The 72,089-nt window shown below is 41.9% G+C and overlaps 1 protein-coding gene across 4 annotated transcripts; it reads right to left on the reverse strand.

Moving 5' to 3' along the window:
* Nucleotides 1–1,546: 1,546 nt before the first annotated feature.
* On the reverse strand, nucleotides 1,547–47,366 carry GGCT (gamma-glutamylcyclotransferase). 4 transcript variants are annotated; one of them, XM_033930063.1, is made up of 5 exons: nucleotides 47,068–47,202; nucleotides 42,934–43,037; nucleotides 34,988–35,133; nucleotides 11,342–11,477; nucleotides 1,547–2,034 (listed from the first exon to the last, which is right to left on the reverse strand). In XM_033930063.1, the coding sequence occupies exons 2-5, from the start codon at nucleotides 42,952–42,954 to the stop codon at nucleotides 1,885–1,887; spliced, it is 453 nt and encodes a 150-aa protein (XP_033785954.1). In that variant the 5' UTR covers nucleotides 42,955–43,037; nucleotides 47,068–47,202; the 3' UTR covers nucleotides 1,547–1,884. The 4 variants fall into 4 exon arrangements, 3 of the variants coding, with proteins under 3 accessions (XP_033785954.1, XP_033785952.1, XP_033785953.1); XR_004538025.1 differs by lacking the exon at nucleotides 42,934–43,037 and adding an exon at nucleotides 9,105–9,211 and having other exon boundaries at nucleotides 1,904–2,034; nucleotides 47,068–47,366; XM_033930061.1 differs by lacking the exon at nucleotides 42,934–43,037 and having other exon boundaries at nucleotides 47,068–47,366.
* Between the last annotated feature and the right edge of the window lie 24,723 nt (nucleotides 47,367–72,089).

The raw sequence follows: 72,089 nt of genomic DNA on the forward strand, positions 1-72,089 counted from the left end.
TGTTTAGAAATCAGAAAATTTGCCAGCACACAGGATTTTAACAGGGACTTTTGACCATCAGGGCCCAAGAATAGATTAAGAGATGCAATGTTTGAAAATGTGTTATTTTATCATACCGCTTAGTTACAACCAGACAGGTGGAAAGGTCGAGGCTTGTGGCAACAGGTATGGGAAAGGCAGAGCGAGTTCTGGGAGGGATATGAAGTCGGTTCAACGGATGGCCACCAGGAGGATCTCGGGTCTCAAAGGTCTCTCTTACGAGGAGAGACTAAACAAACTACAGCTCTACACTCTAGAAGAAAGTAGGGAGAGGGGAGACATGATTGAGACATTTAAATACATCACAGGACGTATCGAGGTGGAAGATGATATCTTCTTTCTCAGGGGACCCTCTGTCACCAGAGGGCATCCGCTCAAACTCAGGGGCGGGAAATTTCATGGCGACATCAGGAAGTACTTCTTCACAGAAAGAGTGGTTGACCGTTGGAATGAGCTACCAGCGCAGGTGATCGAGGCCAGCAGCGTGCTGGACTTTAAGAATAAATGGGATACCTATGTGGGATTCCTACGAGGGTCGAACGGGAACATCAGTCGCTATGTATAGACTTAAGAGGATGGGTCAGCAGACTTGATGGGATGATCGAGACCTGCATCGTGTTGGAGTTTAAAAATAAATGGGACTTTAAGAATAAATGGGATGCCTATAGGGGATCCCTAAGAGAGTCAATCTGAATAAATAGTCACTAGGTATAGACTTAAGAGGAAGGGACAGTAGGGTGGGCAGACTTGATGGGCTATAGCCCTTTTCTGCCGTCATCTTCTATGTTTCTAAGAAAAAAAAAGACAAGAATCTATGCCAAGTTGGAGGAGGGGGTGGAGAAGATCATACTCCTCCCCCTCCCCTCTAAACAAAACAAAAGCAGACACATTATATATATTACTCTAGAGCAGGGGTAGGTAATGATATTCCCAGCCTGTACAGGAGAAAAGAAAAGGGAAGCAATAGTGTTGGACCTGAAAAGGAAGGGTGGGGTTGGAAGAGGGTGGTAAAGAGCTGTGGGTGAGTCTAGAGCAGGGGTAGGTAATTCCGGTCTTAAGGGCCACAGGCAGATCAGGTTTTCAGGATATCCACAATAAATATGCATGCAAATCCATCTTGTATATATTCATTGTGGATATCCTGAAAACCTGATCTGCCTGTGGCCCTTGAGGACCAGAATTACCTACCCCTGCTCTTGCTCTTTACCACCCTCTTCCAACCCCACCCTTCCTTTTCAGGTCCAACACTATTGCTTCCCTTTTCTTTTCTCCTGTACAGGCTGGGAATATCATCATCATAACTATCACAGAAAATCTTTTAAGTTGGATGTAAAATGCTTCATGAGAAAGGAATTCTGTGCAAATCAGCATGGTTGCAAAAGCTCCGAAAGTCTTTGTTACAAAGTTGCGTATGGTATTGCTCCAAACTATATGACCGATAGATTTCTCATAGCATTCCATGAACATAGGAGAGAATCGCATCCATTGTTTAATTTTCCGTCTGCTCAAGAAATCCTTGGAACATACACTAGCATTTCCGGCTTTCTATGACGGGGACTTTAGGCCACTGTTGCGTAGTGCTTGCTCTTACAAGCACTTTAGAACCCAATTGAAAACTCATCTTTTTTCATAATATTTAGCAAACTAATTTAAATCATCCTTGGGTTATATTATTTTTAATCTTTTGTTCACCGCATTGAACTTACGGTTATGCGGTTTATAAGTACTATGTTATGTTATACACAAGAGACTAGTCCTTTACATAACGGGGTAGTTTCTCCAATCAATCTTTCTTCTTTTCTTATCAAAAACGGTAAAAAGACAGCAACACCAAATTCATTTGTTCTAATTTGTCATCTTCTTTGTTTGAGTCATAGCAGCTTTAATTTCTTCCATGACTGGCAAAGGTCCCGTGTAATTGTTGGTTTCTATAGCTTCTAACTTCTTTTGGTACTCAGCTGGTAAGTTATTTTGTTTTGCTCCCATACAAATGACCTGCAACAGAAGCAAAGATGACAAGTTTAGTTCATTATTTGGCTATGTTTTACCTGGTGACTGTAAAGTAAGAGGTTTTCAGCGCTTGTCAATTGGCGCAATGCATGGAGGTGGCCCTTGTTTTCAAAAGAAGTTGATATGGAAGGCTTTTTGCTTGTTTGTTTATCCCCTACCCTTATCCAGGGCGACTTAGACACTTACATCCTATATAATAAAATGCTAGCCGCGCATGCGCACTCCTATCTGCGTGTTCCATGATCAGTAGGTTCTGTGGCCGCAGGAGTGCGCATGCGCGAGCCCCCCAGCCTTCTTCCCAGAACCTACCTTGGCCGCCAGCAGCGGTGGCTGCTCTCACGATCCCCCAGCGCTTTCAGCTCCTGCTGCACGGGGCCCACGCCGAGCAATCCGACATTACCAGCGGCCTCACGCACGGCACGCATAGACAGCGCGGGGACCCAGTGAGAGGAGGCCAGCATCAGCAGACCAGATCTTCCCCACCCGAAGCCCTACGCCCGTTGCTATGCCCCTAAACTCCCACGCAGCCGACCTTTGAATCGCTTTTAAAATCAGAAAACACTCCTTTGCCGGCTCCCCACTCGGTAAGGTTTTTTCGCCGGTCTGACCCTCCCATTCGTTCCCAACGTCCGACGGCTCACTTAGTCCTTTGCCGCCCCCCCTTCCCTTCCCGCGGTCCCGACTACGAACCTGGCAATTCCATCAGCGTGTGCAGCAGTCTTCACATGCTGCTTCGGGCCCTTCTACTGCCCTGATTTGCTCTGCCATGTCTCTGATGATGTCATCAGGGATGTGCCAGAGTAAATCAGGGCAGTAGAAGGACCCGAAGCAGCGTGTGAAGACTGCTTCACACCCTGCTGCAATCGCCAGGTTCGTAGTCGGGACCGCGGGAAGGGAAGGGGGGGCGGTAAGCCGGACACACCGTGGGAAGGGAAAGGGGGATAGAGGAAATGCTACTGCTGCTGCACAGGGAAGTGGTGTGGGGGGAGGGAAATGGAGGGGGAGGGAATGCTGCTTTGGCTGCTGCACAGGGAAGTGGTGGGAGAGAAATGCTGCTGCATAGGAGGCAGGGAGAAAGACAGATAGATAGATAGAAAGACAGACAGACAACGGGAGGAAGGGAGACAGAAAGAAAAGAAGAAGGACACAGGGGCAGGGAGATACACAGAAACACAGACAGACAAAGGGGGACAGAGACAGACAGAAAGAAAGACAGCGGGAGGGAGAGAGAGACAGAAATAAAGACAGACAGACAGACATATATTCTAGCACCCATTAATGTAACGGGCTAAAATACTAGTACATAATATAAAATTACAAACCGTGTTTCCCCGAAAATAAGACAGTGTCTTATATTAATTTTAGGCCCAAAAAACACATTAGGTCTTATTTTTGGAGTAGGTACATGATCATCTCTCCCTTCCTCTCCTTTACCCCAATTCTTCCTCTTTCCTTTCTCTCCCCCACATGTGCAGCATCTTTCCCCTCCTCCCTCCCATCCCTTGTGCAGTAGGACTCTTGCCCAGCTTCCCTTCCTCCCGCAACAGAACTCTTGCCCAGCTTCCCTTCCCTCTCTTGTACAGCAGAACCCTTGAGCGAGTACCCCTGCGCCGCGCAGCCGAACCCCTATCCTTCCCTCCCTCCCTCCCATCTGAACCCCACCAACCGCAAGCGAGCCCTACATACCTCCCTAAGCAGCGTCGGTCATCAGTAATGCAGCAGAGTGAATTCATGGGCAGACAAGGCCGAAGCAGCCTGTTTGGAGTGCTGCCAGCCTGACGCTGCTTAGGGTGGTATGTAGGGCTCGGTCGCAGTTGGCAGGGTTTGGATGGGAGGGAGGGAAGGATAGGTGTTCGGCTGCGTGGCAGGGGCGGGTGCTCGGGGGGGGGGGGGGCGGGGCGTGCTCACTCATGAGTGGGTTCTTCTGCACAAGGGATGGGAGGGAGGGAAGGGAAACTGCCGGCGAATCCCGGAACTAGGGCTTATTTTTGGGGTAGGGCTTATATTAAGACCTACCATGAAAATCTTGCTAGGGCTTATTTTCAGGGAAACACGGTATAACGTACATATTGCATCAACGATAAACATCACTATAACCATAAAACAATCCAGACCATAGAACGAGTTATGGAGTTCTGCAATCCCAAAGATGGAAGCATTTTCTGATCGACATTCCTTTTCACCCCTGTTATGTCTAAGTTACCCAGTTTCTTCAATTGCTGTTTTACATATTGTTTGTGACAAGTTATATTCTAAAGTTAATAAAATTTATTAACTAGAATGTCTCAGTTCTCCTTGAGTGCCCCTCTTTTTTTTTGGTCTTTAGCAATATCAGTTTTAGTAAAGGGAGACATATAATACCAATCATTTTTAATAGTTCATTTTTGTAATCATAATCTAGGGCTAGGATTTCCAATATGTAATGTACTAAAATAATTCATTTTATCTGTAGGTCTGTGGGCACAAGTGTTACACACAATTATTTTACAACGAGAAGGGAAGTCGGAGAAATGAACCAAGGCTCTGAGCTTCCAAATGTGAAGCTGGACCCTCCAACTCCCAAGACTGCATGACTCTGGCAGTTCAGGGGATCCTTGGTAGCCCAAAGAGTGCCTCCAAGGCACTCTTAGCACCATCTGTTTGCCCACAGGGACTGCCATAGGAATGGAGCTGTGTTTCCTTATCCCTGGGCTCAAGTACACCATCTCTCTGCAGTAGACTGAGCCCAGACTAGTTCCCACAGAAAATAATAATAACAACTTTATTCTTTTATACCGCCATAACAAAAAGTTCTAGACGGTTTACACTAAAAAGAGCTGGGCAATCAGCGAAATACAATAATACAGTAAAAAATACAAATATTTGTAAAATAGAATTTCAATAATAAAACTCACTAAGTAATAAACTTATCGAACAAAGTGGACTTAATTAATTTCCGAAAACTGTGACAGGATAACATAGCTTGCTGAATACATTTACCTAACCAAGATTGTTGCCTACCAGCTTGAAATGCTAGGGTCCTATCTAAGAAGATCTTATATCTACACCCATTCATTTTTGGATAAGCAAATAAGTAGAAGTTTCTAGTTTCTCTTGATGGTCTTCTACACTTACCACTAGCGGTTTGAGCCATGAGGCCTGCTCACATTTTCAAATGTATTTTAACAAGTCCAGACAACCCCCCCTCCCAATACACACACACACAAAAAGATAGCATGAAAAGGTGAAATGAACCAGAAACCTGTGATAATACAGTATTCAAGTAAAGAGGAAATTTATAAAGTAAGCTTAGAGAAGATCATGCAGCTCACTTCCCTTAAAGGCTAATGAGATGAGATGACAGTGAGAAAGTGAAATGTAGAACGGAAGATAAAGGATGAAAAACAAACCTATTGATCATTCTTTGTAACCACATATTCACAGTTATTGAGATGATATAAATAAAAGGACTAGCAAGCAAAACTGGTTCAAAATATTCTCCATCTCTCTCCAAGTACATTACAGACATTACACCCACGGAAGTGGCATCTTTTTTTTCAATAAATAATTTAATGACCAACTGCTGAAAGCTACTGTAAAAACAGCATTATTCAAAGTAATTTCTGATCAGCAAGGAAGGCAAACAGAATGTTGGGCATCATTAAGAAAGGTATCACGACCAGGACGAAGGAAGTCATCCTGCCACTGTATCATGCAATGGTGTGCCCGTACCTGGAGTTCTGTGTCCAGTACTGGTCGCCGTACCTCAAGAAGGACATGGCGGTACTTGAGAGAGTCCAGAGAAGAGCAACTAAGCTAATAAAGGGTATGGAAGACCTCTCATATACTGACAGACTGAAGAGGTTGGGGCTTTTCTCCCTGGAAAAGCGGAGACTTTAGAGGAGACATGATAGAAACCTTCAAGATCATGAAGGGCATAGAAAGAGTAGACAGGGACAGATTTTTCAAATTACGGGGAACCACAAGTACGAGGGGGCACTCAGAGAAATTGAAAGGTGAAAGGTTTAGAACAAACGCCAGGAAATTATTTTTCACTCAGAGGGTGGTGGATACATGGAACGCGCTACTGGAGGATGTGATAAGCAGGAGCACGCTACAGGGCTTCAAAGAGGGTCTGGACAGGTACCTGGAGGACAAAGGGATTGAGGGGTACAGATAGGAGTAAAGGTAGGTAATAGGGATAGGATTAGAGGCAGTCACAAAATTAGTCAGGGACACTGTTCAGGCAATTAGGCCTGATGGGCCGCCGCGGGAGCGGACCGCTGGGCAGGATGGACCTCTGGTCTGCCTCAGCGGAGGCAACTTCTTATGTTCTTAAACGCCTGCTGGAACATCCTGGCCCTCATATCAAAATAATCTAAACACAGAAACAGAAAAATATAGAAACATGATGGCATATGGTCAAATGACTCATCCAATCTGCCCAACCATAGTATTCACCATCTCCTCTCCCTAAGAGAATCCATGTGCCTGCCCCACTCTTTCTTGAATTCAGACACAGTCCATCTCCACCACTTCTACCAGAAGACTATTCCATGTATCAAACACCCTTTCTGTAAAAAAGTATTTCCTTAGATTACTCCTGAGCCTATCACCTCTTAACTTCATCTTATGCCCTCTCATTCCAGAGCTTCCTTTCAAATGAAAGACTCACCTCATGCGCATTTATGCCACACACGTATTTAAACATCTCTATCATATCTCCCCTTTCCCGCTTTTCTTCCAAAGTATACATACTGAAATCTATAAGGTATGGAGAGTAGATCAAGTAGCTGGTATACAATCTCTTCAGGTGGAACTGTCTGAGACTCTGCCCATGAAGTTGCCACACTTCTGGTTGAATGAGCTTTGAGAGAAATAGATGACTGTTTGTCACAGCCAATGTACAGTACGTCGATGAAATTGCTATGCAAACTCTTCTGGTGATAGAAGCCTTGGAGGCTGGTCTGTTTCATCTTGACTGACTGGTTAGAACAAAAAGGTGGTCAAAAAGTTGAGAATCATTGGTCCTTCCAAGGTTGTGGAGTAAAACCCCTCGCATATCCAGCCTCCGCAATATCTTATCTTACTTAACCACACCCTTAGGATAAATAGCAGGCAAACAAACCTCTTTTTTGACATGAAAGGCTGACACAATTTTTGATAGAAAGGAAGGTACCCCAGTCTTTGTGATCCTGAGAAAGGGCTCTCAGCAAGAAAGAGCCTGCACCTCTGAGATCTGTCTCGCTGAAACTATTGCCATCAGAAATACTGTCTTCAATTTGATATTAAGATTCCAGGATGGAAAAGGCTGGCGCAACAGAGATGATGACCTCAGCGCTCCTTTAAAAAAAGGGTTACATCCAGATGAGATGCCAATGATACCTTTCCTCCTTGAATTTGTAAGCTCTGAATATGTATACCCTAGAGGAAAGGAGGGACAGGGGAGATATTAACGTAGAACAAAATCCATTCCAGAGAAAGTAAAATGGTAAAAACCTGAGGGCATAATTTGAGGTTGAGGGGTGATAGATGCAAGAGTAATGTTAGGAAATTCTTCTTTACGGAGAGGGTGGTTGATGCGTGGAATGCACTCCTGAGGTGGAGAAGGCAATGGTGACAGAGTTCAAACAAGCGTAGGATGAACACAGAGGATATCTAATCTAATCAGAAAATAATGGGTATATATTCAAGGAACTAAGGCCAGTACTGGGCACTAGATTAATGGCTCATAGCTCCAGATGATTTATGGACCACTCTCTCTACAGGAGGGTGCATTGGCTCTGTACCATATGACTTCTGCAATGAGCCCCCCCAGGTGTACCCAATGAGCTAGTCTGCTTTGGATTTCTTTGAGGCTTGGGGCCCATTCCCCTGGGAGCCAGCTCACCTTCTGATTTAGTAGAGGCTTTTAAACACAGGCTGTGGGGCCCCCTGTGCGATTCCCTTTGGGTTTCAGAGAGCTGGCTGTATTTTAATCTCTCCCTGTTCCACTGTGAAGATCTATGGGGTGGATCCCTCAGTTGGTATCTGACTGGCAGCTCAAAGATCTCCAGGTGGATTAATTCCATTAAGGATTTGAGGCAGAATGTTCTCTCATGCAGTCAGACTGAAGCAAAGCAGACACAGGCAGCCCCAGCAACACACAGTGAGTATAGCCCATTATTCCCTATGGGGAAAATCAGGGGGAGGGGAGATGTCAAAACATTTTTTTAAAGAGATTTTGGGGTCAGAGTTAGTGCTCCCCACTTCCAAAACTTCTTTTCCTGAGTTTTTAAGATTTGACGGGAGCCGTTTTTTGGCGCAGTCACTGGCGGTGACCATCTTGGATTTTAAACAATCTTTTTTTCTAAAGCCTCCATGTGCCTCAAAATCATTTGGGTGGACTCCTCAGATGGAGGAGTATCTGTGTACCGCATGCCATAGGGCTCGCAAGGGAGGGGTGGGAGCTTTGAGCTCAGCCTCCTCCAAGTCCTCTAGGGCTGGGGATCTGAGTAGTGGGGAGAAAATCCTTTTTGGAGACCTCAAACAATGAAGACATGAAAATGCGGGAATTGCCCTGCAAGCTGCAGTCTGCCCTTGCGGAGGTTGTGTCCTCTCCCAGGCACAGTAGCTGGGGTCATCTGTGCACCGAAGCCTCACAAAACCGAATAAAATACTCAAAAATAATAAAACCCAAAAAGAGCAAATCAGAACGCACCTCAGTTTGCTTGCAGAAGGAAAAACTGAAGAGGGCACTATACTCCACTGGTGAAGGAGAAGGAGATGAAAGATGTGATTGGCATCCTTTTGTAAGCGGTTCGCAAACACAGATTGATCACCTAACATACAGACTCCTGTGTTTATGTAACATAATTTACTTATCACATAAGTCAGATTTTCCAGCCTATAGTTCCCAACCATTTCCTTACTTTGCTTTTGTAGAGTGGGACCACATTTACCCTTCTTCACTCCTTTGGGATTACTCCAAACTCTAGAGAAACACTGAAAAGGTCAGCCCGCAGAGCCACCAAAACATCCCTAAGTTCCTTTAGTATCCTTGGATTTATGTCATCTGGCCCCATTGCTTTGTATACCTTTAGTTTAGCTAGCTCCTCATGAACTCAGTCCTCTTGAAATTGTTCAGGTACTACCACACCTCCATTCCTATTTGTCTTCTGCAGACCTGATCCCAGTCCTTCAACTGGAAACATAGAGCCAAAATATTTGTTAACAATCTTATCTTATCAGCTTCTACATATTCCTCCCCTTCACCCTTGAATCTCACAAGACCACTTTTGGATTTCCTCTTATCACTGACATTTAAAAAAAATGTCTTGTCCCCCCCCATTTTGCCAATTAGGATATTTTAATTCCATTTACATATTTGCTTCCCTGACTACTTTACTGGCTTCTCTTAGCTTTTCCAGATATTGTTCCCTATCTTCCTCTTTCTACGATCTCTTGTGGTTTATGAAGGCTTTCTTCTTTTTTCTTACCTGACATATTTGGATTGAAGTCTCCATATGAGGTTCACAAGAACCTGTTCCATGCAGCTGAAATGGGTAGTTCCTGCACTATGATTTTTTTTCTTTAATACACGGATGTATGATTTGCTGTTTTCAAGATCAATCATGAACAGTGGCATACCAGGGGCAGAGTGGCAAGGGTAGTCTGCCCTGGGTGCAGGCAACATGGGAGTGTACTGTGATGTGGGTGATTGGGATCTACAAGTCCCACTAGCTGAAACTTCCCAGAATCTCTCCTTCCCCTCCCCCGCAGGCACTCCTGTCTCTCCCAACCCCATCCCTGTATAACCTTCCTGTTTATGCATAGGCAGGACCATATCATAGGAAAGGCTCAAGGACTGGAGCAAGCTGTGTGCACGAGTTGCTGTTCACTGTCAACAAAGAATTTAAGTGGGGGGTTGGAGTTGAGAGACCAGATTGACACCCAGAGTGGGTGGGGATGAGAGCACCCCCCAGGCAAATACGCTATATCCATCACTGGTCATAACTAGATAAGATATGCACATGTTTAAGAAACTAGAAGCTGCACCAATCTGCTATGATTCCTCGATTCCTCAAGTCCTCAGACACCAATCCGCTTGGGTTTTCAAGGTATCCCTAATGAAGTTTCAAGTTTATTAAAATTTTGATATACCACTTATAAAAGCAATCTAAGCGGTGTTCATAAGTACAGGCAGTTTTCAAGCTCTCTGAAGATCTGCTTGATTAACTGATTTTATTCATTGTCGGAACACTTTACGTCCATGAGCAGTGGACAAACTTTCATTTACTGGATCATGGCGAACAGTGGCAAAGAGCACAGTGACTCTGAAAGACCTGCTCCAGACCACGGCTGCAAATAGCACTGCTCCCTTTCAAATCTATGAATGGTGAAATGTGGAACTGCACAGGGCAACATGCACAAAGGAGTGCTAACATCTTGGGTCCCCCAACTCATCATTCTACATCAGGTGGTGTAGATGGATAAAAGGAAATATGAAGGAGGGGGATAATGGTGATGGGCGAGACAAGTGAATGCTGGGGTAGGATAGAAAGACAGAGGGATGCTGTGGTTAGAGCTTTTACCATAAAGGGGAGGTACAATGTATAGGTTTTGGGTCAGGGAGATGAGGAGGGGGAAGTAATCAGTATTGAATATGTTAGAATTTGTGATGCTAGCTAAAAATAAATTATTTAAATGCAATGGAAAATGTACACGAGACAACTGAAAATGGTTAAAATAGCCAGAGCATGCCATCTCACAGATTTGACTTCAAAATCAGCTGTAGCATTTTATTTAAAACTCCAAAATCATTCATATCTTTAATACAATTAAAATGTGCCTTTGTCAAAGTGTGAATGGTACAACTTTCCACGCAAAACAAGTACTCTTATAGGTTCTGCGTATAAAATTTTACAGTTTCTATGAGCCAATCACTCAAGAGATAAAAGACTTTTTTTGTTGTTATTTCAATACACCATTGAAAAGAAAAAACATTATAGATCAGATATTAACATTTCCCTCATTAATCATAGGTGCTGTTTTCAAAGATGGCCTCCAAGTGGCAAGATTAGGACAAATAAGTCACAGACTAAATTATATCCAAACTTCCAAAGCATTTGAAAACTAATTCAGTTACAGGTTGTAAGGTCCTTTAAAAATGGGTAGACTTTCAATATTTCTTCATTTTTCTGCTTACCAAGTGTGTTTCATATCACCCCTGTGAACTCTTGTAACCACACTATTTACACCACTGTTAGAATGCAAATATGAAATACTGGTTTTGCTGATAACATGAGAGGTTGAATCAAATAGAGATGCTTACCCATTTATACTGTGGTGATGGCGGGGCAAAGACAGGGTCCTTCATTTGGTAACAGCGACAGATCAGTTTGTTTCCTTCCTCAGTGTGAACAATGATCTCTATAGGCACATAAAAACCATACGCAACACTTTCTTGTCTGGAAAAGAGTAATATAAAGCCTTTTCAGTATCCCAGTTTAGGCTACTTAGCAGAAGAGTTGGTTTAATTCACAACAATATGAATATATATCAAAACCTGTTCTGAAGAAAAATGGAAGGAATACAAGTAAATCACTTGGTGACCCTAAAGAATACATTTTTCGTTCTGGTGGGCAAGTCTATGCTCTAGTTATAGATTTGAAAGGATGAACGCTGAGAATTTGGGGCATGATAATATATTTAAATTGATATGGGGCCCATTGACATCATTATAATTGATTATTGCATGCGAGTCAGTTTTTGTTATTTTTGTACATATCCAGGGAGGGGGGGTGGTTTATTTCTGTTATAAATTGATTTTTAAATATTTACACTTGGGGTGGGTGGGAAGATATCAGTATTTTGAATGGGGTAAGGTTTTTGCGGTAATATATGTTTTTGTGTTTTATTGAATAATCATTGGGTGGGTGGGGGGAAATGGTTGATTATGAACATGTGTATGTTGAATGTGCTTCTATTGTATAATTATACGTTATATTTGTTATATTGCACTATTGAAGTTTTGAAAATTAATAAAGTTTATTAAAAAAAAAAAAAAAAGAATAAAGCTGCTCATTTTCAATAGGTATTCTAAGGACAGCAGAACAAGAACACATGACTTGTTTCCCCCAGCATGCTCCTTCTCCCTCCCTCCAATAATCTCTCCTGTAGACTCTCTCTCCATCTCCTGAGTTCACAAGCATCCCTCCTTCTGCACCAGCGTCTCTTAACCCATGGAGTGTTGCTGTAACCTCAAGTCTTTCTGCCGGCTTACTAGTAATCCCCAACATTATTGGTTGCCACAACCACTGTCTTTCACTGCCATATTCCACTCTTCTGCATGTACTCAATTATGAGCGGAACTCTGCAAGTGCATAACTACGTAAATTCCCTGGGGTGTAACTCTAAACTTCAGCAATAAAATGTACTCACTTTAAATGTCATTCACAAATGAACAAAAGTTCACTAAATAAAAGTAAAGGCTACTCAATGGCAACGGATTTGGACTTGGAGGATGAGATGTACAGTGTTGGCATCTATGAGACAATCATGGTTTTTTTTGTTGCATAGAAGTTTTTTTGGACCCCTGTTAGATTACAAAAATTAGATTCTGGCACTGTCATCTCGATATAGGGACACTGGATCATCTATTCTTTTGTCCCTTGATACTTAAATTTTGGCAATCCATTTGGAGTCAAATCAATAGAATACTGGAAGTTCCAGTGGCATCGACATATGATACAGTGCTGTTTGGCACATTATTGAGGGCCAAGAGTCCAATAACTTCATGTAATAATAGATTACTTTTCATCATGACGGGAGTTGCCATGCAGCTTATTTGGAAAAATTGGGACAGGTTAAATAAACTATAGTTTTTGGTGGGAATCCTTGTGCCAAACTTATAAATGTGAATGGATGAGTGTAATACAATTGGGACATTATAAGAAATTCAAGGAGGTTTGGGACCCATTGACAATGTTTTGTAAAGATTGATTGTTAATTTTAGCCCTTTGATTATACACTTCCAGGATGGGTGGGTGGGAGGGGGGAAGGGATATGCCTTTAATTTATTATTTGATTGCAATTTTGTTTCTTTTGATCATTTATGTTACTCTTGATTGTCTTTAGGTTGTATGAAAGGGTGGGTAGGAAGGGATATGCATTTATTATATCGTTATATCATTTGAAGGAATTAAGTGCTATTTATTTGTACATGTTGGTTTTTAAAATGAATAAAGAGATTAAAAAAAAAAAAAAAAAAAGTAAAGGCCTTTAAATTAGATCAAGCACCCCACACAACTTTAAATAATTCAGCTACATTAAGATGCAGATCACAATCCAGTAGCAAGATGGAAGCTATCCATTCTTTTATACTGACCAACAAAATGTACAACTCTGTAACTCTGCGTAATCCTTTCAGCAATATAGAAGTGATAAATAGTAGTAGTAAGGGGCCTCACTAAGCCCAGCAAAAAGCCTGGGGCTGCCCATTGGTGCTGGACTGAAGAGAAAAAAATGTTCTTGTTTTGTACAGTAGCTGAAGAGTGGCAGGCTTTTGGTTGTTGGTTGGTTTGTATTTTGGGGTTGGGTTTTTTGTTGTTTTTTTTTTTGGGGGGGGGGCGGGTTGATCCTGCTGCTTTGCCTGTCTTGTGCCAGCCAGTAACTAATACACACATTCTTATGTAACTGCATTTATACTTTTCACTGTAAGGCTCAAACTTAGAACCCAGTGTCCTTCTTATCACCCACCATACCAGTGAACAGAGGCAGTTTTCAACGTGTCTTCCCACAGATATTCGCAGAGGACATGCTTATCTGCAAACGGAGAAAGTGTGACACAATGGTGCATTCACCCTGTGCATGTCCTTTTCAATTTGGTCTTTTTCAAGTCGACATTACAGATACTCGTACTGTTTCAAAATAGTGAATCCTTCAGGCCATGGCACAGGAAAGGGATGGGGATTCCCAAGTATAATTATGCCTGCGTATTGTACCCCTTGGGGATGGTTTTTAGGAGAGAAAATATTTTTATGCCTTTGTTTATGAGAAAGCATACCTAGCCCCATGGCACATTAATTTTTTGATACATGCATCTTTACAGAAAATATGTACTTTTTTTTTCTTTGCAAGGTAGTGTCTTGGTGTGTTCTTTTTAGTGTCAGATTTACTTCCCATTAGGGGTAATTAGTTTTTCTGAGGTATTTGCACACTGGCAATTGCAGGGAGTGTTATTACATATTTTACACTCCAATGGACTGCTTTGGCAGAGGATGCACGCGTATCCAGGTGATATCTTTGCCGCTAGTTATTTCATTATATTAAAATCTTTACACTCTAGTAGTTTGCATTAAGGGCTTAGAGTCCACTTACAAGCACTCTCTATTGCAGTGGTTCCCAACCCTGTCCTGGAGGAACACCAGGCCAATTGGGTTTTCAGGCTAGTCCTAATGAATATGCATGAAGCAAATTTGCATGCCTATCACTTCCATCATATGCAAATCTCTCTCATGCATATTCATTAGGGCTAGCCTGAAAACCCGATTGGTCTGGTGTTCCTCCAGGACAAGGTTGGGAATCACTGCTCTATTGTAATGCATGGGAACATTCTTTCAGCATTTTAACTCTATGTAGGTTTCCAAAGATTTTGAACCCTATGAGTTTACTGAGATAAAGATCTTTGGCATAACGCTAGAAGTTCTTGATTTCTCTCATTTAATAAGCAGGATTCTGGAGTTTTTGGCGAGTGCTGAACCCCCATGAATGTCAGTCAATTTTGGGTACTTTTTTGAGTTTATTTTATTGAACAGCATGCTTGTCTGCCAGGACGAGTGGCTTCATCAGTTTGTTTAAAATCTAAATTGAGATACTAACTTATTTTGTAATGCGTTTTTTTGGGCTTGACCCAAAGAAACAATTTCAGAGTTCAGCCCTTAGATATTTGGAAAGGATCACTGATCCCGCAGTAAATCATTATGAATCTCTACAGATAGAAGGGATGAGCAGAGCACTCGACTAGATTGAGAAAGAAGGATTAACATGCAAAAAAATACTAAACAACCCCCCCCCCAACCCACCACCATCTTTAGTGGGTGGATTAGTGAAAAGCTGCTTTCATTTTGGAGTTGGTGTAACCATTTTCATGCCCCTCATTTTGTTTGGAGCAACAGGCAGCAGTCCTCCTTGGGAAAAAAGCCTCCTTTTTATCTAATTGGGAACTTGTGTAAGCACATACTGTAATTTGGTTCTCAGTACTTTGTAACATAGAAGATTTGGATTGAGGATGGGCAGTTTTTATCAGAGAAGTTTGTATCCTACCCTCCCATCTCCCCTCCTACCTTTTTTTCTTCTGCTGCTTATTGCATGGGAGACAGCGAGGAGGAAGATTAAGAACCACTACGCCTTTCTTTTGTTGAAGGTAACGAATTAGCTTGATAGGATTTTTTTGTTTCTGTTTGGCCATCCAGACTAGAGTAAAGACTTGGGGAAGAAAGTGGGAGGGGGGATTTAAGAGGTTTAACAGAACTAACATTACATTACATTACGGATTTCTATTCCACCTGTGCCTTGCGGTTCTAGGCGGATTACAATATAGAAAATATCTGGGACATTCCAGTAGAATTACATTTCAGGATAGGAGTAAGTTACAGGAACAGTGAAGAGTTATGATATTACAATACCGCAAATTCACGGTCCCGGTCATTCGCGGTATTTTCTGATCGCGAATGACCGGACAGGAGGGGGCAGCCGGAGCGCCGGCGAGTGAAGGAAATCACTCGGTGTATGCTCTGACCGCCTCTTCCTGTACTAAAGTCGGGCCTTACCAATCAGGAGCTGCGTGTCAAAGCAGCTGCTGATTGGTGAGGCCCGACTTTAGCACAGGACGAGGCGGTTGGAGCATACAGCGAGTGATTTCCTTCACTTGCCGGCGCTATGGCTGCCCTTTCCTGTCTCCCCTGCCTAAAAACCGTATTTGTGGTTTTTCAAAATACACAGGGGCTCCTAGAACGTAATCCCAGCGAATTTCAGGGGGAGTACTATATTTCCTTCTTATACTGGCTATTAGCAGACATGCATTGCATAGAGTGCTTTGTTCTATTATTTTTTGGGGTATTTTGTGCTCATTTGTCATATGTTAAATCTCAATAGAACAAAATAAAACTTTAAAACAGTGAAACCAAGCTGCATCTGAAAGGGCAGGAAAAAAAATTCAAATTATTTGAGGACTAGTGATTACCCAGCAGGCAAAAAATCAAACAGGATTCTAGGAATTATTGGGAAGGGATGGTAAATAAGCCCAATATTATTATAATGCCTCTGTATCGCTCTATGGTGCGACCTCACCTTGAATACTCCATTAATTCTGGTTGGTGTAAAAGATATAGCGGAATTAGAAAAGGTTCAAAGAAGAACGACCAAAATAATAAAAGGGATGAACTCCTCTCATATGAGGAAAGGCTACAGAGGTTAGGGATTTCAGCATGGAAAAGAGATGGCTGGGGGGGGGGGGGGGGGGGGGGGGGGGGGGGGGGGGGGGGGGGGGTTATTATCGAGGTCTACAAAGTCCTGAGTGGTAAAGAACAGGAAAAATTGAATCAATTTTTTACTCTTTCAAATAGTACAAAGACAAGGGGACATTCAATGAAATTACATGGTAATGCTTTCAAAACAAATAGGTGGAAATATTTTTTCATTCAACTAATAGTTAAGTTCTGGAACTCGTTGCCAGAAGATGTGTTAACAGCAATTATCATATCTGTTTTAAAAAAAAAAAAAGGTTTGGATAAGTTCCTGGAAGAAAAGTCTAGAGTCTGCTATTGAGATATGTAGACATTGGGAAGCAACTGCTTGCCCTGGAATCGGTAGCATGGAACATTGCTCATATTTGGGTTTCTGCCAGGTACTTGTGACCTAGATTGGCCACCGTTGGAAACAGGATACTGGGCTAGAAGGACTATTGGTCTGGCCCAGTATGGCTATTATTATATTTTTGTACGCTCATATGCATGCAGGATTATCTGTCACTGCAGATCCCAGGCTCATGGCACCTGCAAATAAATGGTCATCTGCATCTAGGATTTGCTAACCCTAATCCTCAAACCTAGAACTCTGCTGGGGTCTAGAGGACTCTGTTCATAGACAACCCCGCGAAAGACAAAGACGCGCGCCGACAACTGAGCGCAAGACAGAGGCGCGCGCCAAAGAAATTACAGTTTTTAGGGGCTCCGACGGGGGGTTTTGTTGGGGAGCCCCCCAAGTTTACTTAATAGAGATTGCACCGGCGTTGTGGGGGGTTGTAACCCTCCACATTTTACTGTAAACTTAACTTTTTCCCTAAAAACAGGGAAAAAGTGAAGTTTTCAGTAAAATGTGGGGGGTTACAACCCATAAACATGTACTACTGGAAGTATAGCATAAATACACTGGATACAAAATTACTTCCTGATAGTTTTGCAACAAATTTAGCCGTGCCTCAGAGCCCGTATCATCCAGCACAATAGTATTGATAATTTGTGGCAAGTCAACGGTCTAGGTCTCAATCATTGGCATCAGGCTATATAAGTTATTAATTCTTTTTGATATTTTCTAACTTTTTTTAGATTTTTTGTCTTTTTATCTAAATGTTCATATAGACATTAAGAGATAGTGCAAAACTTCAAAAGCACTTATCAATTCATATAGACATTAAGAGATAGTGCAAAACTTCAAAAGCACTTATCTTTTTTGTGGAGCACTGTGAATCACAACGGGGCCACCGTTTCACCCACCGTGGCTTCGTCAGGGGATCAAATGACAGTGCCTAAAACATAATAAATTAGTTAGCTTTAAAATGTTATAACATCCTATCAAATGCAAAAATTTGTAACGCAAACTCAATTGAGCAACTTACGAAACACTTTTAACTTGGCTCCTCGCATTTGTACTGCTTACTGCAAATGGCGGCGACCCGTGGGAACGCCGAGAATTTAAACTTATTTTAATGACCTATCGGAACTCACGTGATTTACGTGAACACGCACAAAACGTGCTGAATATACACCTTTGAAGGGAACCAGGTGATACAACGTTAAACAACAAAAAAAATTTTTTGTCTTCAGCCAAAAAAGGCCGAATCAAAAGATGTAAATGGAAAATAATGTTGAGCAAATAACGAAATGATGTTCTAGATCATGACCAAAAAACAATAAATCAATAATAGCTTGACCACTCGATTTTGTCATTTAACCCATTGGGTTGCACAGTTTGTAGAGTAAAAATCCAGAATGTTTCACGTCTTTTCAAAATCGGGTTTCTATCACCTCCTCTGCTGTTTTTCTTGATAACCTCAATAACAAGACCTTTAAGTTGATTGAAAGTATGTTTAAATTCTAGGCAGTGTTGTACCATCGGTTCTTTTATTTGACTTCTTTTAATATTAGATTTATGTTCAGCCAGACGGGTTTTGAATGGTCTGGTGGTCATTCCGACATATAACTTTTTACAGGGGCAAATTATGATGTACACTGCATGATCAGTTGTGCATGTACTAAAATGATTAATTTTGTATGTAATAGAGCTATTGGGGTTAATAAAGGACTTAGTTTGAATAGATGTATTGCAAAAACTACAATGACCACATTTGAAGTGGCCAATGCAAGGTGAACAAGTGACTTTATCTTGTTCCTGGTTAGAGCTGAAAAATTCTTTTAGATTTTTTCCCCTTGCAAAAGCAAACCGTAATTGTGAGTTTTCAAATTCTGGTAATGCTTGAATAATAGGCCAATGTTTTCTGATGTTCTTTTTTAACTTTGTGCTAGAGATGGAATGTTTAAGGACACATGTTGAAACCACTTCAGTGGATGAGTCAGAATTGACTTTCATTTTGGATTCATCTAATAATAAATCTCTATTATTAAACTTAGCTCTTCTATATGCATTTTTTATGACGTGAAGTGGGTAACCTCTGGCCTGAAGTTTTTTACTGAGAAATTTGGCTTGGATTTTAAATTCATTTAACTGTGAACAGTTCCTTCTTAATCGAAGCATCTGAGAAAAAGGCAGACTATTTTTTAAAAGTCTTGGATGACAGCTGCCATATTCCAAAAAAGTATTTCTTGCAGTCGGTTTCTCATAGGTACGTGTTTGGAATTGTTGTTGATAAACTGAAATTTCAATGTCCAGATAATGTATGCGCACAGTAGAAAAGGCATAAGTAAATTGAATGTGTGCGCTACATGTATTTAACCAAATCACAAACATTTGTAATTGCTGTTCAGATCCTCTCCACAACATAAATACATCATCGATGTAACGCCACCACGAGATGATCAGGTGTTCAAAAGGTGAAGATTCTATCCATATGTTTTCAAATGTGATCATAAAAAGGTTGGCGACAGAGGGGGCAAATGTGGCACCCATCGCCACACCTTGTATTTGTTTATAAAGTGTGCCATTAAACGTGAAATAATTCTCGCACATGGCTAAATTTGCAAGAGACAGAATGAATTCAGTAGGTATCAGTTGAGGCTTCGGTTGATTTTCAAGTGTATTTCTAATCACCTCTAAAGCGTCCAATTGTGGAATGGATGTATATAAAGCTTTTACATCAAGTGTGACCATAATAAAAGGTTCTCCTTTAACATCTACTGCATGCAGTTTATTTAAAAAATGCTTGGAATCTCTAACAAATGATTTACATTTAAAAACTTCATGTTTGATGAGTTGATCAACAAATTTGGATAATGGTTCAAGTACTGAACCCTTGGTAGATGTAATTGGTCTAAATGGAGGGTCATCTGAATTTTTGTGTATCTTTGGTAGAAAATATATACTGGCAATAATTGGATGGTTGACATTCAAAAACCTGTAGTCTCTGTTGGTAATGAAACCTGTTTTTAACGCTATATCTGTTAATTTTCGTATTCTATTTTGCAACTTTTTAGTTGGATCAAGTTTTAATTCCTGGTAAGCTGTTTGATCTTGTAAATGTTGAATTGCTTTTCTTGTATAGATTTCAGTATCCTGTACTACAATTCCACCACCCTTGTCGGCTGATTTAATGATGATATTTTTATTATGTTGGAGATTCATTAAGGCAGAATGCTCTTGATATGTCAAGTTTGATTTAAATTTTTGTTTTCGAGTTTCACTAAAAATGTTTTTGCAGTGTTTATAAACCAAATCTCTGAAAACTTTAACATTAACATTCATAGGACGAGAAGGTTTCCATGTAGATTTTGGAGCAATCATCGTTCTATCAACTGAATCTTTTTTTGTGGTGAAGAAAATCTTGATTTCCAATAATCTAATGAATCTTTCAAAATCTATATGGAACTGGAATTCATTGCTTGGCACTGTCGGGACGAATGATAGTCCGTGATTTAATAAATCAATGTCTCCTGAATTAAGCTCATATCGTGAAAGATTGATGGTGGTTATTGATTCTTTTGTTGTGATCTGGTCCACGGTCTGTTTCGGCTGCTGTTGCGACCTCGTCTGTTTTTTCGGGCTTGAAATCCTCCTCTTGATCCTAAAAAAGGTTTTCCTGAAGAGGAACTTGTTGAAGAACTCAAGCTTCCTAAAGACGTGGAAGAATCTGCATTGTTGGTTGTCGCCACTGCATTCTGATTATCCTTAGTTTGCATCCAATGGTAAACTTTATTATTTTGATAGTCCTTCTCGTCCCTATAAAACTTTTTCAGTTTAAATTTTTTTATACTTTCTTTAAACTTTTGTAAGTTGTCATTAGTTGCTGTTAGTTGGTTTTGAAAAAGTTCTGGAGACAGTGTGGCTTTAAGCGTTGTTAAAGTTTTTTCTGCATCTTGTTTAAATTCTTCTACCTGTTGTTTGCTTTTTTCTATTATTAACAACATAAGGTCAAAGGAACATTTATTTAAAATCATGTTCCATTTATTTAAGAATTCTTTGTCATCTTTAAAGTTTTGTGGTTCTTTATTCATCCTTAAACCTCTAGGAATTCTTTCTTTCCTGCAGTATTCTACCAGAATGCTGCTATTTAGCTCAGTTTTAATGATTTTTTTATTTTGATTAAAGAAAAGATTCCAGTCAGTGGTTAAATTTTCATTTCCGATAGGGTTAATTTCAAATTGTGAGGGGATGTTCAAAATGGATTCAGCTTGTTCACTATTGAATCCAAAAGTAGTATTCCAGTTGCTTAAAGACATGGTATAGCAATAAATGGTATAACCAATAAACAAGTACTACTGGAAGTATAGCATAAATACACTGGATACAAAATTACTTCCTGATAGTTTTGCAACAAATTTAGCCGTGCCTCAGAGCCCGTATCATCCAGCACAATAGTATTGATAATTTGTGGCAAGTCAACGGTCTAGGTCTCAATCATTGGCATCAGGCTATATAAGTTATTAATTCTTTTTGATATTTTCTAACTTTTTTTAGATTTTTTGTCTTTTTATCTAAATGTTCATATAGACATTAAGAGATAGTGCAAAACTTCAAAAGCACTTATCAATTCATATAGACATTAAGAGATAGTGCAAAACTTCAAAAGCACTTATCTTTTTTGTGGAGCACTGTGAATCCCAATGGGGCCACCGTTTCACCCACCGTGGCTTCGTCAGGGGATCAAATGACAGTGCCTAAAACATAATAAATTAGTTAGCTTTAAAATGTTATAACATCCTATCAAATGCAAAAATTTGTAACGCAAACTCAATTGAGCAACTTACGAAACACTTTTAACTTGGCTCCTCGCATTTGTACTGCTTACTGCAAATGGCGGCGACCCGTGGGAACGCCGAGAATTTAAACTTATTTTAATGACCTATCGGAACTCACGTGATTTACGTGAACACGCACAAAACGTGCTGAATATACACCTTTGAAGGGAACCAGGTGATACAACGTTAAACAACAAAAAAATTTTTTTGTCTTCAGCCAAAAAAGGCCGAATCAAAAGATGTAAATGGAAAATAATGTTGAGCAAATAACGAAATGATGTTCTAGATCATGACCAAAAAACAATAAATCAATAAAGCACAGTTACTTACCGTAACAGGTGTTATCCAGGGACAGCAGGCAGATATTCTTTACGCATGGGTGACGTCACCGACGGAGCCCTCGGTACGGACCTTTTTAACTAGAAGTTTCTAGTTGGCCGCACCGCACGTGCGCGAGTGCCTTCCCGCCCGACGGAGGAGTGCGTGGTCCCCAGTTAGGATAAGCCAGCTAAGAAGCCAACCCGGGGAGGTGGGTGGGACGTAAGAATATCTGCCTGCTGTCCCTGGATAACACCTGTTACGGTAAGTAACTGTGCTTTATCCCAGGACAAGCAGGCAGCATATTCTTTACGCATGGGTGACCTCCAAGCTAACAAAGAGGGAGGAGGGATGGTTGGCCATTAGGAAAATAAATTCTGAAGTACAGATTGGCCGAAGTGCCCATCCCGTCTGGAGAAAGCATCCAGACAGTAGTGAGTAGTGAATGTGTGAACTGAGGACCAGGTGGCCGCCTTGCAGATTTCCTCAATGGGTGTGGAACGGAGGAAAGCAACAGAAGCGGCCATAGCTCTCACCCTGTGGGCAGTGACAGCACCGTCCAGTGACAGACCGGCCCGAGCATAACAGAACGCGATGCAAGCTGCAAGCCAGTTGGATAGCGTCCGTTTAGAGACCGGTCGACCCAGACGATTAGGGTCGAAGGTCAGGAAGAGCTGAGGGGACAAGCGGTGAGCCCTTGTACGATCAAGATAGTAAGCCAGGGCACGCTTGCAATCAAGACTGTGCAATGCCTGTTCCCCGGGATGTGAATGAGGTTTTGGGAAAAAAACAGGCAACACAATAGACTGGTTGAGGTGAAAAGCCGAGACTACCTTGGGAAGGAACTTTGGATGGGTACGCAGAACCACCTTGTCATGGTGAAAAACAGTGAACGGTGGATCGGCGACCAGTGCATGCAGCTCACTAACCCTCCTGGCAGAGGTGATGGCAATGAGGAAAAGCACCTTCCATGTCAGAAGTTTGAGCGAAGTTGAGGCAAGAGGCTCAAAAGGAGGTTTCATGAGGGCTGATAAAACCACATTCAGGTCCCAGACGACCGGAGGAGGCTTCAGAGGTGGTTTGACATTGAAGAGGCCCCTCATAAATCGGGAAACCAGAGGGTGAGCCGTGAGAGGTTTTCCTAGGATAGGCTCATGAAATGCCGTGATGGCACTGAGATGGACTCTGATGGAGGTAGACTTGAGGCCTGCGTTGGACAGGGAGAGCAAGTAGTCCAGAACAGTTTCCACCGCTAAAGAGGTGGGGTTGTGATGATGACGGAGGCACCAAGAGGAGAACCTGGTCCACTTCTGATGGTAACATTGGAGGGTGGCCGGTTTCCTGGAGGCGTCCAAAATGAGACGGACAGGCTGAGACAGATTTCCTGGAGAGGTCAGCCCGAGAGAAACCAAGCTGTCAGGTGGAGCGAAGACAGATTGGGATGCAGCAGAGACTGACGCTGTTGCGTAAGTAGAGTAGGAAACACAGGAAGAGGAATGGGATCCCTGACGCTGAGCTGAAGCAGGAGAGGAAACCAGTGTTGGCGAGGCCACCGAGGAGCGATGAGGATCATGGTGGCCCTGTCCCTGCGGAGTTTGGATAAAGTCCGCAACATCAGAGGAAGTGGAGGAAAGGCATAGAGGAACTGATCCGTCCAGTCGAGCAGGAATGCATCCGGGGCCAGACGGTGAGGAGAGAAGAGTCTGGAGCAGAACTGGGGCAGCTGATGGTTGTGAGGAGCTGCAAATAGGTCCACCTGCGGAGTGCCCCAGCGAGCAAAGATGGAGTGGAGCGTGGGAGGGTCCAAAGTCCACTCGTGAGGTTGAAGGATGCGGCTGAGATTGTCGGCCAGGGAGTTCTGTTCGCCCTGGATATAGACAGCCTTGAGGAAGAGACTGCGGGCCGTGGCCCAGGTCCAAATGCGGAGAGCCTCCTGACAAAGGAGGCGAGACCCGGTGCCGCCCTGTTTGTTTATGTAGTACATGGCGACTTGGTTGTCTGTGCATAGGAGAAGAACCTGAGGGCAGAGAAGGTGCTGGAAGGCCTTGAGAGCGTAGAACATAGCTCTCAGTTCGAGGAAATTGATGTGATGTCGACGCTCCTGTGGGGTCCAAAGACCTTGGGTGCGTAGATCTCCCAGGTGGGCTCCCCATGCATAAGGGGAGGCATCCGTGGTGATGATCATGGAATGAGGGGGCGGGTGAAAAAGAAGACCCCTGGAAAGATTTGAGGAGTTCAACCACCATTGTAGAGATCGCTGAAGAGACGATGTTACAGAGATGGGATGAGAAAGAAGATTCGAGGTCTGTGACCACTGGTTGGCCAGAGTCCATTGAGGTGTCCTGAGGTGGAGTCGTGCCAGGGGAAGCACATGCAACGTCGAGGCCATGTGGCCCAGGAGGACCATCATCTGTCTAGCAGAAATGGAGTGATGAAGGAGCACCTGACGACAAAGGTGGAGCAGAGTCCGTTGACGATCGGAGGGGAGGAACGCCCTCATCAGTGTGGTGTCGAGAACTGCTCCAATGAACTGAAGGCGCTGTGTGGGAAGCAGATGCGACTTGGGGTAGTTGATCTCGAACCCCAGAAGATGGAGGAGAGAGATGGTATGATGAGTGGCTTGTAGCACAAGTGGAGACGTAGGTGCTTTCACTAACCAATCGTCCAAGTAGGGGAACACCTGGAGGTTGTGAGACCTGAGGAAGGCCGCCACCACAATGAGGCATTTGGTGAACACCCTGGGTGAGGAAGCGAGGCCAAAAGGTAGCACTTTGTACTGATAATGGCGATGGTGTACCTGGAATCGCAGGTAGCGACGTGAAGTTGGATGGATTGGAATGTGAGTGTAGGCCTCTTTGAGGTCCAGGGAACATAGCCAGTCGTGTTGAGAGAGAAGAGGGTAAAGCGTGGCCAGGGAGAGCATTCTGAATTTCTCCCTGACTAGACACTTGTTGAGGTCCCTGAGATCGAGAATGGGACGGAGGTCTCCTGTCTTCTTTGGAACTAGGAAGTAACGGGAGTAGAATCCCCGGCCTCTTTGTTCCGGAGGCACTTCTTCGATGGCATTGAGAAGAAGGAGGGATTGGACCTCCCTCAGGAGGAGGGGGGTGTGAGTTGAATGAGAAGCAGACTCTACGGGAGGATTGTCTGGTGGAAGAGTCTGGAAGTTGAGAGAGTAGCCGTGGCGGATGATGTTGAGGACCCACTGGTCCGATGTGATGACCTCCCAACGGCTGAGGAAGATGTGGAGCCTGCCTCCGATTGGCTGTGGAAGAGGCAATGAGGGTGGAAGACTGGCTAAGCCCTGGAGAGAGGAGTCAAAAGGGCTGAGATGGTTTGGCAGGAGGAAGAGGCTTGGCAGGTTGATTAGACTGGGCACGAGCCTGGTTGTGCTGGTGGGCTCGCCTAGGTTGCTGTGAAGGTGGATTGAGCGGCCTAGCGGAAAACCTGCGCTGATATGAGGTCTGTGGTCTGTAAGGACGAGCAGGTGGAGCCTTTTTCTTAGGTTTTATGAGAGTGTCCCATCTGGTCTCATGGGCTGAGAGTTTCTGCGTGGTGGTATCCAGGGACTCTCCGAATAATTCATCCCCAAGACATGGGGCGTTGGCTAGTCGGTCTTGATGGTTGACATCCAAATCAGAGACCCTGAGCCAGGCCAGGCGGCGCATAGCTACAGCGATGGCAGATGCACGGGAGGTGAGCTCAAAAGAGTCATAGATAGAGCGCACCATAAATTTTCTTAGTTGGAGCAGGCTGGAGATCTGCTGCTGAAATAGAGGAACTTTGTGTTCTGGTAGGTACTTCTGCATGGCGGAGAGTTGCATGACTAGATGTTTCAGGTAGAATGAGAAATGGAATGAGTAGTTGTTAGCTCTGTTGGCAAGCATGGCATTCTGATAAAGTCGCTTGCCAAACTTGTCCATTGTTATGCCCTCTCTGCCAGGAGGGGTGGAGGCATAAACACTAGAGCCCTGAGTCTTTTTTAAAGTGGACTCCACCAGGAGAGACTCATGGGGCAGTTGGGGTTTATCAAATCCTGGGATTGGTATAACCCTATAGAGGCTGTCCAGTTTACGGGGGGCCCCAGGGACAGTCAGCGGGTTCTCCCAATTTTTATAAAAAGTTTCCCGCAGGATATCATGCACGGGCAACTTTAGGACCTCTTTGGGAGGTTGATCGAAATCCAATGCCTCCAGGAAAGCTTGTGACTTCTTAGAGTCAGATTCCAGAGGCAAAGATAAGGCCCCCGACAACTCCCTGAGGAATTTAGAAAAGGAGGATTGTTCAGGTTTAGATGTGGTATCGGGGGCCGAAGGCTCTTCGTCCGACGACGATGCATCCTCCTCGGTACCGGGAGGGGATTCTTCCCATAGGCCCGGGTCTCTGACATCGGTGTGTGCGTGTCGAGAGACCGGAGTGGAAGGCTCGGTATGGTGAGTTTTAGACAAAGACTTGCCTGAGCGTACCGAGACGGTACCGGGGGATGAAGACCTGTGTCTGTCTCGGTCCCGGGAAGAACGGTGCCGGTCAGGGTCGCGGGAAGACCGGTGCCCTGCTCGGTCCCGAGGAGGATCGGTCGTCGTCAAGGCAATAGTCTCGGCATGGGTATGGAGATGTGATGCCGAGAGAATGGGCATGGAGGAGTCCAGAGGTACCGATGGAGTGGATACCGGTTGGACGGTGCGGGGCTCGGGCCGGTCTGGTACCGAAAGCAGCGGTGCCAAGATAGAGGGTAAGAGCTGCTTAAGTTGCTGTTGGAGTTGTTCCTGCAACTTATCCTGGAGGATGGCCACAATGCGGTCATCCAGGGGTGGCACCGGAACCACTTTTTTCTTCTTTGGTTCCATGGGTGCCGCTCTACGCTCCGGCGATGAGGAGGCCGATGACGAGGCACTCACCGATATCGGAGCGGAGCGTTTTTTGGGTCGGCGTGGAGCCGAAAGGACTGGTGTCGCCACCGAGGTGGGAGGGCGCTCAAGGGTGGAAGGCTTCTTAGCCGGCTTACCTGGCGCCGATGTCGTTTCAGGCGGCGGCGAAGTGGTCGGTGCCGATTTCGACGGTGCCGCAGGTGAAGAAGTCGAGTCCATAGTCGGGTCGGTGCCGAAAAGTAGATTTTGTTGGATTTGACGATTCTTCAGAGTGCGTTTCTTAAGAGTGGCACAGCGGGTGCAGGAGTCCGCCCGATGCTCCGGTCCCAAGCACTGTAAACACCAATTGTGTGGGTCAGTGAGGGAGATCGGGCGTGCACACCGCTGGCACTTCTTAAAACCGGGCTGCGGGGGCATGAATGGGAAGACGGCCTCCGCAAAATCGAACCCCGAGGCCTGGATCGTGACAACAGGCCCCGCCGGGGCAGGAACGAAAAAATAAAGCAAAAGAAAAAGTTTTTTTTTTTTTTTTTTTTTTAAAACAGAAAGAAAAAAGCACCCGAAGGTGAATAAAACGAAAAAATAACGCGAGCGGGAAGGCAAAAAGAGAATTTCAACGGAGTTGAAAAATACACGTCTTCTTCGCTCCGCGGAAACGAAGAAACTGGGGACCACGCACTCCTCCGTCGGGCGGGAAGGCACTCGCGCACGCGCGGTGCGGCCAACTAGAAACTTCTAGTTAAAAAGGTCCGTACCGAGGGCTCCGTCGGTGACGTCACCCATGCGTAAAGAATATGCTGCCTGCTTGTCCTGGGATAATAGCTTGACCACTCGATTTTGTCATTTAACCCATTGGGTTGCACAGTTTGTAGAGTAAAAATCCAGAATGTTTCACGTCTTTTCAAAATCAGGTTTCTATCACCTCCTCTGCTGTTTTTCTTGATAACCTCAACAACAAGACCTTTAAGTTGATTGAAAGTATGTTTAAATTCTAGGCAGTGTTGTACCATCGGTTCTTTTATTTGACTTCTTTTAATATTAGATTTATGTTCAGCCAGACGGGTTTTGAATGGTCTGGTGGTCATTCCGACATATAACTTTTTACAGGGGCAAATTATGATGTACACTGCATGATCAGTTGTGCATGTACTAAAATGATTAATTTTGTATGTAATAGAGCTATTGGGGTTAATAAAGGACTTAGTTTGAATAGATGTATTGCAAAAACTACAATGACCACATTTGAAGTGGCCAATGCAAGGTGAACAAGTGACTTTATCTTGTTCCTGGTTAGAGCTGAAAAATTATTTTAGATTTTTTCCCCTTGCAAAAGCAAACCGTAATTGTGAGTTTTCAAATTCCGGTAATGCTTGAATACTTTTTTGGAATATGGCAGCTGTTATCCAAGACTTTTAAAAAATAGTCTGCCTTTTTCTCAGATGCTTCGATTAAGAAGGAACTGTTCACAGTTAAATGAATTTAAAATCCAAGCCAAATTTCTCAGTAAAAAACTTCAGGCCAGAGGTTGCCCACTTCACGTCATAAAAAATGCATATAGAAGAGCTAAGTTTAATAATAGAGATTTATTATTAGATGAATCCAAAATGAAAGTCAATTCTGACTCATCCACTGAAGTGGTTTCAACATGTGTCCTTAAACATTCCATCTCTAGCACAAAGTTAAAAAAGAACATCAGAAAACATTGGCCTATTATTCAAGCATTACCGGAATTTGAAAACTCACAATTACGGTTTGCTTTTGCAAGGGGAAAAAATCTAAAAGAATTTTTCAGCTCTAACCAGGAACAAGATAAAGTCACTTGTTCACCTTGCATTGGCCACTTCAAATGTGGTCATTGTAGTTTTTGCAATACATCTATTCAAACTAAGTCCTTTATTAACCCCAATAGCTCTATTACATACAAAATTAATCATTTTAGTACATGCACAACTGATCATGCAGTGTACATCATAATTTGCCCCTGTAAAAAGTTATATGTCGGAATGACCACCAGACCATTCAAAACCCGTCTGGCTGAACATAAATCTAATATTAAAAGAAGTCAAATAAAAGAACCGATGGTACAACACTGCCTAGAATTTAAACATACTTTCAATCAACTTAAAGGTCTTGTTATTGAGGTTATCAAGAAAAACAGCAGAGGAGGTGATAGAAACCCGATTTTGAAAAGACGTGAAACATTCTGGATTTTTACTCTACAAACTGTGCAACCCAATGGGTTAAATGACAAAATCGAGTGGTCAAGCTATTATTGATTTATTGTTTTTTGGTCATGATCTAGAACATCATTTCGTTATTTGCTCAACATTATTTTCCATTTACATCTTTTGATTCGGCCTTTTTTGGCTGAAGACAAAAAATTTTTTTTGTTGTTTAACGTTGTATCACCTGGTTCCCTTCAAAGGTGTATATTCAGCACGTTTTGTGCGTGTTCACGTAAATCACGTGAGTTCCGATAGGTCATTAAAATAAGTTTAAATTCTCGGCGTTCCCACGGGTCGCCGCCATTTGCAGTAAGCAGTACAAATGCGAGGAGCCAAGTTAAAAGTGTTTCGTAAGTTGCTCAATTGAGTTTGCGTTACAAATTTTTGCATTTGATAGGATGTTATAACATTTTAAAGCTAACTAATTTATTATGTTTTAGGCACTGTCATTTGATCTCCTGACGAAGCCACGGTGGGTGAAACGGTGGCCCCGTTGGGATTCACAGTGCTCCACAAAAAAGATAAGTGCTTTTGAAGTTTTGCACTATCTCTTAATGTCTATATGAATTGATAAGTGCTTTTGAAGTTTTGCACTATCTCTTAATGTCTATATGAACATTTAGATAAAAAGACAAAAAATCTAAAAAAAGTTAGAAAATATCAAAAAGAATTAATAACTTATATAGCCTGATGCCAATGATTGAGACCTAGACCGTTGACTTGCCACAAATTATCAATACTATTGTGCTGGATGATACGGGCTCTAAGGCACGGCTAAATTTGTTGCAAAACTATCAGGAAGTAATTTTGTATCCAGGGGGTTACAACCCCACACAACGCGGCGCGATCTCTATTAAGTAAAGTGTGGGGGGGGGTATCGTAGCCGTAAAAACTGTAATTTTCTGCGACACGTGCCTCCGCGCTGCGCTCAATTGTCTGCGTGCGCCTTTGTCCCGGCGCGCTTTTGATCTTACACCAGAGGACTCTCCTCCTCCTCCTCCTCAGATCAGAATGCACCTGCTTCCAACCCAGTCAGGACTGCCAGTGCATCCAGAGGCCAAAACATTTGCCTACCCCTGTTCTAGAATACACAGAACGTTGAAATAAATGTGTTTGCAAAGCTAAGGAATGTCAGAGTACAGTGCTGCAAATGCTAATAAACTTAACAGGGGTCTTCTCAAGGATTGAGCAAGACTGATGCCACCTTGCCTACCTCCAAAAGATTATCTCAAGGTCTTGTCATGCAATAAATCACATATTCTACTCTGCCTCAGGTTGCTGCAGTCCTGCAAGATAAGATAGAGGATTCAGAAGAACAGAAGATGGAGAGAGACATAAATAAAGCAAAGAAAGAAGAGAATGATGCTTTGCAAAGCCACAGCACAGACATATATGAAGAGCCCCTGTTGAACCTGGCCCTGTTAATGAAATACATCTCACAAGTTAACTGGTATAGATTTTATTCCAATACATATTGCTCCCTGCAAAGCCCATGAGAAATTGAATATACAAGTAGCAGTGAGTATTGTTCTTTGCAAAAAGAGAAATACAGTAGTAAATGGCTTTAGATTATTGCAATAAAGTACTAGTGGACTATCTAATTCGTAATTTTCATAAATAAAGCCACCTTTTTACAGCAAAGCTTCTCTGCTGGTGAGGCCTTTGAGACCCTTGGCTATCTAGTTTATGCTCTTGGGTCAGCTGGATAGTTGCTGTCCTGTGATCTTTTACTAATGCTAGAGGTTGATGGCTTACACTCTCTGTCTGCTTTGTTTCTATCTCTGTTTTGGCTGTAATTATAGGCAACCCTTGCACAAGTTTGCTATAAAATTTTATTGTGGATTTTCACTACTTTCTGTTTGCCGAAATCTTTGCTCAGCAGTGAACATCCTGAACTTTCCAGTCTTCAGAATTCGATAGCCCTTGGTGACATCTCTGAGAAGATGTCGCAAGAGGCATCATACTCTAGCCTTAGGCGACAGATTCAGACATCCTGATAAATCAGTAAATAACATTTCAAATATGCCTCAGAAGCAATACTTGAAGTCACAACTTTCAGACATAATTTTTATCTCTATTTTTATTTACTTTAATTATTATTTTAATTCTATCTTTAACTTATTTATTCATTACTTGTTGGAATATTCATTTCTATCTCTATCTTTACCTCTGTCTTTATATTTTATCTTTACTTTTCATAAATTGTTTCTTCAGGTACTTTAGTTAGATTGTGAGCCTTTGGGACAGTTAGGGAATTTCCAAGTACTTATCTTATTTATTTTTATTTATTGTATCTTTTAATGCTTCATTTTTGTAAACTGCTTAGAAACCTCACAGTTATTAGCGGTATATAAGAATTAAATTAAATTAAAATAAAAGACTGGGGCCTTGCAAATATGCCACAATGAGTCACCCTTTTTGGGAGCTTAGTATGCTGAGGAGAAGATAAGCTCACCGCTCCCACCTCTCAGGTGCATGCTGTGTGGTGTAAGGACCTTCCTATGGTGCAAATTTTGCACAATCCTGGCATGAATTTGGGGGTAACAGAGCCTAAGGACTCAATCCCAACACGTTTTGAGGCAAAAATTGCAGTTTTGGAAGTGCAGGGAACTTTGATAAAAAGATCGCTAAAAATACAATGTGGTCACTGTCAAGATTTTGGCACCTAAAATTGCCCCCCCCCCAAAAAAAAAAAAATACACTTAAAGTCAGAAAATAGTGAAATTAGGATTTTCCAGGTAGGGGGAACATAGGGAAACATGCAGAAACCCCTGAAAACCTGATTTTCAGACACACCCTGATTCACCTCATAGGCTGTAACAGCCTTATTCACTGTGACCTGTGCTGCAATGTTCTGTAGCCTGCCTCAGCTCTCTTACAGTAGCTGGAAATTAGAAAAATCACTGCCTCAAACTGGAAATGCCTCTCTAGCGCTGATCTTCGAATTGCCAGTCAGATGCAGCATTTGACCGCTCCCCCACCCATGCAGACTGACGGATGCGCTACCAGAAGGGGAGAGACAAAAAATGCAGCTGGCACCCTTTGAGACAACGCTATGCCTCCTACGAAAGCCCTGCAAAGCAGTAGATGAGGATGGTAAGAGGGGACGGCCCTGGGTACTGAGATCAAGATGGCGTCGGGAGCGGACGCCTGAGCGAGCTCTCCGCTCGTTTGTACTTGAATCTGTGTCGGTGCCTCTTACCCGGTGGTGTTATGGGGAAGAGGAAGGGAGTCGCCCGCGCAGTTCCTCCGGCGGCTGAACCCCTTCAACGGCTGATTCAATCTACCATAACGAGCGCTTTTGCTCGCATGGGTGAGGCGACCCCAGTTACTTCGGGAGGGAACCCGGATCTCTCGGCGAACCTCAGCGCAGAGAGTCGGACTACTTTGAGTCCGGACCAGAGGCTGGTTCCTCCCCAACCCGGAAGTGCACAAGTGCAGGGACTGCTTGGAGCCCGACAGCCCTGAGAGGGAGAAAGTGACTCCAGCACTGGAGGGACATCCCTATCAAGCCTTTCAATTGAAGGAGGAGATGGGAGCCATCAAGAAACTTCCTGCACTTTGGAAGAAGAGGTGAGAGGTGCCTCGGGAGGGAATGCTATCAGTTTTGGGGAGATGAAGAAACCAGATAAGATAGATATGGAGGCGCTATGGCAGGCCATATCAGTCATGGACTCCAATCTCAAATTGACTTTATCTACAATTAAAACAGATTATGGAACTGTTTTCTCCAAAGTGGAGCAACAAGGGGTGCTTCTTACTAAGGTTAATGAAAGGTTGGAGAAACAGGAAAATAATTTGAATGAAGTAAAGAAGGTTCAGGTGGAACTGGTTAAAGAGAGATCTTATGTTTCCCGTAAGATGGAAAATTTTGAAAACCAACTGAGGAAAAATAATTTAAGATTTTTGAATTTTCCTAAGTGTCCTATTATTTCACCAGTTGAGATGGCTAGGAAATATTTTCGAGAGACTTTAGCCATTCCACCAGAAAATTTGCCTCCAATTGTTAGAGCTTACTACTTGAATTTAAAAACAACACAAGGGGAATCCACACCTATAGAAACCCCAGTGAATAAAGTAGTGGACTTGAATTTGTCTTCATTTCTGGAAAATTCCCTTGAGGTTGTCACTCAAAGAACTACCATGTTGTTGACTTTAGCCTTGGAGAGTGACAGGGAATTTATTCTTCGTATGTATTTTCGACATATAAATGATAAGTTTTTGGGTTCTAATGTTCGAGTTTTTCCTGATTTAGCTCAGATAACCCAGAGACGTAGGAAGGAGTTCTTGTCCTTGAGGTCAAGGACCCTGGCTCTGGGGGCTACTTTTCTTGTTAAATTTCCTGCAAAATGTTATGTATCTTTTCAAAATAAGAATTTTCTTTTTTTCGAGCCCAAACAACTTTTGGAATTTATTGGATCAAAGGAGAAAATAGTAACCATGACTAGTAATGTATGACTTGCCAGCTGGTTGTAACTTGGGAATCTAATGCCGTGACCTTGTTTAGTTGATTTGTTACTAATGTTTTGGAAGTTTATTTCCTTTCTTGATCTTTAAATTGTGGTTTAAATTGTGGACTAAATAAGACATAATGTTTTTCCTAAATAAATTTTGTTGAAATATTTTTTCTGGATCTTTTGCATTGTATAATGTAATGCTTGTATTAAAATGGAAAATCTTATAAATAAAAAAAAAAAAAAAAAGAGGGGACGGCCCTGGGCTCCAAAAACACTTGTGCAGGCTGGCTAACAGGTACCAACAGGGATCGGCTTGTCAACTGCAGACTGAAGTCTGCTTCTTCTCTATGCAGGTAGAGCTGGACCAAGGAACAAAGCGCCAAGCACAAAACCTACCCTCTGAAAAATATCAAAACCACTGAATAAAATAAGAAAAAGGGGAGAGCAAAACAGAAACACTCCTTCCGGCTCGCATGCAGAAAAGAATAATTGCAGATGGCAGAGATCCCAGTGAAGTTTCAGGATCAGAGAAAAAAATCCAGAGTGGATTCCTTCTGCATGTGTAGAACGACACACCTATTTCACTGGAATAAGCATTATATTTTTCATCCCCATTCACTGTGGATATTCTGAAAAACTGACTGGGGTATCCCAGGAACAGGTGCTCTATACTAAAGTACATATTGGCGATACCGGCTACCTTGATAATAACAGTGGCTCTTTCACCGGATAAATCTTTGATCCTGAGACTTTTCTTTAAAAATAAAACAAAAAAGAGTTCCTGGGTCATAAAATACAAACGTATCCTGACTTCTCGAGGTAAACCCAAAGGCGTAGATGAGAGTTCCTATTGTTAAAAGCAGGAGTTATTTTGATGGGGGCTACATTCTATTTAAGACACCCCTGCAAATGCATTGTATACCATCAGTCACTCAAATATGTTTTCTTTGAACCCTTTCAGTTACCAACCTTCCTATCTTTGTCAAGGCTGGAGACAGGAAAAGCTTAAGCTCTTGAGTTTGATATGCGGCACTCTTCCTCTTGTCATTTAGCCATTTCTAATGCATTATTTTTCCTTTTATGTTCTCGCTATAATTATTTCTTGGATCTCACAATGAGGACTTGAGTTGAATTAAGCCTATGTTTGTTTAGTTTATCTTCTAACTGAAAAGTTTTAAACTTTAATTTCCAATGTAATATATTGTTCTTTTGGCTTAAATTCTTTCTGTACAAATTTTATACTTGGTATGTAATATAAAATCTATAAATATAATAAAGTACATATTGGCAGCAACATGGACAATGGCTCTATTAAAGCCTGAGATGGGAGAAGAAAAGTTTTGTCCCTCTCAATCATCACCCTTGCTTTGTTGTGTTTTTGCATTGATTGTCATAAAGTCCTTAACTTATACGTCACCTACTCATCCAGAGTACTCAAACTGTCCTTGTTCATTTGCCATACAACTCCCCACACTTCGTCTCCAGGACTCTGAACAATGGTAGCTGAACCTCCATGCCACCGGGAACTGGTTCGCCCTTGAATATTGCCAAAAGCCAGTTTAAAATCCTGCAAATTAAACCAGAAGAGATGAAAATCAGAAACAGCATGAAACGCTTAAGTAAAATACAACAATCTAAAAAAAAAAAAAAAGTGACAAGTTAAAAGTGATAGAAAGGATAATGTTTCAGGAAACTCTGGGCCCCTTTAAGAAAGCCACAGTAGCAATTCCCAGCACAGCAAATTCGATGAAGCCCACAGAAATTGAATGGGTTTCATTGCATTTGCCATGCGGGAATTGCTATCATAGCTTTGTAAAAGGAGCCCTATCAGAGGGTCGCTACTTTCAAGTTTCAAGTTTTCGCTTAATTTAATTTTTACTAAGCAAGTTACAACATAGAAAAAAACAAACAAACAAACAACATTTATTTTAACATAATGTTTAAAAATTTTTTAAAGCAATAGTTAAGACCGACAACATACAGACCAACCGAGACAGAACTACAATTCAATATTTTTAGGGTACAGAAGAGAACCATAAATGGAAAAAAAACATTAGGAGGGGGAAGGAGAGAACCTGGAAGGTAATGTAAAATTTTTGAACATAATTTATAGATTAAAGCGTCTTTAAAAAGAAAGCTTTTTAAATTACTTTTAAAATGACTCAAATTATTTTCCTCTCTCAATTGCTGAGGTAAAGTGTTCCAAAGTTGTGGAGCCATCACCGAGAACAGATCTAGTCGTCGAGTTCCAATAATTTTCAGGGAGGGAACCACTAAGAGTTTTTGGATAGTAGACCGAAGGGAACGCGATGTACTATATGGAATAAGTGCTTTGTTGATAAACTGGGGTTTGTTAGTAACAAGGGTTTTGAATACTAGTAATAAAATTTTAAAAGGGATGCGGTGATTAATGGAAAGCCAGTGAGATTTGATCAGAAAAGGGAGTAACATGGTCATATTTTTTACCGTTATGAATAAGTTTAACGGCGGTGGAAGATAGAGCCCAAAACATTCTGCATATTTATAGTAATTCCTTAATTTTGCTCCTTTGAAGAGATGATTACAATTTAGGGGTCCTTTTACCAAGCCACGCTAACCGATTTAGCATGTGCTAACAATTTGCGATAAATGCAATGAAGCCCACAGGAATATAATGGGCTGCATGGCATTTAATCAGTGCACACTATTCATCCACCTTAGTAAAAGCAGCCTTTAACCCTCCCTCCCCCCTTTTTACAAAAGTGTAGAGCGGTTCTTAGCACCAGCTGCAGCTGTTAATAGCTCCTACGCTCTTAGAAATTATATAAGTGTCTGAGCTATTGCTGCCACGGCCGGCGCTAAAAAACACTCTACGCTTTTGTAAAAAGAGGGGGGGGGGGGGGCAATTTCTCCACAAAATAAAACACCTTCCTAGCAAGCAAGCTCAAGTATTTACATTGTCTTGTTAAGCCTTTACCTATTATATTTATATATTTAAAAGATTTATAATCCACCATTCTAGGCAGGATACAAAAACCACACATGTAAAATTCAAATAAAACATCAAGAAGCACAAATTAAATAACGCACAGCATAAAAATATGAAAATTTCTTAGAAAGTTCACGTCATCCGCTTATATCACTATTGCCAAAGGCGTGGGGAGGGCGTAACCCAGAGATTCTAGAATGGAAAAAGGTCCCTGATAGGTTGAGTGTCTTTTAACTCCAAATGTAGATTAACGTCTCCTGTTAGGAGGCAATAAGGGATAGGAAAGGAATTTCTGAGGATAAAATCCAGGAAATTATGTTGAGTGGTTATCCAGCAAGTGAGAGGGTCTTTCAGGCTACTATCCTTAAGATGACATGACAAAATAAATAAATTCATTCAATTTTCGATATTTTTCTCCCAGGGGAGCTCAGAATGATTTACAAGAATTTATTCAGGTACTTAAGCATTTTTCCATCTGTCCCATCGGGCTCACAATCTGGGGAAATGGGGGGGGGGGAGATTACATGACTTTCCCAGGGTCGCAAAGAGCAGCATGGGTTTGAACCTACAACCTCAGTGTGCTGAGGCTGTAACTTTAACCACTGCGCCACTCTCCCCCCCCCCCAATTTCCAGGTTTTCAATTTGGTAAGAATCTAAGAATATGAACTCGAAGGATTTCTTGACCATGTTTGCCAGCCCTCCTCCTCTCTTACTTTGGGCTCTTTTTACTAAGCTGCGATAGTGGTTTTAGCGCGCGCGCTAGACGTTAACGCCAGCATTGAGCTGGCGTTTGTTCTAGCCGCGTAGCATGGGTTTAGCGTGCGCTAAAATTCTGCGCATGCTAAAAACGCTGCCCTTTATCTACTTCTACTATTTATTATTTCAATAGCACTACCAGACGTCTACAAAGAGAAACCACTTTAGATCCCGTTTAACCTTTTATTAAGGTATGGTAACTGATTTAGTGAACGCTAAATGTGCACCTTAATAAAAGGACCCCTTAGTTGTAGTAGAAATATAGGGTTACAATCTCTTCAACCCCACACCAGCTCTGTGAAGTAAACAAAATAAATAAAACAGACTTTTCCTCTCTCTTTTAGGTCCTAGTTCACGCCTGCTGTCTAACACCAGCTCTGGCAGGATACACAGTTCAAATCCAACACATTGTAATCACAAAACAGAAAATAAAATTATTTTTTCTACCTTTTGTTGTCTGGTCATTATTCAAATCATGTTGTGGTCCCAGGCTCTGGTTGTCTTCTGATAACTCGCTTTGCCAGGGTCTCCTTCTTTCTTCTTCCCTTCCATTTCCCTTCCCTTCCTTTTGGCCCGAAATTTGGCCCTCTGTTCCTTCCCTCCCTCCATCCCGGTCTCACATTAAAACAGCCTGCAGAAGATCGCCAGTCAGCTGTAGCGATCCCAGCAGGCTGCGGTCACCCTCCGCAGCACATTCCCTCTGCCGCGGTCTCGCCCCTCCTCTGACATATGGGGCCGCGGCAGAGGGAACGTGCTGCTGAGGCTACGGCAGCCTGCTAGGATTGCTACAGCCGACCAGCCGTCCTCTGCAGGCTGCTTTAATGTGAGACTGGGAAGCCGCGTGAACCTACAGCTGATGCAGTGTTTCTACCTGTCTGCCGGCGGGCCAGCTTAAGTGAAATTTTGTAATTGTCTGGTGGACCAAATTTTGTTACACATGGGCCAGATTTGGCCCACAAGCCAGAGTTTGACATGTCTGCTAAATGAAGAGATATTATAGGCATTTCAGAGATTTGTTGGAAGGACAGTCTATGGGACACTTATTAGTGTACAAATTATATCGCAATGATAGAGTGGATGAAATTGGAGGGGGGGGGAGTTGCACTAAGGGCTCCTTTTACGAAGCCGCGTTAGCAGTTTAACGCGCGTAATAGCGCATGCTAAACTGCCGGCCGTGCTAGACGCCAAAGCCAGCATTGAGCTGGCGTTAGTTCTAGCCGCGTAGTGCGGGTTTAGTGCGCGCTAAAAAGCTGTGTGCGCTAAAACCACTAACACAGTTTCGTAAAAGGAGCTCTAAATGTTTAAGAGTGAATTGAGTCAAACAGAACAAACATTCTACATAAAACAGACAGTAGTGTGGAATCCTTATGAATATAAATTCCTTGTGTGAAGGAAAGGATTATACTAAAGGGGGTGTTCAACAGCGTTTACAGCGTTCTTCAGCCTTGTTGGGCTGGAGTTTGGCGGTTCCTGTCGAAGGGGCTCTTTGCCTTGAAACCAAGCTTGGTTGGACTCATAATGCAGACTGATTCTTCAGTTCCTGAACAACTTACATCTTCAGCAGATTGATGATATCCTTGAGACCAGATTTTCAGTCAGCTAAGTGGTTTTCTTAGCCAGTGAACTCTTTAAATGTTGTTTTTTTTAATTGATTTCAGTGACTGAAATTATGCTATCGCTGTGAATCAAATCATATTGTCACTGTGAATTCTTCCATTTGGCTAACAGGGTGGGGGCAGAATCTTTCTCGTTTACTGAATTAAAATTAATCTGTTTATTTTGTTAATTGATTATATCACTGCGTTCACTGTACGAGCACATACAGCCGGGGTAACCTGTGATGGTGTGTGGCTTGAAACATGGAGTTTCTGGCCAATGTTTGTTTAAGCCTTGTACTCGCTCTATAGAGCTTTCACCTCACACTTGAGGGCCCCGTTCTCACTAGCAATATATTATTAATACTGTGATATTTAGGAGTATAGAAGGATTTTTGCCCCTATCCTGTTCTTTCCCCTTAAGCGTATTTTTGATATCTTTTAAGTACGTTTGTGCTTGAATTGGGGCTTTTTGGTTTTGGGACAGAATGAACAGACAGAATGTTTGCAGAAATTAGGAAAGCTGGCAACTTGGGAAACAGTATAATAATGAGTGATTTAAACTACCAAAAAAAGAACAACCTGCTCCAAACTAGATAGTGAATCGGAGGTCTCCTATCAGTCACCTACACATTCATCCTCACAGAAAGAGAAAAAAAAGAAATTAATGGCCAGTGCCATTATTGAGATGTTTCCACTACTGGTTCTGTGGATTTTAGCAGAATATTTGGAGTACCCCTGACGCAACGATATAGTGAAACTGGGATTTTCCCTGTCGGGTCTTTGGTGGACTATTGGTTTCTGAACATTGGGTCACGGGAAGGAGTGCACTTTGGCAATCAAGATCTTAGCCGGGAAACAGATTGGTTTCTCATGCCACGGGCATTTTATCTTGTGATTGGAACCCAAGGGGGGCTACAGTCCTCCATGTGTAGATAAACATTTGCTCTTTACATAATAGTATTTGGAAAAAGTCACCCCCATGCTGTAAACGAACTTGCTGTAGCACAGTGAATCATAGCTGTCGTCGTAAAGAATGGTTTTGACTATACCGATGTTCCGTAAGTGGAGCTTCCATTCTCCTTGTTCGAATGCTGCTCAGGTGTTCAGCAATATGGATCTTGACTGGGCATTGTGTGTGGCCAATATAGTACAAGTTACAGGAGCAGATGACACAGTAAATAACCTCTAACGAAGTACAATCATGAGATAGAATGGCCCGTGGCCTGAGAAACCAATAGCATCACAATTGGCTGGGAGGTAGTCACATGACAGATTTAAACCTAGCAGCAAACTGCGGTTCCCACTACCGCACTGCAGATTGGAGTCTCTGGAATGGCTTCTGCCGAGTGATAAGTACATTACTTATTTATTAAAAATTATTTTGATGAAAAATGTGCATGAGTTTTTATAGCACCTGTAAATGGAATTTGAAAAGTAAATACATCGTAGTATGCTTTCAGTTCCTCCTAGGCGTTGCTCTCCCCGACGACGACTATGAAACCCAGCTTGGATCGAAGGGCAGTTATATACTAAAACTGGTTTCAGAGAGTCCATCGCAACCAAGAGAAAGCTGTTTTAAACTAATCACTGGATACGTACTTTATCACAAACGGACATCGATGCAGTTAGAGAGACACGATAGTAAAATGTTTTGAGAACTTACACGATAAGGATTCAACAACAAGAGAAGTAGTTTAAAAAATTATTGAATGATTCAAGTTTGCATTAAGAATGGCAAGACAAATACAGGCATTAGTTTGTTTTAACAACTTGTGAAATTGGCCGTTCATTACATTAATGGCCACTAGCATTGTGTTTATAACTTATGGAAGGAAAGGAACAGTAAAATGTAATGATGGTTCCTAAACTATCGTGGTCAGAACTGCATTAGCAATGACCTGGTGGAGGCACTGAGCACTTTACATTTATTTATTAACATTGTTATTTTTCAAGTTGCCAGTTTTACATTCACCAGCTACATCATTGGGACTGATATGTTTTAGGCCCCTTTTGTGGGGGAGCACATTGAATCATAACGGAATGGAGGTTTTTTTTAACCATATAAAGCATAACTGAGGTTTTTTCTCCAATTCTTTATTCTTGCCAGTCTTTATTTTCTAATATTTTCCCCTTTGTTTTATCTTTCTGTGGGGGTGAACATGTAGGAGACTGATAGGAACCCTTTGATTCACTATCTAGTTTGGAGCAGGTTGTTCTTTTTGTATGGTTTTTCTGCTCCACCCAGGACAATTATTGTGGTCGATTTCAACTATCCCAATATTGACTGGATATTTTGTTACATCAGGGAGTGCTAGGGAGGTAAAATTCTTAGACACAATAAATCACTACCCCATGGAGCAACTAGAAGGGGGAGCTATTTTAGATCTAGTCCTTAGTAGAATTCAGGCATAGTATGAGAGGTAACAGTATTGGGTTCGTTGGGAAACAGTAATCATAACATGATCAAATTTGAGCTAATATCTGAAATCAGAAAGGAAATCTACTGTAGCGGCACTTAGTTTTCAAAAGGGCGACTATGAAAAAAATGAGGAAAATTGTTAAAAATAAGTTAAAAGGATCAGTCAAAAAGATTAGGACTTTAAATCAGGCATGGATGTTGTTTAAAAATACCATCTTGGAAGCCCAGAGAAAATGTATTCCACGTATTAAAAAAGGTGGAACAAAGAGCAAATGTCGGCCAGCATGATTAAAAAGTGAAGTGAAAGAGGCTATTAGAGCAAAAAAAAGCCTTCAAAGCATGGAAAAAGGATCAGAATGAAGAAAATAAGAAGTAAACAAACACTGGCAAGTCAGATGCAAAGAAGCACTGATAAAAAAAAGGCTTATAAGAAAATATGAAGGGAAACTTGCCACAGATGCACAACTTTTTTCATATATAGTATAGTATAGTATATCAGAAGTAGAAAGCCCTTAAGGGAATCAGGGGGACTGCTAAATCATCAAGGAGCCAAAGGCGTACTGAAGGAGGACAAGGCCATAAATGGAGAGACTGAATTAATTCTTTGTTTTGGTCTTTACAGAAGAAGATGTAAGAGATCTACCTGAACTAGAAATGGTTTAAGAATAATAATGCAGAGGAACTGAAATAAATCTTAGTGAACCTGGAAGACATAGTTAAAAAATGATAAACCACCTGATCCAGAGTAGTACTGAAAGAATTCAAACATGAAATTGTTGATCTGATGTTAGTGATATGTAATCTGTCGTTAAAAATCATCCTTAGTACCTGAAGATTGGAGGGTGGCCAAGGTAATGCCAATTTTTAAAAAGGGTTCCATGGATGACTGTAATTGCCTGCTCAGGTTTTAGGGTGAAGCCTGCACACACAGACTGACACACATGAAAGATGTAATAAGAACATAAGAAGTTGCCTCCGCTGGGTCAGACCATAGTTCATCGTGCCCAGCAGTCCCCTCTCGCGGCGGCCCATCAGGTCCATGACTTGTAAGGTGATCCTTTGCCTAAAACCCTTCAATCCCCTTTATCCCTCTATCTATACCCTTACATAATCCTATCTATACCTCTATCTGTATCCCTCAATCCCTGCATCCATCAGGAATTTATCCAATCTTTCTTTGAACCCCTGTAGTGTACTCTGTCCTATCACAACCTCCGGAAGCGCATTCCAGGTGTCCACCACCCTCTGAGTGAAAAAGAACTTCCTAGCATTGGTTCTAAACCTGTCCCCTTTCAATTTCTCCGAGTGCCCCCTTGTTCTTGTGGTTCCCGATAGGTTGAAGAATCTGTCCCTCTCCACCTTCTCTATGCCCTTCATGATCTTGTAGGTCTCTATTATGTCTCCTCTGAGTCTCCGCTTTTCCAGGGAAAAGAGCCCCAGCCTTTCTAACCTGTCTGCGTATGAAAGGTTTTCCATACCTTTTATCATACCTGTTAATTTACAGGCTCAGGGAAGGAAAAGTAGTCTCTCAGTTTCAAAGACAGTCTTTCTCAAGTGTTACAGTCTGGCCACAACCAGATACCAGAACAAAGTCCACATAAATTCAACATCAGAGCTTGGTTTACCTTAGCCAACAGCTTTAGCATCCAAGTCTTCAATCCATATAGCAGGCTTCTCACCCTGCCAGTCTCTCTCTCACAGTCTCTTGTCAGCTGACTACTGCAATTCTCTATATAAGGGTATATTACAGAAAGAGATTTGGTGGCTTCAACTTATTCAAAATGCCGCTATTAAGGTTATTATAGGATCTAAAAAAATATGATCACGTTACTCCGTTGTTGATAAAGGAAACACTGGCTCCCCATCCCCCATAGAATAACATATAAACTTGCCCTGATAATATTTAAAACTCAAAAAACGAATGAACCAGCATTTATAGATAAATTGATTATCCCTCATGAACCATCTAGGACACTTAGGGCTCCTTTTACTAAGGTGCGCTAGCGTTTTTAGCTCACGCACAAGATTAGCACGCATTATAGTGTGCGTTAGCCGAAAAATTACTGCCTGCTTAAAAGGAGGCTAGCGCGCCTTTGTAAAAGGAGCCCTTGGATCCTCAAAAAATTACTGCCTGCTTAAAAGGAGGCTAGCGCGCCTTTGTAAAAGGAGCCCTTGGATCCTCAAACCAACATCTTCTTTTTGCTCCCTCGTTGAAAATAATCGGCACTCGCCGTACACCAATAATTTACGTAGCGGTTCCCACAATCTGGAATTCTTTACCTTTACACATCAGATCTGAAACCAATTTAGAGAAATTCAAAGGCGCCTTAAAATGTTTTTTATTCAAAGATACCTTTGAACTCTAGATACTCTATTCAGCCTAAAGCAGTGGTCGCAAACTCAAACTCTTTGCAGGGCCGCATTTTGGATTTGTAGGTACTTGGAGGGCCTCAGAAAAAAATAGTTAATGTGTTATTAAAGAAATGATAATTTTGCATGAGGTAAAACTCTTTATAGTTTATAAATCTTTCCTTTTGGCTAAGTCTTAATAATAATAATATTGTAATTTATAGCTAAAGAGACATATGATCAAGAAACTTTTATTTTACTTTTGTGATTATGATAAACATACCAAGGGCCTCAAAATAGTACCTGGCGGGCCGCATGTGGCCGCAAGTTTGAGACTACTGGTCTAAAGATATCTAGGGATGCCAGGTACTCGTTCCATATTTGCTATTTGTCTCGTCCAGTCTCTTTTTTTTTCTTTTAACAGAAATTCAGCAACATAACATGCGTTTCCCTTTCCTAGTGTTTGTTCCTGACATGTTTCCTTTCTTAACTTTATTGTCGTTCTTTCCCCCTTTCCATGTGTAATCTGTATGGTTTGTCCGTAGTTTGAAGATAACTGTGTTTTGAACTATTCTACCCCTTATTTTTATTAATATTGTACTTTCGCCTAGAATTTTGATAGGCTTGCAATCAAATTTTAAATAAACTATGAAACCTTAGCATAGAGAATGACACGGTGGTGGTTACCCGCGGCTAGCCGCGTTTAGCCGCGGGTAACCCGCCAAAACGGTGACCAAAAAAAATGGTCACCGCGAGTTCGGGTACGAGGCCATTCACCGCCCCCTGGAGCGGTGAATGGTAGCAAGGAGCGGTGAACAAGGAGTGAACGTGCGGTGAACGAGCGTTCGATCCGGCAGCCCACTCTCTCCCACCGGCCGTCCATGCATCTCCCTCCCTCCTTTTCCCTTACCTTTTCTTCTTAAAACTGGCGATTTCTATAAGGCTATGAGCTGTATTACAGCCGGAGCCTTGAAGTCGCGTCGTATTGCCTGCTGGTAAAAGTCTCCTCTGACGCAACTTCCTGTTTCCGGTTGCATCGGAGGAGACTTTTCTAGCAGGCAACCTAACGCGACTTCAAGGCTCCGACTGTAATACAGCTCGTAGCCTTATAGAAATCGCCAGTTTCAAGAAGAAAAGGTAAGGGAACAGGAGGGAGGGAGGGAAATGCATGGCTGGCCGGTGGAAGGGAGCTGCTGGACCACCTGAAGGGTGCAGGGGGTGGGGGGGATGGAGAGGAGAAGATGCTGAAGACGGGGACGGGGCGGTGAGAGAGACAGCGGGGCAGTGCAGAGAATGGTGGTCCGGGGACGGGGCGGTGATAGGGACAGAATTTTTCCCCGTGTCATTTTCTACCTTAGCACTTTCAAACATTTTTCCTTCCAAAGGTTTCTCTGTGGAGGTTTCTTTTCTGGGACCTCTACCACGGGGACCTCTCCTAACTGCTCAGATTAAAGTACCGTATTTTTTGCTTCATAAGATGCACTGTTTCCACCCTCAAAAAGGGGGTGGAAAAGTGGGTGCGTCTTATGGAGCGAATACACCTCCCCACCCTAGTATCTTTTTTTAACTGACGGTGGTCCAACGCGGTCTCCTTCTGGACTGCAGCTTTTCTCGCTGCAGAGCAGCGCATAAGGCAGGAGCATAACCTTTGTGCTTTCTGCCTGGTCCCGCACCGCTCCATGATTGGCTGCCGTCAGTTCTCAATAGAACAGGTAAAAAAGTGAATTAACTTTTTACTCTTGCAAAAATTACATATTCAATTAAGTTACAAGGAAATTCTTTTAAAACCAATAGGAGGAAACATTTTTGCACTCAAAGAATGGTTGAGCTCTGGACTCGTTGCCAAAAGAAGTTTGAACTAGTTCCCGGAGGAAAAGTCCAAAGTCTGCTATTGAGACAGACATGGGGGAAACCAAGGCTTACTCTGGGATTGCTGGTAGCATAGAATGTTGCTACTATTTGGATTTCTGCCAGGTACTTGTGACCTGAATTGGCCACTGTGGCTATTCTTATGTTCTAACTGGATAACCTCCAGCTTTGCTCAGATTGCTGCAAAATTATATATCTGTAATATAATGTGTGAACTTCTTGGACTGTAACCCAGAAGAGCAGTCTATCAAATCCATGACCCTTTACTATCCAGGTAGCACTGAAGCAGCCAGAAGCAACATTGAGTGGGCTAAATATCCATCTCCTGTTACTTTCCTGGGTAGGAGCTACCCCTACTAGATAAATGCTTTTGGAATATCAATACCTTAAATAAAATGTATTATGTGTACCTACCCTTTAAAAATGAAGATCATATAGTTATGAGTCCTCATGACTAGCAAATTAAATCATATTCACCCTGAACAACAAAAAGAAGTATTGACATATCACTCTTTTAAAATTATTTATTTTTTTAGGACTATTCAAAGAAAAAAAAACCACGTCACTAGTGACCAATGGATGTCAAAAACTTGAACAATCGTAGAAACTTACCCATTTTCAGTGAGAACTAAAACCAATAGTAAAATCATAAAATTCTCATACACTACAAACACCCAAGACCATCACAGCCAGAGCCAGGTTACCCATCTACAGGAACGGCACGGAAGATGAGTAAGGCTGGGATAAACAGCACATTTTGCTAGTTTTTTCTTTCTTTCTTTCTTTTTTTATAAATGCTTTTTAGACCTTACGGTGTGCGAATGTTAATGATACATGATCGGGGGAGATAGGACAGTATGGAAAAAAGTTACTTCAAGGAAAACCAAATGTCAAATGAACATGCAGTTCGTGGCAACGCTTGACTAGAGCCAAGACGCACTGAATGAAACTTCTCCTATTAAACAGTAACACTTAAAGGACATGCAACGCCGTTAGTTACCAGTTTACGTTAATAAGTAGACACCACAGCCACACCTTTCCCCCACCCCGTAAAAATCCTCCATTAAGTCGCAAAAGGGATTCCTACAATAGAGATTTGCAGAACAATACATCATTGTCGATTTAGACTAGTGGTCTCAAACTTGCGGCCCGCCAGGTACTATTTTTGAGGCCCTCAGTATGTTTTATCATAATCACAAAAGTAAAACAAAAGAGTTTCTTGATCATATGTCTCTTTAGCTATAAATTACAATATTATTATTAAGACTTAGCCAAAAGGAAAGATTTATAAACTCATGCAAAATTGTCATTTCTTTAATAAGACATTAACTATTTTTTTCTGAGGCCCTCAAAGTACCGACAAATCCAAAATCCTGCAAAGGGTTTGAGTTTGAGCCCACTGATTTAGACTGATCAAGCGAATCACACAAAGGCACCGCACCAGTAAGAAATATCGGTTATAGTTTTTTCCCCCCCGTTGATGTTCATTGTTCAGAGTACAATCATCTTGGACCTCTCCTCCCTCGGCCTGCGAGTCTCACCTGCAGGCGGGCAGCGCTGTAGAAAGTCGCCGCCGCGTTGCCGAGCAGCACGCGCTCCCTCAGCAAGTTACTGCCGTAGGCAAAATAGAGGAAGCAGCTGTCACCTGGACGCACACCAGCCATCGGGGCAACGAGCAAGCCCACAGGCACGCTCAGAGGCTTTAACTCTCGCGTCTGAGCGTCAGCCACCTATGCATCATCGGCAACACTCCTAAACTACACAGGCTCTGCGTTACCGGATTACCATTACACTGCTACACCCCGACAAAATAACACCGACGCTTCCTCGCCCAAAGGCCTCAGCTAAGAGTTGCGCGTGCGCGCGTGACCTATTTGCAACCTGGAGCTGGAGGCGCTTCAGCTTCCGGTCGTGTGAGCTCATTGGCTATTTGTTTCCTTTTTACTGTACTTTGCTGCAACATACGCCTGTAATTTTTGAAGGGTAAAATAACTCAACTACAACGTTATAATTGTTGAGTGACTAAAGAAATATCTATATTTTGTAGAAAAGTCACTACATACACAATGAACATCAATTTTGAATTCACTGTTTCTCAAGCTCAATAGAACTCTGCTCAGAGACATGAAGGCTAAATTTTCCGCCTCACCACCCAATCATTGCAGTGTTCAATACAGATTTACCCTAAATTGTTTATCTATTTATTGTAATGTTGCTAGCTAGTACAGCTATGCCAGAATTTCTTTCAGCTTATATTGAACATGCAAAAACATTTGAACTTAGCTTTGAACAAATGGCTGGTTCCATACGCCTGGCACAAATACCGTGTTAAAAACGTTTTGTCAAATGCTTAATTATCACCGTAACACATCCAAGTGCTAAACGTTAGTTTCAAAAATGCCCACTGGACGTTTTGACTAGTAAGACGTCCAAGTGCCGGTTTATGCCATCTTTTGGATGTCTATCTTTTTTGAAAATGAGCCTCATTATTATCATATTCTTTAAGAACATAAGAATTGCCGCTGCTGGGTCAGACCAGTGATCTGTGCCCAGCAGTCCGCTCACGCAGCGGCCCTTTGGTCAAAGACCATTGTCCTAACCTGTGTACGTTCTGGTTCAGCAGGAACTTGTCTAACTTTATCTTGAATCCCTGGAGGGTGTTTTCCCTATAACAGCCTTTGGAAGAGCGTTCCAGTTTTCCACCATTCTCTGTTCGCTTCCTAATAATTTCTAACATTCTGATTGCTTTTTTGGCCACTATGGCCACAACCACACACTAAGCAGAAGATTTCAAAGTATTGTCCACCATGGCACTTAAAGCCTTCTCAGGGTGACTCCTAATTTGAAACTTAGCATCATGTAGCTGCAATATGGGTTATTCTTCCTAATATGCATTACTTTGCACTTGTCCACATTAAAATTTAATCTGACATTTGTATGCCCAGTATTCCATTCTGTTGAGTCTCTTCTTAGACTTGTTTTGCCTGAAATTCAGCAGCATTTAACCAGGCACTGCCATATTGGCACATAAATGGTAATTTTTGAGATGGATTATACAGGGGCAGAGTCAGGGAAGTTGTGGCAGCCATTTTGTGGAGATGGTTTCATCAAGCAGGAAGAAAAGAGCATTGCTCCTGTTCATTTCTCTACTGAACCACCAGGAAATGGACAGTTAAGTCCACCATGATCTTGGGAGGGGAGGGGGCATACTTTGCTGGGAGGTAGGATTAGGGAGGGGATCGGAGACTGAGTGTGAGCAGAAGTACTTATGTGGGTTCAGATTGATATTCAGTCAGGATCTGCATCATTTATGTGGGTCCTGGCTGAATACCTGCCAGGACCTACATAGGTTCTGGCAACCTGGGCAGTTTGACTTAGCACCAGATATTCAGTACTGGTGCCCAGACATGGCCCAGCAATAAATATTCAGGGGTAATTTAGTCATCAGTGGTCAGCATTTAAAAAAAAAAATGCTGATCGCTGCCAGCTCAATATCATCCATTTTATCTCTACCTCTCTGTCTATTCATAGCCCATTCTCACACTGATCCTCTGTCCAATAATCCCTTTCTCTTCTGTGTCCTACTATCTGACCTCGTTCTCTTTCCTTCTCAACATTGGCCCTGCTGTCTCCTATCTCTTCTCCCCCTGCTGATCATTGAGGATCTTTCAGCAGTTAACGCTTCTAGAACTCTAGGCTGGCCTGAACATGCTGAAGACCCTGCTTCTTTCCAGCTCCCTCCTTTGAACCAGACTTCTGCTGAATATGAGATTTTTAAAATATATATCCAACAGTCTTCTTGTGTGTTGCACATGCAAAATATTTGTTCCATGAAAAAAGTCCCCCACCACCGATGATGGCCCTCCCCGTTGACCCCTGACAAAAATGGCATGAGAGAAAATTGCCCCCACCCCTGTGCCAGGCACCCCGAGCCACTGTCCTCTCCACTCCCTCCTGCCACACAGAACATTCCCCGTGCCATGGCCCCCCCCCTGCACCAGGCACCTCAGAGCCACTGTCCCCCCCAAACTCCAAAAAAATGGCAGAGAGATGCTCACTCTCTCCTGCCATGCAGAACACCCTTGCACCCCCCCCCCTCCGATTAGCTTGACCAATTGTCTTGACCAATCAAGGCTTTATTCTCCTCCCTCGGTATCCTGGATACAGAGGTAGGTGCTTAAGGCCTGAATGTTGCATTACAGATTTCAGGATGTGTTTTTGATCAGCTGATACAATTGAATCAGTGATCATTAGTTGGTTAAGTGGGGCATTTTCGATAGAAAGTCTAAGTCTGACTTTGTACATTTCCTACAAGATGTCCAAAAGTTTAATTGAAATGCAACCCTAATAAATATATTTTTATCTACAAGTGTTAGAGGCAGTCCTGGGGCAGGGAGAAGTGAAAAGTATTTAGTAACTAGTTATGACCCCCTTTTATCAAGCTGTGTTAAGGTTTTTTATTGTCGGCCACTGCAGTAAAAGCTCTGACGCTCATAGAATTCCTATGAGCGTAAGAGCTTTTACTGTAATGGCCGGTGATTAAAAAAAACCCTAAAGCAGTTTGATAAAAGGGGGCTTATATGATGGCAGCTTTTATACCATTTAATGGTGAACTTTTCTGAGGTTTTTTTCTTCCTTTATGGCTGCAGACTATCCTAGAAGAAAATAATTAAATTCAGATAGCTCATGCTTCAGGCAAGCAATTCAGACACTTGGCCAGCAGATGCCGCTTTCACTCCATAAACACATTGACCGGATCCCACTTGTAGAGCATAAACAATTAATTACTTGCTCTGGATTAGAATTTATACAACATACCAGTTTGCAGTGTATAAGAACTTTCTCTGGAGGGATGTTGGATCCTATCATTTGGGGCTGAGGGGACCCTACCTTTCCCAATGCGAATTCCCCATCCCATAGGCAGTGGAATGCTTTTCGGGGGGGGGGGGGGGGAGGGGGGAGGGCAACGGTTCCTCCCTAGCCCCAGCAAGATCCCAGCTCCCGACTTCCCTGGTTGCTGTCATTTTAAATCTTCCAGCAGCTGCCATGCAGTGTCAATGAGAAGGCCTGCCCCAGAAGTCTTCATTCTGCAGCGACACTGCTTGGCAGCTGCCCGAAGATTTAAAATTACAGTGGCCGGGAAGAGGTGGGTGGGGGAGTAGAGCCATAACTGACTGATCACCAATTTTTGGGGAGGCCATGGTCCCTCTGGCCTCCCCTGTTTCGACGCCTATGCTCCATCCAGAGAATAGACATATCAGACTTGGCAATATGAGCTCAGGAAAACCATGAGTATGTTCTTTGGCAGAATGAGCACTATGGGGCTTTCTCAGGCATTTACACAATGCAATAACTGCAGACAGTCATTCTAGTTTTGAGAGTGAACATCACTGATTTGTCCTTTGTGCTCACAAATGTTTAAGTCCAGGAAAATGTTTTTGAAAATCAGCATTTGGATGTCCCGGTGATTAGGATGTCCAAATGCCGACTTAGGTGGGTTTTTTTTTAACGTCTTAGTTTTTTGATTATGCCCCTAATAGTTAGTTTTGAGTGAATGTTTGAGATTAGTTATGTTAATGAATGTGTTTTAACTTTTTATAGCTGTCTGGAATGACTTTTCTAGCCAAATTGGCAGTATAGAAGTTTTCAGTAAATGAAATGACACTACAAATGGTTGTGAAATCTGTCATCCTGACTAACTTAGACTACTATAATATGACCTTGTTGAGTCTTTCAAAGAGGTAGCTAAGTAGGTTAGAGGTACTACAAACTGTGGTGGCTAAATGATATTGGTGGGTGGAGGGGTGCCTAAGTGGGGTGACATCCTATTTGATCCAACAGCACTGGCTTCCTTTGCAGGCCCAGTTACTGTTTAAGCTTTTTCTGTTTGCATGCTACATGGTCTAGCTTCAGATTATTTGAGCTCGTTATGTCCCACATCTTGAGTTGCATTTGGCAGGTACATAAGAATAGCCTTACTGGGTCAGACCAATGGTCCATCTAGCCCACTATCCTGTCTTCACAGAGGCCAATCCAAGCCACAAGTACCTGGCAAAAAACCCAAATAGTACAGTAAGCGGATCTTTATGTATAATCCAACCCAACAAATAAAATTTAACAGACTAATAGGGCTCCCGGATATTTAATGAACTAATCTCTTCATACAAATAAGATTGGCTACCTCATGCCTAACAATTCATAAGAAAATTTAATTATCCCATCTATATATATAAAATCGGAGGTATGTATGTGTGTATGTATGTGTGTGTGTATGTGCCGCGATCGCGCAAAAACGGCTTGACCGATTTGAACGAAACTTGGTATGCAGATCCCTCACTACCTGGGATGATATGTTCTGGGGGTCTCGCGGCCCACCTGCACACGTGGGCGGAGCTACTAACATAATATCAGATTTCACCCATTCATGTCAATGGAAACAATGTAAAAAGCTGCCATTCTCACAGTAATTCAAAAACGGCTTGACCGATTTGAACGAAACTTGGTATGCTGATCCCTCACTACCTGGGGTGATATGTTCTGGGGGTCTCGCGGCCCACCTGCACAAGTGGGCGGAGCTACAAACAGAAAATCAGATTTCACCCATTCATGTCAATGGAAAAAATGTAAAAAGCTGCCATTCTCACAGTAATTCAAAAACGGCTTGACCGATTTGAACGAAACTTGGTATGCAGATCCCTCACTACCTGGGGTGATATGTTCTGGGGGGTCTCTCGGCCGACAACTCTATGTTGCTTGCTCAAGGGTGGGTTCACCCAACAATTTATATGTTCTTGCTCCTGGAGGTGAAACTAAAAATGTTGTTTATAATCACGTTTTGCATTAGTTGTATTGTATTCATTTTGTCATATATTTCACATTATAATTTGAATATTGTACTTTTTATTAAGCTGTAAAACAATAATTTCATTCACCACTATAAAGTATCTTTATTTGAATCCATTTACAGTGTTATTGCTATAATTAAATACATTATCAAAGTTGGAAGTTTCGTAATTTGTAAAAGGAGTAGCTCTTTATGAATAAAATTGAGTATTATTGGGGATAATAATCAAATTTGCTTATTGGGAATAACAAAATAAAAATTTGTCTCTATGAAAAATGAGTAAGATTTGACAGTGAGTTTGGAATACTAAGGGAAGGAAAGGAGGAGATGGTATAGATGATTATACCGTGATAGCAGAATGTGGACCTGAGATAACGTAGGTTATGGGAGGTCCGATGCACTGAGAGTCACCAATAACATATGATATACCCTCCTCCTACTTGTTTCACCTAAGTTATTAAGATCATTTTTATGCCATATTTAAGGCAAGTTAAAAATTATCATTAACTAGCTGATGACCCGGCGTTGCACGGGTATTTAATTATAGCAATAACACTGTAAATGGATTCAAATAAAGATACTTTATAGTGGTGAATGAAATTATTGTTTTACAGCTTAATAAAAAGTACAATATTCAAATTATAATGTAAAATATTTGACAAAATGAATACAATACAACTAATGCAAAACGTGATTATAAACAACATTTTTAGTTTCACCTCCAGGAGCAAGAACATATAAATTGTTGGGTGAACCCACCCTTGAGCAAGCAACATAGAGTTGTGGGCCAAGAGACCCCAGAACATATCACCCCAGGTAGTGAGGGATCTGCATACCAAGTTTCGTTCAAATCGGTCAAGCTGTTTTTGAATTACTGTGAGAATGGCAGCTTTTTACATTTTTTCCATTGACATGAATGGGTGAAATCTGATTTTCTGTTTGTATCTCCACCCACGTGTGCAGGTGGCCCGCGAGACCCCCAGAACATATCACCCCAGGTAGTGAGGGATCTGCATACCAAGTTTCGTTCAAATCGGTCAAGCCGTTTTTGAATTACTGTGAGAATGGCAGCGTTTTACATTTTTTCCATTGACATGAATGGGTGAAATCAGATTTTCTGTTTGTATCTCCGCCCACGTGTGCAGGTGGCCCGCGAGACCCCCAGAACATATCACCCCAGGTAGTGAGGGATCTGCATACCAAGTTTCGTTCAAATCGGTCAAGCCGTTTTTGAATTACTGTGAGAATGGCAGCTTTTTACATTGTTTCCATTGACATGAATGGGTGAAATCTGATATTATGTTAGTAGCTCCGCCCACGTGTGCAGGTGGCCCGCGAGACCCCCAGAACATATCATCCCAGGTAGTGAGGGATCTGCATACCAAGTTTCGTTCAAATCGGTCAAGCCGTTTTTGCGTGATCGCAGCACATACACACACACATACATACACACATATATACCTCCGATTTTATATACAGTGGTGCCTCACACAACGAACTTAATTGGTTCCAGGAGCAAGTTTGTTATGCGAAAAGTTCGTTATGTGAAACGCGTTTTCCCATAACAATACATGTTAAAAAAAATAATTCGTTCTGTAGCATAAAATATGCTAAGATGACATAAAAAAAGATAAATTTATCTTGTTAGAGCTGGTGTTAGACACAACTGGGGACTGCAAAGTCCAGGCAGAGGCTTACGGCTCTCTTTGACCAGGGGGGACAGTTGCCCTAGTTGCACTACCCTAACCCTATTCCTGCTATGTGTGACTGTGGTATTCTGTTAGCATGATATTTCTGTGTAGCATTCTATAATAATTTGGCTTATTCAATTTTCTTGATAGTAGAGGGGATATATGTGAAGGGGAGGGGAGACAGGGGTTTTGTTGATCCTTGCTGTGTATTATAATCACCCCCCACATACTCCCCAGTACCTTTTTAATCATCCCCCCTCGGTACCTTTTTTAATTCCTCCCATCTTTCCCAGCCAGTGGCGTACAGGCCAGAAGCGCAGAGATCAGGAGCAATTCCTCTGCACGCCTGTGTGGGCCCATGCCGATCTCCGAATGGCTGCAGTTAATTCTTGTGAGTCCCGCGAGAGCTGACTGCAGCCATTCAGAGATCAGCGCAGGCCCAGGCAGTAGCACAGAAGGCTTGCTCTTGATCTCTGCGCTTCTGGCTGGGAAATTTGCTAGACCACCAGTTACGAGTGAGCGGGTGAGATTAAAGTTGCAGCAGTGGTGGCTTTTTAAAAAAAATATGTGGCGGCGGGGGGAGGTTTAAAAATATGCGGTGGCGGCAGAGGCTTAAAAATATGCAGCAGTGGCGGCAGGGGGGTTTAAAATATGTAGCGCCACTGCACAGGGAGCCAGGCGGAGAGAGGGCAGTTAAGGATGCAGCTCGGGCGACTTCGTTGTGTGAAACGAAGTTCGTTGTGGGAAGCAAGACCTGAAGTTCGTTGTGCGCAGCGTTCGCTGTGCGAGGCGTCCGTTATGCGAGGCACCACTGTATATAGATTTCAAATACCCTATTGCCTTATCTGTTAAATTTATAACAGGTCCAACTAACTAATGGTTGCATCACAGGTACTATGGCAGAATCTGTTACTATAGTTTTGCCGAAGCCAAATAAAGATCCCACATTGGTTTCAAATTACAGACCTATTTCCCTAATAAATGTAGATGGCAAACTTCTAGCTAAAACATTGGCTTTACACTTGGCCAAGGCTCTCCCTTTTATTATTGATATTCACCAAACAGGATTTGTTGCTCAGGGACATTCCTCTAATAATACCAGACTGGCTTTCCATATGTTAAATTTAACAAAAGCCATGAATGATCCGGCCTTTTCTGTGTCCTTGGATGCAGAGAAGGCCTTTGATCGGGTGGAGTGGGCCTTCATGTATCAAGCAATGGAATGGTTTGGTATAGGTTCAGGATTTATACAAATGATGCAAACTTTGTATAGCTCCCCTGCTGCTAGATTATATATTAATAATAATTTCTCAGAGCGTTTTAGTATGCAGAAGGGGGTTAGACAAGGCTGTCCTTTGTCTCCTTTGCTTTTTGATATTGTATTAGAAGGAGATACAGGGTATTCCTTATTCAGATCGGGAATATAAAGTTTCCGCTAGTGCAGACGATATACTGCTTCTTTTGAGAAATCCGGAAACAACCATTCCAAGCTTATTAAAATTGATAGTGAAATTTGGAAAATTTTCAGGATACAAGATAAATTGGAGTAAATCAGAAGTTCTTCCACTTAATGTCCATTGTACAAAAGGATTATTTGATACATTCCCATTTCTATGGAAAGAGGACGGAATAAAATATTTAGGTATTTGGATAAAAAACACGTTGGAAGAAACAATGAAAGTAAATGAAAATTTTTTATTACAGAAAGTAACAGAAATGTGTAAGCAATGGAATCCTTTACATCTGTCTTGGTGGGGGAGAGTCCAAACTATTAAAATGATGATTTTGCCTGTGGTTTGTTATCAAATGAGTATGTTACCAGTTCTTTTCAGGGGTCCTTTTATTAAAAGTTAAATTGTATTCTAACAAAATTTATTTGGCTGGGTAAAAAGGCTAGAATTGCTTTAGTATCTTTACAAAAACTGATTACAGAGGGTGGGGTAAATTTTCCAAACTTTTATAGGTATCACCAAGCCTATATTATGCGCCAGGGTATGTATTGGATCCTCCCAGAGCCTGTTGATAATATCCCGGATTGGTTTGGTTTGGAATGGTGCCTCAGGTTTCCTCTGCGATTATGCCATGTACTTAGTATCAAAATGCCTAGATTATATAAAGAAAATAGATTATTTATAGACACATGGAAAACAATAAGATATGTGAGTAATTTAACACCTATTCCAATTAACAAATCAACAAACTACAGTATATGGCTGAACTCCAAGATTCAAATCAGTGGATTTAAAGTCATCTGGAAGCATTGGATGATTGCAGGAATATGTGTATTAGAAAATGTTATTTCTAATGGTAAACTGCTTGAGTTTTCACAGTTGCAACATAAATATGGTCTTAATAATTCACAAAGTTTTAGATGGATGCAACTTAAGCAGGCCATTCAGGCGGGAATGGAAAAATCTCACTAATCAATATAGTTTAGAGTTCTTGTGCTTTCAGGTGGACTTCCTGGGACACCAGGCCACACAGTGGTATAAATTAATATCTGGATTTATAAATAAAAAAACCAAAAACTGTCTTCGGGACATTTGGAGCATTGAGATCAAGCATCAAATTACAGCGTCTTAATGCCCACGAATTTGGTCTTGGAGGATAAGATGTGCAGTATCTGCATCTATGGGACAAACTTGTTTTTTTCTGTTACATAGAGCATTTTGGACCCCTATTCGTTTACATAAATTAGATAGCTCTAAGTCTGATAGATGTTGGCACTGCAATCTCGAAGCTAAGATTCTAGATCAGTGGTTCCCAAATCTGTCCTGGGGTCCCCCAGCCAGTCAGGTTTTCAAGATATCCCTAATGAATATGCATGAGAGAGATTTGCATACCTGTCTCTTCCATTATATGTAAATCTCTCTCATGCATATTCATTAGGGATATCTTGAAAACCTGACTGGCTGGGGATCCCCCAGGACAGGTTTGGGAACCACTGATCTAGATCATCTATTATTCTATTGTCCATTTATTTTAGATTTCTGGAAATCAATATGGGGCCAAATAAATACTGTAGTTTATTGGAGAATCCGGTGGCCCTATCATATGATACTATTTTATTTGGTATGTCAATGAAGGCAAAAAGTCAAATATCCTCAAAAAATAATAAGCTCTTGCTAATTATGACTGGAGTCGCCATTCAACAAATTACATTTAATTGGAAGAATTGGAATAGATTAAACTTTAACTTCTGGTGTAATACTTTGTGCCATATATATAAGATGGAAAGAATATTAGCCATACAGAAAGGACATTTTAGTAAATTCAAGGATGTTTGGGGACCAGTAACAGATTATTGTAATGAGTAAATAGAATTTTTTTCCCTTAATTATACAATTGCAAATGAGGGGGTGGGAGGGTTTCTGATCTTATATTAAATGTTTGGATTAGTAGAAAAGAATATATTATAGGATATATGTGAATATATATGAGATGGTAAGAGTGGGAGGGGGGATAAATTTCATTAATTTAAGATGATTGTAAAGTTCTACATATGGGTTTTCATTGGATTCTCATTATTAAAATAATTTGAATTAATTTAAGAAATTGTTTTATTTTAAAGATTTAATTTAAAGGTAATATAATGCATTCCCCAAAAGATAAATGATAGGTTTAAGTCTTATGCAGATTTAATAATTCAAAATATGTTTAGTATAAAATATTAAATGGTATTAGGATGGTATAATCATATTATTAAAATAGATTAATTATAGGGGGAATAATTAGAATATAATTGGTTGTTTAGGTATACTAATATGTGAGATTAGTTTAAAGGTTTCTGGAATGCATATGGAGTCATTAAACTGATATTATTGTACAATTATGAATTAGAATAAGTTCTATGAAGAATGTTTATATTTAATAGGTATTTTCTTTGTGACTTATTGTTTGAATATTAATTTAAAGAAGGTCTATGGGAGTCCATCATTACCTGATCTAATATGTGTGTCACCAAGTTAACACTATTAATAAAGATTTGGGGAGGGAGAGGAGGGGGAAGAGTAGAGAAGAAAATATTTGAGATCAATAGATAAGAATACAATATTTCTATGATATTTTTGATTGAAATATTTGTGAAAAGGGTAGGTGGGGAGGGAATAAATTTATGTATTTACGATGACAATAGAAAGAAATTCAAGTGATGTGTAAAAGTTTTAAATGATGTAATATTGTGTACTTGATGTAAAATGAAAAAATGAATAAAGAATTTGAAAAAAAAAAAAAAAGATGATTGTAAAGAAATTCAAGTGATGTTTGTAAGGTTAAATGTTATTTCCGATTACACTTTTTGTAAGTTGTAAAACTGAATAAAGAATAAAAAAATAAAAAATTACAAAACTTCTAATTCATTAAAGAACTATCTCATAAAAGACCTTTTAATTCAGTCAATGTGATAGCAACACTTATCTTAAATAGCCTGTTGCTAATCCAATGTTGGTCTTAGATATCAACTGCCCAAACCCAAATAGTAGCACCATTCAATGCTACTGACCCGTTTAAGAATGTGATGACAGCTATGGACCCCCTTCCCCAGAAATAGTCATATAAACACAACTTTGCATGCAATGAATATAATGTGCTTTATTTATCGAGATTTGATTGTCTCATACATATATGACATAACACAAAGGGCTTCTATCAAACTGCGCTAGCGGTTTGTAGCGCGGTGAGCCGCGCTGAATGGCCTGCGCTGCTCTCGAAACTCATAGAGTTCCTATGAGCATCGGGAGCAGCGCGGGCCTTTCAGTGCGGCTCTCTGCGATAAAAACTTCTAGCGCAGTTTGATAGAAGAGGCCCAAAGGATTATTAAACTTGTAAACAATCTAAAAAAACCACTCCTTTTTTATGCAAAAAGTAATGGCCACTCATTCTAATTATGAAATACAATCCTCTTGTGCAAATTAAAATAGATCTACTACTACTACTACTACTACCACTAATAACTTTATTTTGTATACCGCAATACCACAAGCAGTTCAGAGCGGTTTACAGAGGAAGAGACTGTACATATACAGCGATGTTACAGGAAGTATTGTCAAGTACATTGAGATAAATATCAATTACATTAGTGGGCCGAGCGAGGTGGGTATAACTGGAAATATGTCAGAGCTACAGCAGGTATATCAGTGATGTAACAAGGTGGGGGGACCCCTAAGAGGACCCCAGGTTAAGAACCCTCGCTCTATCCTTACATTGTTGTTACGCCCTGTCTTGTATTTATTTTATAATGTTATTAGTTTAGAAAGTATTTCCTCCCCCTTGATTTTATTGTAAACCAATTAGACTAAACTTCTGTTTATATTTTATGGTATATCAAATAAATTGAACTTGAACTTCACTTAACTTTACATACCAGTCTAAGTAAGGCTTGAAATGCGAACTAGCCATCAATATAAAACCCTTTAAAATAGTCAAAACAGAGCAGATTAAATCCAGCAGACATACTTTTAAAAATGTAAGAAATCTCAAAACCAGAAAGCCAAATTCTTCTGCGGGATACAGCAGACAACATGATGAATTTCAATAAACTCTTCCAGTTACTTTTAGGGAGCCAGCTTGGTTTATACAAGCAAACTAGCCTTAATGCGGAAATTTTGGCAATGATTTTTAAAATATTTCCAAAAGCCATTAAATTCATTATAATCTTCTTTACATATTTCATGGAAAGTAAAAAAAATCTGTATATATTTAATCAAAATATATATTCTGCACACAGACCATCTCAGTGGAGAACCCTATACAGAATAAAATAGGCTTCATCACATGCCCCCTAGTCCTAGTATTTTTGGAAAGAGTAAACAAGTGATTTACATCTGCCCTTTCCTCTCCACTTGGTGTTTTGTGGACCACTATCAGATCAAACGTGAACCGTCTCTTCTCCAAGCTGAAGAGTCCTAATCGCTTTAACCTTTTAATCATTTTTGTCGCCCTTCTCTGTACCTTTTCTAATTCTGCTCTATCTTTTTTTAAATTGCACTGAAGTGATCAAGAATCCTGACTACAAAACTCCCCTCTTCCACTGACTCTCTCTCGTTGAACCTAAGCAGGTCACAGAATTTGGGGACAACGGGATAGAAATGAGAATAAATAAATAAATTACTATGTGCCCTGTTCAAAATGTTTGTAATAGCCAATACTAATAAAGTCATAATTGCATAAATATATAAGTATCATCATACTGGGACAGACTGAAGGTCTATCAATCCCAATTTCCTGTTTCTATCAATGGCCAACCCAGATCACAAATACTTAGCAATGTCTCAAGAGTACAATTTCATGCTGCTTACCCCAGGGATAAGTAATGGTTTTTCTGAAGTCTCCTGTGAGGGAGTCTATACAACACTGTCACTTTTCCTTCAGAATATTCCCTCAGTGTCAGGGCCACCTGAAAACCCTAGCCTCGCCCAAAAGAGAAATAAAGTGGGAGAGGTGGAATCAGGAGAACATGGCCCAGAAAGTATATGAGGCCAGGCCAGAGCTAGGTTAAGGAGGCCCATGGCATATGTCTCCACCTCCTATGTGTAAACTGCAACTACTGCAGTCAGAAAAGCCAAATTCAACTTGGAACTTCACAGGCTTTGTATTTTGATCTAAGCACTTGATAAAGACAACTCTGGTTAACTAGAAAGCCAGGCCAGAGATAAGTAGAGTGTGTCATTGTGCCAAGAGACAGCAATGTGTGCTGTGGCCCTGCAGGAGAAGGCTACTAAAATACATTTTCACATTCAAAGCTTTTGTTTTGATTTTGCCTTTGTTCTTCCTGTGAACTAAACAGGACCCTATGCTCCATACCTTCAATACATATTATTTGTTTTTACCTGCAGCTGCTGTGTGGTGTGTCTTACGTGGGCTCCAGATCCACCCTTGCTCATGGTACCACATTCCCTTTAAAAGAAAAGTCTATAAATCATTAGGAATGTGGCCAAACATTTTTTTAAACCCTGCTATGCTAATTGCTTTTACCACAGTCTCTGACAATGAATTGCAGAGTTTAATTACATGCTGAGTGAAGAAATATTTTCTCCAATTTGAGGTTAATATACTATTTAGTAGCTTTATGCCCCCTACTTCTTATATTTTTTTTAAAAGATTAAACGTGAGTCCCTTTTACCACTCCACTCAGAACTTTATAGACCTCCATCATATTTCTCTTCAGCTGATTTTCCCCCCAACTGAATAGCCTCCTTAGCCTTTCCTCATAAAGAAGTCTCCCATCCCCTTTATCATTTTGGTCACCTTTCTCTGTACCTTTTCTAATTCTGCTATGTCTTTTATGAGATACGATGACCAAAACTGCACACAATGTTTGGGGTGTGCTGACACCATGGAGCAAAACAAAGGCATTATAATATTTTCAATCTTGTTCTCTATTCCTTTCCTAAGAATTCCTAACATTCAATTTGCTCTCTTAGCTGCTGCAGCAGCATACTGAGTAGATCCTTTTCCTGAGCACTGACTCCTAATGTGGAACCTTCCATCATGTATCTATATTTGGGTTCCTGTCTCCTACCTGCATCACTTTGCACTTGTTCATAGTATATGCTATCTGCCATTTGAATGCCCAGTCTAGCAGTCCTGTAAAGTCCTCTTGCAATTTTTCACAATCCTCATGTAATTTAACAACTTTGAATAACTTCATGTTACTATTCTTGTTTCCAGGTCATTTATAAATATGTTAATTGGAGCACTCCCAGCCTAGATCCTTGGGGAATCCCATTATTTACCCTTCTCTATTAAGAATATTGTCTATTTAACCTTACTCTGTTTTCTTTGTATTAACCAATTCTTAACCACACTGCCTCCTGTCCCATGAGTTTTTTAATACCTCAGGAGTTGTTTATGAGTATTTTGTCAGATACTTTCTGAAAATCCAAATACACAATATCAACCAGCTCACCTTTATCTGCATGTTTTATTCACCCCTTCAAAGAAATATAGGATAGTAGATATTCATTATCTGTGATTGGGAGGTTGCTTAGGGTGCTTATTAAAATCGTTGAAGAGTACTGGGGAGAGTGGTGACCCCAGGGGCACACCACAGAAGGCTTTCCAGTTCTGGGAGAAGGACCCATTTTCCCATACGCAGTATTCTCTGTTTGTCAGGAATACTTTGAACCAATTGAGGACTGTTCTGGTCAGACAAAGCTCACTGAGTTTAGTTAGTAGGCGATCGTAGTCGGCAGAGCTGAATGCTGCTGATTTGTCAACTGTAGGAGGACTGATTGTCGCCTGGTGACCTGCATCTGTCTGACTTTGGTTGTTAGTGTTAGTAATAATAATTTGGTGCTGCGTTGGGCTTTGAAGCCGTACTGTTGCATTAGTTGCATGCCAGCATTTGTATCAGTCTCAGCAGGTGTAATTGTGGAGCCAAGTTAGACTTGAGATCTGCAGTGAGCTAGTATTCTATAAAGGGCATGTGCCTTTTGGGTATCTCCAGAAGGGTGCTTCAGTGGTTTAAGGGATTCCTCTGCTCTCGGACTTATCAAGTCTGTTTTGAAGATGCTCTATCAGGAACTTGGACTAACTCTTGCGGAGTTCCCCAGGGCTCTCCTCTATCTCCTTCATTCTTTAATATCTCCTTAGCATTCCTGGGAAAAACTAAGGAATCAGGGAATAAAATTATTTAGCTACGCAGATAATATAAGTATCTTCATTCCTTTTAATTCTCAGATTTCAAATGTTTTATACCAAATTTAGTTTATAATTGCTGTGGTTGAGGAGTGGATGATGAATTTCAAACTAAAAGTAAATACAAACAAAACCAATTTTTTTGGGCAAACCCATCATAATGCGACCAGGATAAATTGATTTTAAATGGAATTACCTTCCCTATCATATCAACTATTAGAATATTGGGTGTCCACTTGGATAGAAACTTATCTTTGATCTGTTCAGGTTCGGAAATATTATTTTACACTTTGGAAGCTTCGTACAATCAGACCTATTTTAACGATAATGCATTTTGATTATTAGGTCAGTCACTCATACTAGGAATACTGGATTACTGCAATATCGTATATTTGAGAGGTCTCCGAATGAATTTTTATCAACTTAGACTGATACAAAACACCACAGATCGTCTAATTCTTAGACTACGAAATACAGATCATATAACCTTCTATTATAGAGAGTTACACTGGTTACCTATTGAGGTGAAGGTGCTGTTTAAATTTGGATGTCTATGTTATAAGGCAGTATATGATATGGCTCTAGGGCAGTGGTCTCAAACTCGCGACCCGGGGGCCACATGCGGCCCGCCAGGTCCTATTTTGAGGCCCTTGGTATGTTTATCATAATCACAAAAGTAAAATAAAACAGTTTCTTGGTCATATGTCTCTTTAGCTATAATTGACAATATTATTATTAAGACTTAGCCAAAAGGAAAGATTTATAAACTATAAAGAATTTTACCTCATGCAAAATTGTCATTTCTTTAATAAGACATTAACTATTTTTTTCTGAGGCCCTCCAAGTACCGACAAATCCAAAATGTGGCCCTGTAAAGGGTTTGAGTTTGAGACCACTGCTCTAGGGTATTTAGTTGAGCATTTTAATTTCTCTAGTTTTCAACGTTCATGATGAATATCAACAATATTTGATTTTTCCATCGGTTAGGGGATGCCGTTACTAAAGATTTCACAACAGATTGCTTTCATATCAGGCAGTCATTTGGGATTCTGGTTTTCACCAATTATTTTCCACTTCCTCTTCTTATGCAAATTTTATTTTATTTTTTTAATATATCTTTATTAATTTTTCAGTCTAAAAACAATGCATAAAAGAATACATTCAAACAATTTGAAAAACATCACTTACATCCATCCATAAATACATGATAAACCATTTTCACCCCCTCCCACCCACCCTGATTCCAATGTATTCAATAAAACCCTACAACAATACATACATACATGTAATTAATAAGCATATCTTAATTTAATATCCCTCTCCCTCCCACCCACTCTCCTCCACTGGATGTGCAAATCAAACCAGATATAGGGAAATAAACCATTTAATTAGAATTGATAAAATTGGTCAATGGACCCCACGTCATTTTAAACAACTTATTTGTACCCGTTTGTTCAGAATTCATTTTCTCGTACTTATAACACAAGCATAATGAATTCCACCCAAAAGTGAAATTTAATCTGTCAAAATTCTTCCAATTTTTAGTGACCTTTTGCATAGCTACCCCAGTCATTATAGCAAGTAATCTGCTCTTATGTCTATCTATTGTGAATTTTAGATAACTGCTCAAGGCTTATATGATAAATTTTTATAATTGGTCATTTTTGATTTGTTTAATTATAGCTCACTGTTTGATGTTCCTCGCCTCTTGCATATTGTAAACTACAAGGATCCACATGGTTTTGCAGTATACAAGTTTTGCAGAATACTATCTTACCTCCCCCATTTATGAAGCCTCATTAGGCTTTTTTTAACACCAGTTGCGGCGGTATTGACTCTGACGTCAGAGCCAATATCACCGTTGCCAGCAATAAAAAAGCTTAACGTGGCTTTGTAAAAGGAGCCCTTAGTGGAGATCTTTCTGATGCCTAATTTTGGGTGCCGTTTATAGACTTTCACCTATGGGATCCTGTAGGATGTCTACACTGAGGAGCCATAGTGCAGGGGCAAGTGTGTGTGTGTATGAGTGTGGGAGTGTTTGTGAAAATTATTTATTTAATTTATTTAGCTGGTTTATAATCAACCGCTCCCTGGGTGAGATATAACAAAAGAATCATAGCATAAAACAATCAAATTGAACCAATCAAAAGCTTGAATAAATTAAAAAAAAAATCATCCACATATGGCCAAGAACCCTTAAAATTCATCAGTCTTATGTAATCTGTAAAATGTCTGTTTTTGACAAATTCAGTTTGAGTATTTTTTTTTTTTTTTTGTAATATCATGTTTATTAGGCAGAAAAAACCATGTACATCAAGCCAGTAGTACATAACAGGGAGTAATAAACACAGTAGCAATGAACAGTTTAACTATACATATAGGACAGTTGTATCAAGTACGATAGTACATGGCTCCTACCAGCCCATTTTCTACGAATTATAGAGTACTTATAGAACAGTGAATCCCCAAACGATTCACCCACTGAACTTTCAGACCGACATCCATGCACACAGTCATACCCCTCACGCGCACAACCAATCATACTGAGGCCCTGCTGTAGACGCTTACACTATAGTTAGGACCGTCGCAGCTGTCATCTTAGAAACATAATGGAAATGAAAAGAACATAACATAAACGGGTAAGTATTCATCAGCCAACAACAACCAGCAATCGAATTAACGGGTCCGCCCCCCCATATCTAGTACAGAAAACAAAGCTCAGCTCATGGGAGAGGTAGTGTCAATAGACGCTTCCAGAGGGTGCAATAAGCTGCCCACAAAGCCTGAGTTCTGGAGGTGTACGTGTCTAGCTCAAATCTGGCTTGTGTCTTCATTCTAGCCAGCCATAGAGGTAAGGTAGGGGCCTCTGCTGTAGACCACCGTTGCAATACAAGCGATTTGCCCAGAAGAATAGCATGCAGAATAAATTTCTGATCCGAGAGTTCCAGGCCCTGTTGCGTGAGATCTTGTACATCCCCAAGTAGGAGCGCTGCAGAATTCCATTCAAAAGTATATTGGAGAACTTTTTCAAGGCATTGGTGAACTTTGCCCCAGAACGTAAGAATCGGGCAGTCGAAAAAGGTATGAAGAAATGTACCTGGAGCTGATGCACATCGAACGCAATTAGCGTCAGTCCATAGATGCATGCGTGCTCCACGGGTTCTGGTTATATACACTCTATGTAGTATCTTGAATTGTATCTCCTGTAGAGAAACTGCTTTCACCAATAAATAAATGTTCTGGAAAAACGCATGTAAGTCTTGTATAGTAACAGTTCTACCCATTTCATGGGACCACTCCCTGGCCAAAACCACCAAAGTCATCTCGGGTTGATGGTCTCGACAGGCAGAGTACCAGCGAGAAATAGAGTTCATGGAGGATGGAGTCTCCATAAAGATGTCGTCAAGGGATCCATTCTCCCAACGGCCAGTATTACGGGCCATCTGAGGGGTAATATAATGGTGAAGTTGGAAATATGTATGAATATGACGCGAGGGTAGACCCCAGGATGTTTGCACCTGAGTAAAAGAGGGAAAAGTCCCCCCCCCAAGGTCCATAATCGCCCCCACTGTAGTGTCCCTCACTCCCCGATTAGACAGGCCCCCCAGGCGTGACATACCAGGAGGGAAATCAGGGTTGCGAAGTAGGGAGAGAAAAGGGGAGAAATCGGGTATCCGGATTTGTTTTTTTCGCCACCAAGCCCAGGCCCTTCGAAACGAGTACAGAAAGGGGAGGAAAGAGGAAGAAAAAGGAGAGGTATGAGTACCAGAACGCCCACCCGAGCGTCCGTGGAGAAAGGAGGAAAAAGAGATAGGTAGACAGCAGGTGTCTAGAAGATCCATAGGTGGAGAGGATGAAGGAGAGTCTGGAGCTAATTGCGGGTGTATCCAACGAAGTAAGGCTGCCACATTGTACGCGCGGATGTCAGGTAAGTTCAGGCCGCCATGCTGCTTTGCTCGAAACAGTTTGGAGATACTGATGCGGGACGCCCTGTCTCGCCAAATAAAGGATCTAATAGTGGCTAGGTACGCACGTTCGTCGGAGGGGGATACCCAAACAGGTATGGCTTGAATGGGATATAGTAATTTAGGAAAAAGTACCATTTTGACCAGTGCAATTCTGCCCATTAGGGACAGAGGTAGAGCCCTCCACCGGTGGCACAAAGTTTTAATTTTACCAAGTGCATTTGTAATATTAGCTGTATATAATCGCTTGGGGTCACAATACAACATGATACCCAGGTATTTAAGTTTCCCAGGGGCCACTCCCACTCCCAAGTTCTCTGTCCAGCGTGGTATACCCGTCGCCCCAAGAAGGAGGGCCTCCGTCTTGTCAAAGTTTATCTTGAGGCCCGAGAATCGCCCATACGATTGTATAAGAGTCATAAGGCGCGGCATATTGGTGTCCGCATGATTAATGTAAAGGAGCATGTCGTCTGCAAACAGACTGATGCGGAATTCGTGTGTCCCCACATGGAGGCCCTCAAGGTGCGGATCCTGCCGTATGCGCTGTGCAAGGGGTTCCAAGGATAGTAGAAAAAGAAGAGGGGATAGTGGACATCCTTGACGCGTACCGCGTCCTAGCGGAAAGGACGCTGATAGCTCCCCATTCACCAGAAGCTGCAAGGATGGGCGAGTGTAGAGAGCCGCTATCCACCCCACAAAGTCACCAGCGATGCCAAACCTCCCCAGGACCCAAAAAAGATGTTCCCAGGAGACCATATCGAAGGCCTTCTCAACGTCCAAGCTGGCAATAAGGGCTCTTGCCTCAGATGAATGAGAGGCCTGCAAGACCGACAAGACCTTCAAAAGATTAAGAGAGGCATGTCGACCAGGAACAAACCCGACCTGGTCTTCATGTATCAGGTGCGGTAGAAAGGCGTTCAATCGGGTCGCAAGTATGCTACCTAAGATTTTAACATCCTGGTTGAGGAGAGATATTGGTCGATATGATCCCAATTGGTCCTGAGGGCGGCCCGGTTTGGGTAGCAGGATAACATGTGCTCGGTTATGGGTATCCCCGGGTGGAAGAGCGTTTAAGAGACCGGTATAGTAGGATTGCAGGGCCGGTAGTGCCGTGGGGGGTAGCAGCTTGTAAAATTCCGGCCCCATGCCATCAGGGCCCGGTGTTTTTGCAAGAGTGAGTTTTCCAATAGCCGTCTGGAGTTCCTGCCCCGAAATAGGGGAGTTCAGTGTGCGCTGTTGTTCCTCAGATAAGGATGGTAAGAATAGACTTGAGAAAAGTTCTCTCTGGCTTGGGGATCGGCTGGTGATGCCGAATAAAGGTCCCTGTAGAAGCTAACAAATTTTTCCGAGATGTCTCTGGGATCGGTGTAGAGTCGTCCCGACTTATCTTTGATACCAGTGATGACGTGTTTGGCTTTGGGCGGCCTGACCAAGTTAGCTAACATACGTCCCGTTTTGTTACCCCAGGCGTGCAATTTATATTTGTAGAAATATATGCTTCGTTGAGCTCGTGTGTCAAGGAGATGATTGATCTTATCCTTCAACTGTTTTAAAGAGGACCTGATCGAAGGGGTAAGGTGAGATATGTGCACCCGTCGCAGCTCCTGAAGCTCTCGTGTGAGAGCGAGGAGTTCTCCCTCGCGACGCTTTTTCAGAGCTGAGGAATATGCTAATATGTGTCCACGCATGACAGTCTTTGCGGCCTCCCAGTAAACGACCGGTCCCACGTCCAATACAGAGTTGGTACAGAGAAAATCCTCCCATTTTTTAGTGAAAAATTCATGGAAGTTTTTATCGGTATACAATTGTGGGGACATACGCCAGATACGTTCCCCGGAGGACCGCAAAAACTGGAGAGTGATATGAATTAGAGAGTGGTCAGATAAAGTCGGAGCGAGCATGGCGGCCGATGCGAACTTGGGAAACCAGAGTTCGGAGACAAGGAAGTAATCGAGGCGGGAGTAAGACAAATGAGGATGGGAGTAGAAAGAGTAGTCGCGTTCCTCGGGGTGGAGGGTTCTCCAGACATCTAGTAATCCCAATTCCCTCATAAGATAGTTCACACCCTTACCGAAGTGTGCTTTGGGGGCAAGTTTCGCTGGTTGGCAATCCAGAGCGGGATTGACGGTCATGTTGAAGTCTCCCCCTAGCACAATTAAGCTGGATATGTGTGGAGTCAGAAGTGTTACCAAGTGAGAGAAGAAATCGGGGGAGTAAGTATTAGGTGCATAGACATTGCATAAAACGGTCTGTTGTCCCCATAAGTCTCCCGCTAGCAAAACAAATCTCCCCTCAAGGTCCGCCACCTGTTGCTGAATAGTAAACGGTATTCTTTTGTGTATGAGGATGGCCACTCCCCGCTGTCGGGAACTATAGGAGGCGAAGCCTATCTGTCCCACCCAATCCCGTTTCAACTTACGATGTTCGTCGTCCGTAAAGTGTGTTTCCTGAAGAAATGCAATGTCCGTGTGTTCCCTTCGGAGGTATGCAAGAAGCTTGGTACGTTTTATGGGAGAATGGATCCCGTCTACATTGAGCGAAGATACTTTCAGAGAAGACATAACATTACATATGCGTTATAATGACAAAACTTTCAAATGCAGAAAAAGACACGGAGCGGGGGACGTCCCAGCCATATCCCCCCTCCACATTGTATGACAGCAATATAGATAGCTTAGTAGTAGTGAACATCTTGTCCCAATGATGAGAAGCAGCAATCCCATGCAACATCCAAACAAACATTCTCACGCATACCCCCCATTCACTCCCCCCCCCCACAAGCAGAACAAACCCCCCTCCCCCCAGAACCATGTAATCTTCCCAGATCACCCACTAGAAGTGGGAGAATAAGAACAATGAACATAGAACAGCCCCGGGCCATGCCCCACACGCAATGCAAAATATGAACCAAACAATGCCCTCTGGTAGAAATATAAAAACATAATACAGCTTCATGTCAGCATAAAGTAAAGAAAAGTAAAACGAAAATTTGGCTTCATAGTCTCGGCCAGAGCAGGGTCATATGAAGAAATAAAGCAATAAAGAGCCAAACTTCAATAGCCTAGCCAAACATCGTGCTGCCATCTCACAGGTCATCTGTTTAGGAGCACTTTGGATCAGGCCGAAGCACAGCTGCAGAGTCCCCCTCTGCCATCTATTTCTGACCAGCGGCAGCAGGTCTCAATTGCCAAGGAGCAAAACAGAAAATAAGGCCGTTTTTCATAGAGGCTCAATGAGGAGTGGGATCCGGATGAATCGATGCAGGCAATTGTAGAATGAACTGCTCCAAATCTCTCGGTGTCTCAAAGTAAAGGGCTTTATTGTTATAAAACACCCGAGCCCGGGCAGGATAGAGGAGGGATACCTGAATATTGCGCCGGTACAGTGTGTTACAATGCGGTGCCATCGCTTTCCGCCGAGATGAGATAAGGGGGGAGAAGTCTTGAAATATCAGTATCTTTCTGCCATCATAAAGAAAGTCCACCCCTTTGCGGTAGTGAGCCAATATACGTTCCTTTATCGCAAAGTTGAGGAACCTGGCGAGAACTGGACGCGGTCGAGTATCGTCATCCGTCCGTTGACCCACGCGGTGTGCTTGTTCTATCTGGACAGATAGGCCCGGGTCTGCTTGTTCCAAAGTCTGCGTTAACCAGTTCTCTAGGCCCTTGCGTAAATCAACTTCCCGGATGGTTGCAGGGAGCCCTATGAACCTCAGATTCTTTCTCCTCCCACGGTTTTCGTGGTCATCCACGCGGTCCTGCAGGGATTTGTTAGAGGTTTCCAGGGCCCGCAATCGTTCTTCAAAAGTAGCAGCCTGATCTTCCTGGCGTGCCACCCGATCTTCCACACGCTGCAAGCGACCTGCGTGGGAGTCCAGGCTTTCCTTGATATCTTCCATGAACGTGTGTATTTTGGCTAGTTTGTCTTCCATCACTAGCGTCAAGGATCGGGTTAGTTCTTGCACTGCGGCCTCCTGCAATGTAAACATAGGAACCTCGTGGCTTTCCGCCATTTTTGGTTCTTGTGGCTTCACCTTGTCTCGTGTGCCCCGCTGCGTTTTTGCAGTCATCGCTCGCACTTAGCACCCCAACAAAACGTTCAGCGTGATCGGCGATGTAAGAGGTGGTCAGAGGTCCTCTCGAACGCGAAGGTGCGTTAGAATACAGTGGGTATTGTGCGGATTTATAGCAGCATGGCCCGGAGCCGTGGAGAGACACGTCCGTTCACGCACACGGCATCACGTGGTCCCCCCCAGTTTGAGTATTTTAACATTAGACCAGCATCTTATTGCCTCAATACAGGTGAATACATTTTCCAAACCTAAGACCTCTATGCCCTACCCATGGCCCTATGCCCTACCCATGGCCCCTTTTATCTCACCATGTCCTGCTTCCCATTAAACTGCATCTTCATCGGCTGATTGTACCCTCTATGTTTTTTACCTAATGCCTATATCCACTGTCTGTACCCCCTTTGTTATACCTACATTCTTAGATTTAACCTTTATGCAGATTGTCTTGACCTTCTTTACTGTACCTTTCCTGCTCTGATTGTACCTATTTCTCTGATTGCTCCATCTTTCGCCAATTGTACCATTTTCGCTGATTGTACCATTTTCCCTGATTGCTCCAATTTTCTCTGATTGTACCATTTTCTCTGGCACCTAGTTCTCTGATTGTACCATTGTAACATTTCGCTGATTGTCCAGTCCTTCTTTATTGTAAACCGCCTCAAACTACTATGGCTTTGGCGGTATATAAGAAATAAATTATTATTATTATTATTATTTTCCCCCTAAAAATATACGAAAATGGAAATTGTTAGCATAGAAACAGTGGGAAGATGGGGGTCAAAGGGCAGATTATATAGAGCTAGGATGTCAAACTCATTTCAGGGTTGGGCCACAGTGGAAAATTTAAGTGAGCTCAACAAAGGGGGAGGTTTGCATAATTTTCTGTATATTTGCATATTAACTTATATAAAATTGCAGTTTAACATTTTTGTGCCCAGATTTATTTGTTGCTTTATTGGGGGAAGGAATTTTATTGATCAGGGAAAAAGGGATCATATGAGGGATGGATGGAAGGGATTGGAGGATGAGGAAAGAGTGAAAAGAAATTAGAGACAGGGTTGTGGGTGAGATGTAGAGGGATAGGTCATAAGGGAGGATGGAGGTGCAGTGGGAGGGGAGTGAGAGGGAATGAATGGAGGGGAGAGAATGAGAAAGGGGGTTCTTGAAAAATGGAAGGGATCCAGGATTGTAAGGGATTCAGCAAGTCACTTAATCCTCCACTGCCACGGGTTCAAAATAAGTAAACCACTTTGAATGTGTAACTACAAAAAGGCAGTATTCAAGTCCCATTCCTTTCCCCCTTCCCTTCATATACCACAACCCATCAGTTCCTTCACTCAAACATATAGCACCT

The sequence above is a fragment of the Geotrypetes seraphini genome, chromosome 2 (assembly GCF_902459505.1).
Source record: "Geotrypetes seraphini chromosome 2, aGeoSer1.1, whole genome shotgun sequence".
In the NCBI taxonomy this organism is placed as follows: Eukaryota; Metazoa; Chordata; class Amphibia; order Gymnophiona; family Dermophiidae; genus Geotrypetes; species Geotrypetes seraphini.

Bases quoted from the DNA above. Each gene is read 5' to 3' on its own strand.
- GGCT (XM_033930061.1), bottom strand. From the start codon at position 47,190: ATGGCTGGTGTGCGTCCAGGTGACAGCTGCTTCCTCTATTTTGCCTAC. The intron at 35,134-47,067 runs GTGAGACTCGCA...TTTAATTTGCAG, and splicing joins ACAGCGCTGCCCGCCTGCAG to GATTTTAAACTGGCTTTTGG. The intron at 2,035-11,341 runs GTAAGCATCTCT...CTTCTGTTGCAG, and splicing joins CATCACCACAGTATAAATGG to GTCATTTGTATGGGAGCAAA.